Source organism: Neovison vison, chromosome 9 (assembly GCF_020171115.1).
Source record: "Neovison vison isolate M4711 chromosome 9, ASM_NN_V1, whole genome shotgun sequence".
Classification (NCBI taxonomy): Eukaryota; Metazoa; Chordata; class Mammalia; order Carnivora; family Mustelidae; genus Neogale; species Neogale vison.
Genome location: NC_058099.1, coordinates 66059441 through 66131529, shown reverse-complemented (window position 1 = coordinate 66131529; position 72089 = coordinate 66059441).

The window sequence follows — 72089 nt, the reverse complement described above, 5'->3', positions numbered from 1 at the left end:
GTCATCTTCTTCCTTTTTTTTCCCTCAATTTATTTATTTTCAGAAAAACAGTATTCATTATTTTTTCACCACACCCAGTGCTCCATGCAAGCTGTGCCCTCTATAATACCCACCACCTGGTACCCCAACCTCCCACCCCCCCGCCACTTCAAACCCCTCAGACTGTTTTTCAGAGTCCATAGTCTCTCATGGTTCACCTCCCCTTCCAATTTACACAAATTCCCTACTCCTCTCTAACGCCCCTTGTCCTCCATGCTATTGGTTATGCTCCACAAATGAGTGAAACCATATGATAATTGACTCTCTCTGCTTGACTGATTTCACTCAGCATAATCTCTTCCAGTCCCGTCCATGTTGCTACAAAAGTTGGATATTCGTCCTTTCTGATGGAGGCATAATACTCCATAGTGTATATGGACCACATCTTCCTTATCCATTCATCCGTTGAAGGGCATCTTGGTTCTTTCCATAGTTTGGCGACTGTGGCCATTGCTGCTATAAACATTGGGGTACAGATGGCCCTTCTTTTCACCACATCTGTATCTTTGGGGTAAATACCCAGGAGTGCAATTGCAGGGTCGTAGGGAAGCTCTATTTTTAATTTCTTGAGGAATCTCCACACTGTTCTCCAAAGAGGCTGCACCAACTTGCATTCCCACCAACAGTGTAAGAGGGTTCCCCTTTCTCCACATCATCTCCAACACATCTTGTTTCCTGTTTTGTTAATTTTGGCCATTCTAACTGGTGTAAGGTGATATCTCAATGTGGTTTTAATTTGAATCTCCCTGAGGGCTAATGATGATGAGCATTTTTTCATGTGTCTGATAGCCATTTGTATTTCTTGATTGGAGAAGTGTCTGTTCATATCTTCTGCCCATTTTTTGATGTGTTTGTCTGTTTCCTGTGGGTTGAGTTTGAGGAGTTCATTATAGATCCTGGATATCAACCTTTTGTCTGTACTGTCATTTGCGAATATCTTCTCCCATTCCGTGGGTTGCCTCTTTGTTTTGTTGACTGTTTCCTTTGCTGTGCAGAAGCTTTTGATTTTGATGAAGTCCCAGAAGTTTATTTTCGCTTTTGTTTCCTTCGCCTTTGGAGACGTATCTTGAAAGAAGTTGCTGTGGCTGATATCGAAGAGATTACTGCCTATGTTCTCCTCTAGGATTCTGATTAATTCCTGTCTCACGTTGAGGTCTTTTATCCATTTTGAGTTGATCTTTGTGTACGGTGTAAGAGAATGGTCGAGTTTCATTCTTCTACATATAGCTGTCCAGTTTTCCCAGCACCATTTATTGAAGAGACTGTCTTTTTTCCACTGTATATTTTTTCCTGTTTTGTCGAAGATTATTTGCCCATAGAGTTGAGGTTCCATATCAGGGCTCTCTACTCTGTTCCACTGGTCTATGTGTCTGTTTTTATGCCAGTACCATGCTGTCTTGGTGATCACAGCTTTGTAATAAAGTTTGAAATCAGGTAAGGTGATGCCGCCAGCTTTATTTTTGTTTTTCAACATTTCCTTAGCGATTCGGGGTCTCTTCTGATTCCATAAAAATTTTAGGATTATTTGCTCCAGCTCTTTGAAGAATGCCGGTGGAATTTTGATTGGAATGGCATTAAAAGTATAGATTGCTCTAGGCAGTATAGACATTTTAACAATGTTTATTCTTCCGATCCAAGAGCATGGAATGGTCTTCCATCTTTTTGTGTCTTCTTCAATTTCTTTCATGAGTGTTCTATAGTTCCTCAAGTATAGATCCTTTACCTCTTTAGTTAGGTTTATTCCCAGGTATCTTATGGTTCTTGGTGCTATAGTAAATGGAATTGATTCTCTAATTTCCCTTTCTGTATTTTCATTTTTAGTGTATAAGAAAGCCACTGATTTCTGCATATTGACTTTGTATCCTGCCACGCTGCTGAATTGCTGTATGAGTTCTAGTAGTTTGGGGGTGGAGTCTTTTGGGTTTTCCATATAAAGAATCATGTCATCTGCGAAGAGAGAGAGTTTGACTTCTTCATTACCAATTTGGATACCTTTTATTTCTCTCTGTTGTCGGATTGCTGTTGCTAGGACTTCTAATACTATGTTGAACAAGAGTGGTGAAAGTGGGCATCCTTGTCTTGTTCCTGACCTCAACGGGAAGGCTGCAAGCTTTTTCCCATTGAGGATGATATTTGCTGTGGGTCTTTCATAGATAGATTTGATGAGGTTCAGGAATGTTCCCTCTATCCCTATACTTTGAAGCGTTTTAATCAGGAACGGATGTTGGATTTTGTCAAATGCTTTTTCTGCATCAATTGACAGGACCATGTGGTTCTTCTCTCTTCTCATATTAATTTGTTGTATCACATTGATTGATTTAGGAATGTTGAACCATCCTTGTAGCCCAGGGATGAATCCCACCTGATCATGGTGGATAATCTTTTTAATGTGTTGTTGGATCCTGTTGGCTAGGATCTTGTTGAGAATCTTAGCATCCATATTCATCAGTGATATTGGTCTGAAATTCTCCTTTTTGGTATGGTCCTTGCCTGGTTTGGGGATCAGGGTAATGCTGGCTTCATAGAAAGAGTCTGGAAGTTTTCCTTCTGCTTCAATTTTTTGAAACAGCTTCAGGAGAATAGGTGTTATTTCTTCTTGGAAGGTTTGGTAGAATTCCCCAGGGAATCCGTCAGGTCTTGGGCTCTTGTTTTTGTACATTTTAATAAGAAAATCCACGCCTGAGAGATCAACAAGTCAAAAGCTAAACTGTCAGTATTTTTCTGTTTAACAATTTTAAGGAACAAGAGATGACTTTCACTAGTGCTTTCTTCAAGACATTAAAATAATCACAAGTTCAAGTTCAAGTTATATTAAGTGTACATACCTTTAGGGAGTCTCGTATCTTGAATGGGATATTTGTCTGACTGTGGAAACCAACAAAAGAAGAGAGTTATTTTTAAACCCCATAGTTCAGTTATAAGAGCAAAGTGAAAAGAAATCTTTGGGGAAAGCCATAATTTTAGTTTAAAGTCTTGCAAGTTTCTAGCCATGGATTTATCAACAGGCCTGACCCATTATTCATTTCTATCCTCGGTCTATAAAAATGAACTCAAGGTTGACAAGAAGTTAATGTTGGAACATGAGACAGAATAAGGCTTCCGAACTGCTTCAGCTCTGACGGTAAACCACACTTCCTCTCTTTTCTGCTGGGCTATTCCCCCCCACCCATTTCCTATAGTTTAAAATTGAGGAGCATTTGCTATCGTGAATTATGGGGATAGACCCATTCTTGTCCCCATTTCTGTGGCATTCCTTTGGCTCAACAAGCCCGTGGCCCAGGGTGTATCTCACTCATGTAGAGCTGCGTCCTGGAGTGAGTAGACAGGATTCAAAAGCCAACCAGCCTACCGACCGCACAAAGATCTACAAAGATCTACTCATTGCACACAATTGTACACAGTTGCTCAGTGCACTGACTGGCGGCAGTACCATGGGAAGGAATTCAAAATACCAAAGGCTCTTGCAATCACATATTTCTTTCCTGGTACCTCCATGCAGGTATTCTGGAAACTTTGACTTCCGATTAAACAATGTGGTCATTCTCCAATGACTTCCATGAGCAGAGTAGGAATGTGCCCAGTCTCCCTATCCTGTTGCTAACCCCTGCGCAGCTCCCACTCCCCATCTGGGCCTTTGGATCCATGCTTCAAGCCTTTAAAAAAAAAAAAAAAGGCTGCACCTTCCAACTTGCCTGTAGGCCTCACGCATGTCTTCCTCTGACAGAAGAGGAAAACAAACAAATGTGGAACCAAGGATTTTGTTTTAAAACTCCTTCCTTGCAGTTTCTTTGGAGCCGAACAGTGAAGTTTCAGAACCTCTAGAAGCCTTAAACTCCTCATCCCCAGAAGAAATCAATCAATCAGTCATCAGTCATGGATAACTTAAAGTCAAATTCTCTCTGAGACTAGATTCTTCTAGATAGTCTGATCCCTGGAGCACAGAAAACACAACTGTACGGTAACACTTATCAGGCTGTTTTTAAAGTATGGACTTGCCTATTTCCTCAGATAGACTCATGAGTCTTTTTTTTTTTTTTTTAAGAAAAAGGAACTATGATCTTTGCAGCCCCGCATTTTGACTCAGTGTTAAATAAATATCTACAAGAAGTCTGTGTGATGGAACCCACAGGCTGGAGCAAATGCAGGTTTCCTGGACAGACTGACATTTGAGCTTGGTGTGCAGAATCCCCAAGCACTCGGGTGACCAAGAGGAAGGAGCACAGCAGTCACAGGTGGTGGGCCCAGGGGAGCAAGTCCAGGTGGTGTGAAGTGTAACTAGTGTAGAAGCAGAGAGGCACACTGGAGGGGGAAAGGGGAGGATAGGAAATGTCAGAGCCAGTTTACAATAAGATTCTGGAAGCAAGGTGAAAAGATTAAGGTGGGTGCCATTCCAGGTTCTTGGGAAGCTTGGCCCGTCCACCTTTGCTTTGTGTCCAGCACTGAATATAGGAAGACATTCAACACAGTCTTGCAGGAACTCACACAAGCAAACAATTCCAGCACAGTGTGATTAAAAAGTAGGGGTTAGGCTGTAGAGAAAGGACACTACCAAGGCCCCAGGGTGAAGTAAAGAAAGCATCACCTGGGAGGAAGAACACGAGTTCCTTAGTTGAGGAAGCTGGGAGACTTTCCTTGCTGCATGGAACAGTGTTAGTATCCCTGGAAGGTGAGAAGGTGTGGGGTGTTTCAGGTGTAGCAAAGAGCTACACATGACTGGCTCATCAGGAGGGCTGCTGAGATGAGGTCATGGAGGACCTCATCTGCCATGATGAGGAGCACAGATTTCATCCCAGGAGCCCCCGGAATGTTCTGGGCTGACATGCATCTCCCCCCAAAAAATGTGCTTAAGTCCTAATCTTGAGTACCTCTACCTGGGACCTCATTTGAAAATAGGGTAACTGGACATCTACAGACTTAGATAGAGGACTAGTGAGGATGAGATCCCACTGGGGTAAGGGAGCCTCAATTCAATAGGACTGATCTCCTTACAAGAGAAGAGACACAGAGATGGCCACCCACAGGGAGAATCCAGCGACGGGCCAAGGCAGCAAAGACACTGGAGGGATGCAGCTGGAAGCTGAGAACCACTAGGAGTTGCCGACCACCACACATGAGAAAGGATTCTTCCCCACCAGTTATGGAGGGACGAGAAGGGCCCTGCCCTTTCCAACCTGCAGACATGGGGAGCACTTAGGTCACCCGCTGTGTGGTCTTCTGTTGTGGCAGGCCCAGCAAACTGACCTAGGGAAGGTTTGGGGAAATCACTGTGCCCCGGCACGGAGGAGTGGAGGTGGAGATGGCTGTGACCTTAGACAGGAAGATAGCAGGAGTCCAAGAGCAGTGTGGGTCAGGTGCTGGGTAGGGGACTGGAAGGACAAACTGAGGTCACCTTTTGCAGCCAAAGGCCCTCATTCAGGACCACAGCACAGGGAATGGGGAGCGACAGCCCCAGGGCTGGCCCATGCTCTGTCTTTCTGGAATGCAAGGACAGAGGATGTTTTCCTCTTGATTTCCACTGCGTGTCCAGGTTTATCCCCAATGCTGCCCCCAATGAACTATGCAGTGGGGACTCAAGACTTAAGGACAAATCCCTCAAGACAGTGAGGTACCTCATGAATCACCAAAGACTTCAGTACATTTCATCAGATTATATTGACGTGTGTCTTTTACATCATTCTAACTACACTGGCCAGGATTTTTCATGAGCTGTGCAGTTCTTCTCCTCCAAACACTCTTTTATTTTTTTAAAGGCATGTGTCACCCCCTATATGCACAATAACGCATGTAATGTTGCCAGAGGCGTGGATTTGGTCATAACCAAGAGACAGTACCACACAGGAGAGCAGGGCTCCCGTCTGGGTGACTTTTTATGAACCTGTGAACTTTCATCGCTTCATCTGTACAATGGGGTGGCTGTCCTCCCATCTCACTGATTACTTGGAGGATGAAGAACCATGTATGTGAAGTCCTTGGTAAGCCTTAAGCAGCAGACATGCCACAGGGTGGTTCTGGGAGGGCAGGGCAGGGACCGAAAACCAGCTGCTGGGTCTGCATCCCACCTGGGCTGCTTCCAATGTGGGCGACTTACTCCAACCCCTGAGTCTCAGTTGTTCATGTGTGAAAAGGGCAGTGCTTACCTTACAGGGTTATTGCAGGGAATAAATGCAGTAACATGAGTGAATCAAATATCTGTGCCCGCTGGCCCCCAGTAACTGTATACTAGTCCTATTTTTGCCTTCCATCTCACACTAAATATTTTGAACTTTGAAGAAGGGGAAGTTAAACAGAGGACTGACAAGTATTAAAAATAGGCAAGAATACAAAGACCTCATATAATCTAAGAAGATCACAAGAACAGAATCCACTACCATTTTTAGCCCTGAGAAACCCAAACTTCATTACATCACAGAGAACATTGCGATAAAGAAATTTATCTTGGGAAAACCTGACCTTGGGTTTTCTGATCTTTGTGTAAATACTGAGCAATAAAAATGTAACAAAGGGAAAAAAGAAATAACAAGAGTTGTCACCATTGATGTAAAGATTGTAACCTACCGGGTTATAGGATAACGTGCTAGGGTCTGTGTCTTCCACTGGCTCCTTTGCCATCTGATCTATTAAAAAAAAAAAAAAAGACAAAAAAATGGAGATTATTTTAAGGTAAGAGCACAGATGTGTCCTTTGAGAACTGTCTTCCTATCGATGCAACTACCCTAGTCACTGGAAACAAAACAGGAAGGAATGGGGTCAGATAGCACCAAGAAAAAGATTAAGAAAAACTTTTCTTAAAAAAAAAAAGAAAGAAAAATCAACACACACACCATATTTTAGACAGTTCACTTGCGGAGATCTATAGACACTCGGAGTTCTATATAACCATGGATATGCAGACATGGTACCTATGACTCTTCGGCATAATTTTTTAAAAAGATTTTATTTTTTTATTTATTTGAGAGACAGAGACCACAAGTAGGTAGAGAGGCAGGCAGAGAGAGAGGGAAGCAGATTCCATGCTCAGCAGAGAGCCCAATGCAGGGATCCCAGGACCCTGGGATGATGACCTGAGCCGAAGACAGAGGCTTTAACCCCCTGAGCCACCCAGGCACCCTTCTTTGGTATAATTTGATTATAACTTTGAGCAGGAATGACATGATTTCTTCTTTTCTCCATGTTTCCCACTCCTCTGTAATTTTTAAAATCATTTTAAAATATTAAGCTTCTGGCTATGGTTTAGGTAAATTAATAAAGTCAGCAATCTCCTGGGATTATCATCAAACAAAAAGTGATTTTTCACTTCCCAAAATTTTGCTTCTTATTTATTACTAGTTGCATTTAAGAAACCGAAGGAGGAAAAACAGAAAAAGATATAGGCCTTGGTTGAGACCACCACTAGATCTGAAGAATTTGTTCAAAGTAGAAAAGAGCTCACACTCCAACACACCTGACCAGACATCTGCCAGAAAACTATGTTAATGAAGAACCAAATCCGTTTGAGTGGAGCCCTCTAGATTTGCGCAGTGCACAACCTACAAAACCCTAAGTGTAAGCCTTAAATCAGCCAAGAGTCAACTTAAGCTGAATTAAGTAAATACTGTGGACGAGACACCAGGCCCAGGAAATGCCTTTGGGGATCCAAACGAGCAAATCAAGACGATTTATTGAGGGGCGCCTGGGTGGCTCAGTGGGTTAAGCTGCTGCCTTCAGCTCAGGTCATGATCTCGGGGTCCTGGGATCGAGTCCCGCATCGGGCTCTCTGCTCAGCAGGGAACCTGCTTCCCCCCCCCACTGCCTGCCTCTCCGTCTACTTGAGATTTTTCTCTGTCAAATAAATAAATAAAATCTTTTAAAAAAAAGATGATTTATTGATATATGCATTTACATTTGTTCTCCCTCACTGTCTCCTTTCTAGAATGTGTCTGGGCTTTCCACAGGTCTCTGCCTGGCAGGTGCTGAAAATGCCCAGAGGAGAATGTGTGTGAAGTGTGAAGGGAACATCTGTTAGTTTTACGACAGCCTCGTCACTAGGGAGATTAAATGAAGTGGCCCAGAGGAATGAGGACGAACAGAGATGGCCTTCTGCCAGCATCCTCCCATGGAAGTGGGGACAGACGTCAGCAGTCACACAAGCAGGGACCACGCCCTGGTTCCTGGCAGGGTCCAGAGGTAGCAAGGCCACATCAGGGGATGCACAAAGAAGACTTCCCGCACTAGCAAAGACACCCATGATGTGTGCCTGGCCCCACTGCAGAGGGTTGCTGGAACTCAGGGGTTTTCTATGGCTCAGTCCCTGAGGATATCGATGCCTACCAAGCTGCCTCCCTGGTTGTCCCAGCAGCACACCATCCTCTCACATCCTTGTGTGACCCTAAAGAAGGGACCAGGGCTCCCAGTTCGGACTGATATGGAATCTCCTAGCAGCCCAGTAGAATACAGACTCAAGTATGGATTTAAATCCATGTAAAGAAAGTAAGAACCACTTGTGCTAAATCCACCCTGGGTTGTCACGGCTTCTGTGGCCCAGGTAATTAGGCACTTGCACCACAGAGCACCCAGAGTTCAGTAACAGAAGGGCAGAATGATATGGAAATGAGAGGGGCAGCCCCTGCCCAGCCTGGGGTGCACAGGGCTGGGGCAGAGGGGAAGAAAAGCAGGAGAGTAGAGCCTGCAGGGGAACTGACAGCTGGGCCTGGAAGGAGGAGCTAAAGTGAGCCAGGAGAAGGGGTTGTGTAGGGGAAAGCATTGTAGATAGAAGGAACAGCACGGGTGAAGGCTAAGAGATGAGAAAGAACACAACATATTAGTGTGCTTCAGATACGTCCGGCCAGACACACGGAGTTTGGTTTTTGAGTTTTTCCTTTCCATCCTTCTCGTTCTGGTTCCTGGCTGCGGGGAGAGTGGGTAGCAGAGGCCACCTCAAGTTCCTTCCCGCCCCCCACCCACCCCTCGCAGCCTTGTCTCCACAATTCCATTTTCACTGAAGTGTAGCTGGACAGTAATACTTTAAAATATGCCCCCACCAGGGGTGTGGGGTATACATTAGCAGGTGCCAACAGTGGAATTTCAGGTCCATGGGCTGTGCAGCACCTGGGAAGCTGGGGTGTGCGTGTTGAGGGCGCGAGGGGGGGGTGGTTTCTAAATAACCCTCAACAAGATCCATGCAGACACCACACACTGCATCCGAGACAAGTAAGTTCTGTTTCCTAAATAAACACTAGCATGAGAGGAAAGAAACGGAGGACATTGCTGGGAAAGGCAGAATTACACCAAGAGTGGCAGCAAGGATGCCGACAGCATAGTCAAAAGGAAGGCACAGTGGGCTTGCGTGCAGAAGGCCTTGGCTCTCCCTGACACGCCATTATGGAGAGCAGCGTTCTGACCGTGAACAAGTCCAAGGGTGTGAACTTGGATGAGGCCTGCAGTGTGACCTTGGATGACTCATGTAAGTGCTTGCTGCTTCAGGCTCCTTCCCCTGTAACCTACAGTCCAGAGGACCTAGGAGAGATGTTCTGGTGAGGCCGGGAGTGGGAACCCTGTCCACTCCGCTCTGTCCCTCTGACCCTGACCCCACTCTGGGTCACACCTGAGCATGTCTCCTGTCAGGCAAACATGAAGAGCCAAGCCAACGACAGCACTTATCTGGCCGCCCAAAGTTTCTTGCTTTGTTTGAAATCTCTGATAATAGACGGATGTTCTGATGGGAAGGGAACAATGAATTTAGGCTTCTCATTTTCTGAGTCACGGCCAAAAAGCCAAAGGGAAATTGGGAAAAGAAACAGATTCGTGACCATCCTGGGAGGCACCTTCAGGACTTTGAATCATGTTTGCCGGAGCCTCTGATGGGGATCAGAGCCTGGAGGAAGTTCTTCCAGGTGCATCATTGCCAAGTTCGCCCACTGACCCAGGCCCGCATGGTGACCGATGTGCTCTACCTGACCCTGCGCCTTCCTTGTGGTTTGCAGTCAATCACCTTTGTTTTCGAGGCCGGGATGGCTGTGTACCTAAGAGATCATTTGGAAGAGGTCTGTCCCTGGTTATTGGATACTCGTCTAGAAGAAGGAAGTTGTCCTAAAGGATTTCTGAGAGCTCTTGGAGCTGCACGGTATCATATTATTAAGTCTGAAGTCCAATCATTTGGAAGCATTAAAATGTTATTATTTTTACAGGCCCCAGGAAACAGCAGGCAGTACTCTGATATCAGATGAGACGAGAGGCACAGGAAGGGCCAAACCAGAAAGGGCGACCATGGGAGCTCAGGCTGGGGCCGCACAGGGACCATCTTCTAGCCCTCAGCTGGAGCTCTTCTGTCCTGGGAGGTCCTTTCCTCCCAAAGCCACCTCACCTCTTCTGGACTGGGGACTCCAAGCAAGGCACAGGCCGCCCCAAATTAGCTGGCAACTAACCAACAAGGATCTCACTGATGGCAGCAAGAATGATGTTTAATTTATATGCACATCTTCTGGACAGTTCTCAAAAGGCATGAGAAAGGCCCAGGGTAAACTCATGCAGTGGCCCTTGGAGAGGGCACCCAGCCTTGCTCTTGGAGACCACAGGTGAGAGCTAACTAGGCGGGCTGTGCAGTCATCTGTTTCTCTGGGGCTCCTGTCCCTAATCTGTAATATTCAGGGGTGAACAGAGAGCTTCAACGTGTCCTTCTAGCTTTAAAAGTAGTGAATGGTGAAAAGCAGGGGTTGCAGGGTCAAAAGAGCGCTTCAGGCTAACGTCACTATGACATGGGAAGCCGAGGTCCACAGCATCTTCATCTGAAATTCTGCTAGAGCTCCCATTTACCTAGTGCCCAGCCTGTGTCTGTTTTCCACCACTGTCAGGGTTCTAGAAGTTCATACACTGCCCACCACTGACTGTAGGGGTGTCTCTCTGTCCAGATTTTCCCTTTTCATAAGGATGTCAATTACAGGAGATTAGGGCCCACTCTAAAGACCTCATTGTAATGTGATTGCATCTGTAAGGACTCTAGTTCCAAGTAAGGTCACGTTCTGTGGTACCAGAGATGAGGACAGCAGCAAGGATTCTGAGGGAAATGCAGGTCAGCCCTTAACAGTCCACTCTCTGGCCCCCCTCAATTCATGTCCTTCCCATGTGCAAAATATCTTCACCCAATGCCCCCCAAAGCACTAATGATTCCAGCATCAACTCTAAATCTGAAATCTCATCTGTCCTTCTGCACTCAAAGACCCAGATCTCACCCAGAGCATGGGACCTGAGGACTGCATCCAGAAGCCACAATCTCCTGGTAAAGCTGCTCAACAGTTGTGTGGTCCTGACATCATTAGTCCCAGCAGCCGAGGGCCTACAGGTACCAGAGACAGTTTCTCCAAGGAAGTTCGACGACCACCTCAGAGGACGTTCTTTGGAAGTGAACGAAGAGGGAAGAGGGTCAGAGACTCCTGCCATTCCCAGGGCACCCAGAGCCCAGAAAGTGAGGCCTTGGGTGCTTTCTAGTGACAGATTCAAGGCAATTCTTCGAATTTGGGACTTCAGAGTTAACTTAGTTTTCATTTGTGATTATTATTTTTGTGTGGGGGCCATAGCTTTTCTTTTGACCTATGGCTGTTTTCACTCCCGGTTCTGAAGAAGCCCCTAAGTCCTAACCCTGTTGAGGACTCTGAAAGCTCTCAGAGCAGCAGTGCTGGGGGGGGGGGCAGTGTGGACACATGGTTTGGTTTCTCCTCTGGCCTGATTCTGTGGCAGCCCCGCTCTGTCCTCCTCAGACTTCAGAGCAATAGCTGAACGAGTGGAGAAAGGACCAGGGGGTCAGGAAGGTGGCCACCGAAGAGTGACTTCTCTGGAGGGTGGCTGAGCTAGCGAGTGAGCGTGTTAGTCCAGCTCTGCCTACAGTTGGGATGGAGCTGAACAGGGGCCAGGGAAGGGGAGGAGGAGCGGAGAGAGGGGAAAAAGGGACCAAAGAGGAGATTCAGATGAGGCGAAGTAATTGGGAGGAAAGAGAAGAAAATCTAGAAGACAGGCATGTAAGAAAGGAAAAGGGATGCAGTGGGCATTGGGAAAGGGCACCACCAGGGAAGGAGAGAGGGGAAGGGAAGAGGGAGGACAGAGAAGGAAGGGGAAAGGAAGAAGGGAGTAGTCAGCATGCCAGGGCTCCCCCTGCATCTGAAGAAGAGATGGCTGGTCCGGCTTGTCAAACAGGGTGCTCACTCTTTGGTTCCAGTTTCTGTTCCCAGTGCTACTGGGCTTTGCAAGGAAGGCAGGCTGTCCATCCCCTGGGACCCACTGGAGCCCACAGGAGAGTGGGAGAGGTAAGATGCCACCCGGTCCTGTCCTGAGCTGCTCCCAGCCGCCAGCCTTGCCACATAGAGGGACCCCAGAACAAAGGAAGGACACAGGCCCCCATGTCTGCTGGTGGCCCTGGGCACTTAGCTCATAGCAGTGAACCACACCGCCTCCTCAACCCAGGCTTTCAAATCCCCTTTCTTCGTTCCTGGCTTTCATGTCTGTACGAACATGACCCAGATCTAACTCACCTCCGACAGACAATTCTGACTCACCCCGTGTCAGATTTTTATTAGTGGCAGTGATAGAGTAAGATAGCAACGCTCCAACAAAGGGACCATTTTCCTCCCACGTGACCTCAACAGTCTTATACATTTTCTGAGCCAAAAAATCTTGTCTCCTTCCATTAAGCTTACAAGTGGTCTAATATACATGTGCCTTCGTTAGAGGCGAAGCGATACAGAGGTCCTTTTTATTTTTCTTAATTTTACAAGGTAAAGTCAGTGAATACATCTAACTTGACGAATACGTCTCTAAAATGTCAATCCAGGCAAAGCTTTTTCTGCCTACAGTTTGAAGTCTATGTGGCGACATTTTTAAAAACTGTTTCAGTCACTCAGTGAGGCTCTTAGAAGCTAGCTAGGGCTCACTACATGCCAGGCACTGTGTCAGGTGTTGGAACTAAATGGACGGAGAGCTTGGAGGCTGGCTGGGGAGGAACATCCTTGACACAACCACAGCTAGAAACAGGCCAGTGCTAGAAAGAAAAGAGAGCACAGGCTGCATGGAGAGTGTGTACCATGGGGCTGTGAGCTCATGAATAAGTGGGAGTAACTGGAGTAGGGAGACAAAGGAGAGGAAGAGGGTCTTCCCATCAATGTGAATCACCTGTGCTTGGAGGCAGGTGCCGTGAGGGGTCTCCAAGGAAGAGGGAGGCAGTATGGTTGAAGGGCAGAGAGACAGGGTAGAATAGGCATCAATCAGTTGGAGGGGTAGGAAGAGACAGATGGGAGGACTATGGATGCCTTTGAAGGACTGAGAATGTTACATCAGTGCAGGTTTCTACGTAGACAAATGCCAGGAACTGATAGGTCTTTGAAAGGTCACTCTGGCTACCTTTTGGCAAAAGGGTTGGTAAAAGGCATGTGCAGCTGTGAACACACCAGGTGGGAGGTGAGTGCAGGAAATCGGGTGAGGGAGCATGGGAACTTGGTCAGGGGGTATATAAGGGAAAATGGCCTTTAATGAGTTCCACAAATTGGCACCAGCTGTGGCTTCATCACAGCGCTGGAAGGGGTAGGTGGGCATGTTGGAGATTAAAGAAATTACATGGGGGCCCCTGGGTGGCTCAGTGGGTTAAGCCTCTGCCTTTGGCTCAGGTCATGGTCCCAGGGTCCTGGGATCGAGCCCTGCATCGGGCTTCCTGCTCAGTGGGGAGCCTGCTTCCCTTCCTCCCTCTCTGCCTACTTGTGATCTCTTGTCTGTCAAATAAATAAATAAAATCTTTAAAAAAAGAAAAAAAATTACATGAGAAGGGGAAGTCATTTTAGATCTTTTTTTTTTTTTTTTTTTTTTAAATTAGAGGAACTCTCACCTTATTGATAGAATTCCAGAGTGGGAACGGAAGGACGTGAGGACATCTTTGAAATGTCTGAATATGTTCTTCAACATCTTTGCAAGTGACGAGACCTTGACCTTAGGAGGCCTCGGCCCTCTTTGTAGCCAAAAAGATTTCACCTACAGACTTGGGTTCTTCCTTTTAAAGTCAAGGAGACAGTCCTTCCAAAGGACACCTCCTATCATTCTACACTCTCATCGTGCCTCCCGTGCTGGGATCTCCAAGACCCTCTGTTTCAAGTTGTGAGTATCCACTTTGGCAGGGCTGGGCTGGCCAAAAATACCACCACAGGAAATCTAGACCCTGTAATGCTATTAACAATATCATCTAAGACTGTATTTGCTGCCCTCATGGCCTCTTCCCACCATGACTCACTGAAGCTTTTTACATGATGTATCCATTAAGCTATAGTTCTCAAGGCTCATCTTCTCTAGTGCCATTAATTTTTAGGGGACCAGGCAAACCTTAACCTTGTCTCCCTTCATTGGATCCCTGTGCCCCCACAATCCCTTTGAATGCCTTTCACCATGATCCTTGAATGAGATCTGAGACCACTGCTGGTACCTAACACTTCTTGGCACCTTAGCACCTTGTCTGTTAGGTTCTTGGAAGAGGAGGTGGCTATGGAGGTGAGTGGGGATGGGAGTGGGAGGATTTCTCCCTTCACTTCCTTTTTTGTTTTTTCAAATAATGGGTTTTGAGGGGGAGGGAAAGGTTAACCAGACAATTTATTTTCTATCTCCCATCGAGAATTTAGATCTTTCTTTTGAATCTCCAGGAAAATCTCTCAAACCCAGCCCACCACCATGCGGATTCAGCCATCTTCTGATTCACCTTCAGATTGTCTCCTCCTAACTGCTCAAGCCACAGATTAAAGGCAGAATGTTCAATGCCCAAGCAATTAAGTGGGGAACACGTTTATCTAAGCAATTGCATGCAGCTCTGTATCTGTGTACAGGGGGTCTCTCCCTAGCCTTTCCAACCCCAGCAAAACAAGAAAAAGCCCCAGCGATCTGGAGTATATATTATTCATTCATTCCTGGGTTCAACACTCATGGCGGATCCCCACCAAGACAGTGGGAGAGCAAGGACGGAAGAAATCCTGGAAGCTGAAGTCTGAGGAGGATTTCAAATTCAAGTCAGAGATGAAAGAAACATCTGAACTCAGTCCTCAGGTACACCCAGGATTCTAAATTGAGGCTAGAACCAGAGACCATTCTAATTAAAGGCCTCTACAGGTGGGCTCCGGCTCTCGGTTTCGTGTATATTCATTCATGAAATAGCTCTATGGGTCAAAATACAGAACAAAACCGTTTAGTAAAAGTGAAAATGAGGAGAGGAAAGGGACACAAGAAGGCATGTGAGTGGGGAGAGAGGAAGAGCCAGGGCGGAGAAACCGAGAATCCCTCCCTGCACTCCATGCTGCCAGGGAGATTTGAGGGACTAGTTTCAACCTGGGATCCCAAGTCCAGAACAAAAGTGGCGGGGCCACCGCGCGGGATGAGGGAAGGGGTGTCCTCGGCATGCACGAGTGGGGGTGACGAACCATGGGGGCTAGCGCGCCCGCTCTCGGGGGACACCTGGCGCGGCGACGTCCCCGGCCCAACCCCGTGCGGACCTGGGTGCGGCGCAGTGCCCGGGGTGGTTCCGGTGCCCCGGGGTCGTGGGAGGCTGGGCCCCGACAGCCCCGCGAGCTCACGGCCCGCGCTTCCCACTCCAGGTGAGTGCGCGGCACGGTGTCACTTTACCTGCGCACAGAGAGTCACCTGGAGAAGCCACTGGGCGGGGAGGGGCAGCCGGGCGCCCGAGCAGTACTGCGCGGCCTGGGGGACTACGCTGGAGCACAGGGGCGCGCAGGCGCGAGCCCTGCAGGTCCCTGCAGTCCCGACTTGGCCGAAGCACAGCACCGCGTCGCTGCGCGCCCCTCCTCCGCCACCTCCTCCACCTCCTCCCGGACTCTCCGCCGCATCCTCCGCGAGCTCACTTCCTGCTTCGGCAATTAGCAAAGCCCCTTCTCCGGCCACCGCCTCCCCCCTCCCTCCTGAGGGGCGGGCCCGGGCCGGGGCGCGGGGCTGAGCCCCAGGGGGCTCCCAGCGTCGCCAGCGCCGGTGCTGGGCGGCCTCCCAGCCAGGCGCCCAGGCTCCCGGAGCGGGTGTCCGCGCGCAGCCTGGCTGCGAAAAGATCATCAGCTCTAAACCCGGGCTGCACTCTCGTGTCACTTTGCTGGCTTCGTAATCGCGCCCAAAGCCGGAACCAGCTTCCCTAGCACCGGCCAGGGCTGAGATCCTACCCGCGATCTAGTTAAGCAGTCTCCAGGCAGGGTCTGCCATTGCATGATGGCACACGCGAATAACTTCGATCTGGATGGGGTTTTCTGTTTGTTTTGTTTTTTGTTTTGTTTTGGTCATTGGTTATTACATGACTTCCAGGGTAGGTGCTTCACAAAGGGAGTGAAAAGAGGACGCCTGATACATACAAATATGGCCATTCTAGAAAAATAGCTTGGGGTTCTCTCAGAAACGCGGAATTGGTCCTTTTTTTTTTTTTTTCAGCATTACAGTATTCATTGTTTTTGCACCACACCCAGTGCTCCAAGCAATCCGTGCCCTCTCTAATACCCACCACCTGGTTCCCCCAACCTCCCACTGCCCCCTTCAAACCCCTCAGATTGTTTTTCAGAGTCCATAGTCCCTCATGGTTCACCTCCCCTTCCAATTTCCCCCAACTCCCTTCTCCTCTCTAACTCCCCTTGTCCTCCATGCTATTGGTTATGCTCCACAAATAAGTGAAACCATATGATCATTGACTCTCTCTGCTTGACTTATTTCACTCAGCATAATCTCTTCCAGTCCCGTCCATGTTGCTACAAAAGTTGGGTATTCATCCTTTCTGATGGAGGCATGATACTCCATAGTGTATGTGAACCCCATCTTCCTTATCCATTCATCTGTTGAAGGGCATCTTGGTTCTTTCCACAGTTTGGCGACTGTGGCCATTGCTGCTATAAACATTGGGGTACAGATGGCCCTTCTTTTCACTACATCTGTATCAATTGCAGGGTCATAGGGAAGCTCTATTTTTAATTTCTTGAGGAATCGCCACACTGTTCTCCAAAGTTGCTGCACCAACTTGCATTCCCACCAACAGTATAAGAGGGTTCCCCTTTCTCCACATACCCTCCAACACATGTTGTTTCCTGTCTTGCTAATTTTGGCCATTCTAACTGGTGTAAGGAATTGGTCCTTAAAAAGAAAAGCAGCACTAAGATTTAATTGAAAAGGGATTATGCACCAGTTACTTAAGTGAGCATAGGTTGGAATCGTTTACCGAGAATATATATTTAAAATAGTTATATTTTAACTAAATCTATTATCAGTCATAAATCTATTACACGAAGGTTACAGGCAATTTAAATGTAATAGCACTCTCTTCAGGGTTTTAAATAATCCGTGTCTGTCTTGGCATGTGAGAATGCAAAGACAGGAAATGATTTGTAAAAGATCATATAATAGCTTTTACTATAAGGTATCAGCAATTTATCATAAAGGAGCAGCCTCCAGCTAAAAACTCAGCTTTGAAAAATGCAGAAAAGCAGCAAACGTCTACATACCCTCTTGGTGACAAGAGGCTTGCTTTGTGGCCCTCATCATCTCTTTCGTGGTTCTGAGGCCCATGGTGCTTTGTAGTTTAGTGTCTTACTCTCTGGAATAGGCCATTGAAGAAATACCAAGCCCAGAGAAGAAGGTCCTGCTGGGTGTCTTTAGAAAGTACAACCTTTTAGATGAAGTTTTCTGGGGAATTTGTTAGTGGGAGGATAAACTTCCCTTTGGTCTGCTTATGATAGGAAGGGAAATTTTTTAAAGAGTATTTTCTCTTTGAATCTATTTTGAGATTTGGTTTGTGGTTCTTTTCTGACTTCTCATGAAGATGGAATTATTTCTGAAGTTGCTTGTCAGGAACCGCATATCAAATCGAGCTATCCTGTTAGCCAAAAAAGCTCAAGTGTTGGCTTAAAGCTGTTTTGCTTTTCAAAACCCCGAACTATAATTCATGTATCATGGTCATTCTTTATCATATCAAACAGGAGAGAGGTGGCAGAAACGCACTTTGGGGTTCATTTTTTTACAAGGAAGATTGACTTCTGGACCTACTTTGTTATTCCCTTTCATTCAATTTCCCTGTACCTCTTTTTCTATGAATTGTAACCATAACCTATCATTACCTTTATTGTTGCCACGTGCTTTGTGAACTATAAAGTGTACAGTATAAATTGGAGTGCTTTTCTTTTTTTGTGGTTTACGAAAAACTAATTTAAAAACATTCATCCACCAGAGTACCCAAAGGGCTCCCATATAAACTATCTGTCATTACATTATGTCATTCTGCTTTCTCTTCTATTGCTGTCCAAACAGTGTTTTGAAACACTCTTTAAAATGGGCATTTTTTAACAAGATTTTTAAAAAAGATTTTATTTATTCATTTGTCAGAGAGATAGAGAGCCCAAGCAGAGGGAGAGGCAGGCAGAGTGGGAAGCAGGCTCCTGGCTAAGCAAGAAGCCTGATGGGGGACTCGATCCCAGGATGCTGGGATCATGACCTGAGCTGGAGGTAGACAATTAACCAACTGAGCCATCCATGTGTCCCCAAAATGGGCATTTTGGACATTTCCTGATAGCACCTACATACTCATGAATCTCAGACTCATGATATATGGGGCTAGTGGACTTGACAATCATGGAGTCAAGCATGCTGGATTTGACTCACAGGCCCGTCACTGTGAATTTGGGTGGCTTACTAAACTTGCTACATATAAACCCAAGCGTGTAAGAATTTGCAGGATTGTGACAGTTCAGTGGCATAATGTATATATATAAAATACCTAAACCAGTGTCTCTCACAAAGTAGGTACAAATATACTCACTCCCTTCCTGCCTTCATTCCGTCCTTGGAATTCCATCCCTTGGGAGAAGTGGCTACTGCCTTTGTTACAAGAAATGAACAATGTTTATTATACTGTTGGTGCATAGCATAGATCAATACATTGAGTGATATTATTAACATACTTCTTAAACTGCCCATTGCCCCCCAGGCACCAAATAAAATGTCAAGCCCTGGGGAAACCAAAGTGAAAGGTTCCCAACTTTTAGGAGTTATGGACAGGAGAGATATGCAAATACTGTGTCAGTGTAGAACCAGGGTAACTAATGTTTAAACCCGGAAGAGAATGTGTGTGGAAGAAAGGCACTGATGATGTATAAAGCCATTTGACTGAGTAGTGACTACCCTCAGACTGACAATTTGCCATGAAAGCTTCCAGGCAAATTTGAGAGCTTTATTAGTGACAATATGGCTATAGCCTTAAGGGGAAGAGAACAAACAAACAAACAAACAAAAAAAAAAAACGCACGTACACACAAACTGTTGGTCTTGTGTCTTTTCACAAATAATGACAGTTATCAGAAATTTTATCTTTAAATGGGGAAAACAGCAACTGAAAATATATTTCATTTGATTCATCACAGAATATGGTGTTTTTGTTCATTTTACACCATTTTCGTTGTTATTTAAATTAATGCAATCTGAGATAAAATGTTAATATTCTTGAGGGTATGGACATGGTATACAAATGAACCCCGCTAAGTGGGCTCCTGGACAGGGTCTGATCTATTTATAAAAGTAGCTGGAGCTAAATGCTTTGATCCAGAACGAGACAATGCCTTCCCTCAGACGCATTTGCTTGCTACAGCCTAAGTGGGAGTTAACACGTTTGCTTGTCTCCTTAAATTTTGTCCAGAGCGTGTTAAAGCAGTCATAGGGGACCTGGGTGGTTTTGCCGTCTGCCTTCTCATAACAATGGCCCAGTTTTCTCCTGGAGAATCAACGTTCCCACTTTCAGTCCATGCAGTTAGGCAGCGGCAACTTCACCCTGGCTCCTGACTCTGGCAGTTGGCATGTCAGGCAGTAATGGCCTTGAGAACATCACTGAGTGAGCCGTGAGTTTAGAAGATGCACGAGACCTTTGCTGGGTTGGTGGGGGAGGTGGGTCTCTGAATAACTAGCTCGAGATCTACTTGTGTGTGGTGGAACAAATGAGCAGAGTGATGTGTTGGCCAGGGTGCCCATCCTAGAGAGCCCTGAATGCCAGACAAAAGCATTTGAGACTATTTTTTCAGGCAACAGGAATCCAGGAAGCTAGTTTTTGAAAAGCAGCACACGAAAACTGGTGTTTTTGGAGGATTAGTCGGGCAGCTGTATGTAGGATAGGGTGGAGGGAGGAGAGAACGCAATCCCTGAGTGCATTTAATCTTTATGATGCACTGTAATTTATTATGAAGTTGAATTTGCATCCTTATCCAAATGTGAGGGAAACGCCTGTCTGAAAACTGTAAATGTTTTTTGGTTGCCTTTTTTTTTTTAAGATTTTATTTATTTATTTGACACAGAGAGAGATCATAAGCAGGCAGAGAGGCAGGCAGAAAGAGAGAGAGACAGAAGCAGGCTCCCTGCTGAGCAGAGAGCATGATGCAGGGCTTGATCCCAAGACCCTGAGATCATGACCTGAGCTAAAGGCAGAGGCTTAACCCAGTGAGCCACCCCGGTGCCCCTGGTTGCCTTGTTAAGCATTCCTTGTCTCACATGAAGTGATTACAAATTTGCAGATGTGCATTAAAATGATGTATTCCAAAATGTTAACAGAGAGATTAAAAAACTTATTAAGTAAAATATTATCATTTTTGCTGATTTGAAGCCTATTTGACAAGGGACATAGCATTCTGGTGCATATATGTAAACATGAATAATTCTTTTTTAAAAAATTATTTATGTATTTATTTGACAGAGATCACAAGTAGGCAGAGACAGGCAGAGAGAGGGAGGAGGAAGTAGGCTCCCCTCTGAGCAGAGAACCTGATTCGGGGCTTGATCCCAGGACCCTGAGATCATGACCTGAGCTAAAGGCAGAGGCTTAACCCACTGAGCCACCCAGGGCCCCTAAACATGAATAATTCTTAAAGGTTCCTCTACTCACTTATATAGAAGCTCTTTTCCAAACAGAAGATTAAATCTCTCTTGGCTACTCCTATCAGCTTATTTTGAATTATTTGCCATCCAGAAGCATGAACTAGAAAACCACAGTTTTTGTGCAGTGTTTGGTTTTCCACCAAGAGAATCACATAATGTGTGGTGGTTCAGTGTGGTGTGTTGCTAAAAACATTTCCAATGCTGTGGATATGAAGAGGGCAGTGCAGAGAGGTAAGGAGACAGGAGAAAAGGTATGGCTCTCTAATGAGCACTTTATTTTAGAATTTTCCTCCAGCCTTGGGATCTCACCACTCACAAGTGTGTGTTGGTGCCTTGATCTAATGGGCCATAGTGCTCATCTTCCAGATGCTTTTTTAGTGAATACATATGTAACAATTGATTTCTTGCCCCAGACTTTGAGAGAAAAATCTGTTCAGAGGGATGGACTTTATATATATAAATTATTTATTTATTTGACAGATAGAGATCACAAGTAGGCAGAGAGGCAGGCAGAGAGAGAGGGAGAAGCAGGTTCCTGGCTGACCAGAGAGGCTCTGATGCAGGGCTTGATCCCAGGACCCTGGAATCATGACCCGAGTCGAAGGCAGAGACCCACTGAGCCACCCAGGTGCCCCTGGACTTGCTATATTAAAACCTGAACCCCAATTATCTAAAGTCAGCCAGAGCAGATTTTGTTGTTTCTGCTGTTAGAAGAGAATAGAGGAGAAGAAAACCCGGTGTTATCAGTGACAAGCTGAAGCTTGTATGGTAAGCACCCCAGAGTTTAGTTTCCTGTGTTGTGTACCCCCAGAATGTGGAACACAGGCTCAAGTTGCGGACTTGGATATCTACAAGGTCATCCATCATTAAATAAGTTATTTTAACAACTTGTCATTTAGAATTTATTCTGAGCTCGGACAATAAGCTGGGCTTAGATCCAAGTGAGTCAACTGAGAAGCTATTAGAACATAAGTGAGTTCAGTTTGGAGGAGAGAGAAAGCTCAACAAATGGAACCCCAATAGCTTTCTTATAGACCAGCAATAACCAAGGGGGGAGGGGAAACAATCCCATTTACAGTAGCAAATAACAGATGATTAAATCTCTGTGGCTCAGTGGGTTACGCCTCTGTCTTTGGCTCAGGTCATGGTCTCAGGGTCATGGTCTCAGGGTCCTGGGATTGAGCCCTGCATCAGGCTCTCTGCTCAGTGGGGAGCCTGCTTCTTCCTCTCCCTCTCTCTCTCTGCCTACTTGTGATTTCTCTCTCCATTAAATAAATAAATAAGATTTATAAAAAAAATTATACAGTAGCAAATAAAGCTATAAATTTACTGGAGATAAATTCAATAACATTGTTTAAAAATTGCAAGAACTGAGATGCCTGGGTGGTGCAGTCGGTAAGTGCCTGACTCTTGATTTTTGGCACCAGTCATGATCTTGGGGTCGTGAGATTGACCCCCACAAAGGGCTCTGTGCTCAGCATGGAGTCTGCTTGGGACTCTTTCTCCCTCTGCCTCTGCCTTTAAAATAATAAGTAAAAAAAAGTAAGTAAAAAAAAAATTGCAAGAACTACAGAGCTTTCCTGAAAGCCATAAAAAGGAAATCTAACTAAAGAGAAAGCTATACCAGGTTAATAGGCAAGAAGCATCAATATTGGGGCCCCGGGATGGCTCAGTATATTAAGCAAAGGCTTTTTTTTGTTTTTAAAGATTTTATTTATTTATTTGACAGAGAGAAATCACAAGTAGACGGAGAGGCAGGCAGAGAGAGAGAGAGAAGCAGGCTCCCTGCCGAGCAGAGAGCCCGATGCGGGACTCGATCCCAGGACCCTGAGATCATGACCTGAGCCGAAGGCAGCGGCTTAACCCACTGAGCCACCCAGGCGCCCTAAGCAAAGGCTTTAACTCACTGAGCCACCCAGTCGCCCCTAAAATATTTATATTTCTAATTATAAAATAGAATAGTATATAATATATATTTATGTATATAAAATAAAAGGTCAGGATCAAAAGTTTTCAGCATTCATTTAAACAAATTGAAGTATGTTAAAATATAAGGTTAGATAAAAACTAAGTAGAAAATTCCTAGGAGAAACCAAATTAACCAATAAAAATATGATAAGGTGCTCAACCTCATAAAAATAAGAGAAATACTGGGGTGCCTGGGTGGTTCAGTGGTTAAAGCCTCTGCCTTCAGCTCAGGTCATGATCCCAGGGTCCTGGGATCGAGCCTCGCATCAAGCTCTCTTTTTAAATGTAGCAGAAATAAAGAATGCCTCTGATGGGCTCATTAGCAGATGGAATATGACTGAGGAGAAAAATTCAGAGCTTCAGGATAAGACAGTAGAAAATTCCAAAATGGAAGAGAAAAGGTAAAGAAGATAGAAAAAGAAACTAGAACAAAATATTCTGGAACTGAGACATAGCTACAAAAGTTTTAACATACATGTAATGGGAATATCAGAAGAAGAGGGAAAGAAAAAAAAGAAATATTTGAAGTGATAATGATTGAGAATTTTCCTAAATTAATATCAGAGACCAACCCACAGATCCAGGACTCTCAGAGAACACCAAGCAGGATAAATGACAAAATCCAAAACCAACCAAGACAAACAAAACTATACCAAAGCATAATATATTCAAACTTCAGAAAAGCAATGATAAAGGAAAAATAAGCCAGAGAATAAAAACACCTTACTATAGAGGAATAAAGGTAAGAATTATATCCAACTTCTGCTCAGGAACCAGGCAAACAAGAAGACAGTGAAGTGAAATATTTAGTGTTGAGAGGGGAAAAAAAATGCCAACTTAGAATTCTGCACCCTGAAAACTTAACCTCCGAAAGTGAAAGAAAAGTAAATATTTTCTCAAATCAAAAAAAATTGAGGGAATTAATTGCCAGTGGACCTGCCTTACAAGAAATGTTAAAAGAAGTTCTTTAGAAGGAAAAAAGAGAGGTTAAAAACTCAGACCTACATAAAGGAAGGAAGACCATCAGGGAAGCAATACATCAAGGTGAAATAAAAGCTTTTATTTTTCTTACTTTTAGTTGATCTAACAATAATTTGTTCAAAATAATAATACCAACAATGTACTTAGTTATGTATGTTTATGTACATATATATGTTTAGTATGCTTATTGTATAAGTGAAATGAGTAACAGCAATGATACAAGGGATATATGGGAGGAATTAGGATTACTTATGTTATTATAAGGTGTTTGCACTACTTGCACTATTTGAAAATGGCTTGTATTATTATATTGCACAAGTCTAGGACAGCCACTAAAAAAGTTTTTTTTTAAAAAAGTAATATAACTGATATGCTACAAAAGAAAAGAAAATGGAATCCCATAAAATGCTCAATTGAAACTACAAAAGGAAAAAATAAAAATAAAAGAATAGAACTACAAAAGGTTGGGCAGTTGGGTGGCTCAGTTGGTTAAGCATCTGCCTTCAGCTCAGGTCATGATCCCAGGGTCCTGGGATCGAGTCCCACATCAGGCTCCTTGCTGAGCAGGGAACCTGCTTCTCCCTCTGCCTACTGCTCCCCCTTATTTATTTAGAGATTAAATAAATAAAATCTCTAAAAAAAAACTACAAAAGGGAGAAGAAGATAAAAACAGGGACAAAGAACAAGGGCACTAAATGGAAAATAGTAACAACTATGGTAGGTATCAATCCAAAAATATCAATAATCATTTTAAATGTTAATTGTCTAAATATACAAACTAAAAGACAGAGATTATTCGAGTGGATCAAAAAACAAGATCTAACTATATTTTACCTATAAGAAACTTATTTTAGGGATGTCTAGGTAGCTCAGTCGGTTAAGCATCTGCCTGCAGTTCAGGTCATGATCTTGGGGTAATGGAATTGAGCCCTGTATCAGGCTCCCTGCTCAGTGGGTGGACTGCTTTTCCTTCTCCCTCAGCTCCTCTCCTCATTAATCTCTCTCTCAAATAAATAAAATCTTAAAAAAAAGAATCTTATTTAAAATATAAAGACACATACAGAAATTAAAAGTAAAGAAATGGATGGGGCGCCTGGGTGGCTCAGTGGGTTAAGCCGCTGCCTTCGGCTCAGGTCATGATCTCAGGATCCTGGGATGGAGCCCGCATCGGGCTCTCTGCTCAGCAGGGAGCCTGCTTCCTCTTCTCTCTCTGCCTGCCTCTCTGCCTACTTGTGATCTCTGTCTGTCAAATAAATAAATAAAATCTTTAAAAAAAAAAGTAAAGAAATGGAGAGATATATACCATGTTAACACTAATAAAAAGAAAGCAGGAATAGCTATATTAATTTCTGACAGAGCAGACTCCAGAGCAAAGAAAGCTTTCAGAGATAAAGAGGGGCATTACATAATAATAAAGCAGTCAATTTTCCAAGAAGACTTAACAACCTTTAATATATATGTGTCTAACAACAGATATCAAAATGCCTGAGGCAAAACTACTAGACCTACAGGGAGAAATAGATGAATTCATTATTACAGCTGAAGAATTCAACACCCTCTGTCAGAAATCAGCGGATCTGGGTGCCTGGATGGTTCAGTTGGTTAAGCAACTGCCTTCGGCTCAGGGCATGATCTTGGAGTCCCAGGATCAAGTCCCAGGATCGAGTCCCACATGGGGCTACCTGCTCAGTAGGGAGTCTGCTTCTCCCTCTGACTTTTCCCTTCTCATTTTTTCTCTCAAATAAATAAATATAAATAAAATCAGAAAAAAAAAATGGTCAGAGCCAGTATAAAACCAGTAAGGACATAGTTGAACACCATTAGTCAAGTGGACCTAGTCAACATTTATTAACTATTTCATTCAAACACAACAGAATACACATTCTTGATAAAGAACATATACCAAAAAATCCCCCATAATTAACATTACACTTAATGGTGAGAAACTATAAGTTTTCCTGCTAGATTAGGAACAAGACAAGAGTGTCCCTTCTCAACACCTTATTGGAGGTCTTAGGTAGTGCAATAAGACAATAAAAGAAAATAAAAATTATACTGATTGGGAAGGATGAAATAAAACTGTCTTTGCTTGTAAGTGACATGATCATTTATGTAGGGAACAAAACCGTCAAAAAATTCCTGGAAATAATAAGCAATTATTGCAAGGTTCCAGTATACAAGGTTAATATGCAAAAGTCAATCACTCTCCTGTATACTAGCAATGAAAAAATGGAATTTGAAATTAAAAACACAATACCATTTACATTATCACCCCCTAAAATGAAATACTTAGTTATAAAGCTAACAAAATATTTATTGTCGCCCTCGACCCGCAAGGACGACAAGAAGGCCCGTTTCAGATGTATCTTCTCTCTCTTTATTTCCGCAAGTCTACACACTTATATACATTTACATGACCAATCAGCAAGCAGGGTGACCAATAAGGGGCCAAACCATGGGGAGAGCCAATGAGAGTCCTGTCACTATGCTGATTAAATTTGAAACAGCCAATGACTATGTCCTCCTTTAGGCAGGCTTCACCAGAAAGTTCATTGTTTACTTGCAGCGTATTCTGCTGGCAGTGAGCCAAACGCCATCTTGTAATGGCAGGGACTTTCCCGGCCAGAGGCAGTCCCCGACATCTCCCCCTTTTTTGTTTTATGGCAGAGATCGTGCCTGTCTTAGGTCGTCAGTAGCAGAAAACATCCTTACCCGTCCTCAGACACAAGATATCGATGATCTCTGTCCTGTCTTAGGTTGGTGTGTTTCTCTATTGATCTTACCCGTCTTTGACTACCGATCTAGCATGCTTAGCCATATCTGGGGAGATGTCTCAGCCTCTATTGACATAAGGGCTTGTACTATAGGTCGGCTCTGCTCTCGCTGCTATGTTCTCCATTGGCAAACTTTTCTGAATAGAAGCAGAATGCCAGTAAGAAGGAGGACAAGAAGACCAATTGTGCCAGCCCATTGTTTGGTAAACTGGAACATATTGCTGAATGTTTGAAATAGCTCTGGGAGGGAAGCTGGTTGCACACGCGTACTCGTGTGAAATTTTGAAAATCATCAGACCAACCACCCTGCAAATACTGGGAGAGCTGTCGGGAAACATTCTGTAAGTCACTCATATTAGTATAGGCTATGGGAGTTACACAAATTGCTGGGAAGGGTGCTATACATCCCAGTCCCAATAGGGCCCCCCAATATGTCCACTTGTTCTTGAACCAAATCCACTCTCTGGTTGACTATCAGGATTCCTGCTTGCAGATGTGCGTTGATCTGAGTGTGTTTGAAGGGCTGCTGCCGTTCCTTCTGCAAGGGTGTTCACAGCTTCTGCAGTGGGTATAGTTGCAGCAAGCGAGACTGCTGCTGCCGTGGCAGCTGCTGTAGATATAGCCAATGCTGTCACAATGGCGGCTGTGATACCAAAGTCTCTCTTCTTTCTGGACAGCACCACCGGTAACTTGTCATCTGGAATGGAAACTGGGATAGGAACATGGGTAGGGATATGCATAATCACAGCCAGCTTGAAGGCCGTGACATTCCAGCACTGGGAAAGATAGCAATTCTTAGTGCAATTCAACGTATCATTCAGCTTGCTAGCATTTGCTAGGAGGAAAAGGAACGGTGGCGAACGCATATGGGAGTGGGCTGATAAGTAATATTATTGGGACAAGACACATTAACTGTTGTCTCAAAGGTACTAGAGTCATTTTGTTTATAAGAACAGTTGAGGGATTTGCCACCATTTAACATGGACACTGCTGAGATATCAGTACATGCTCCTAGCAAGTTACAGACCTGCCATGCATCAAAGGGAGAGGAGGGAATATGAGAGAAGAGTTAGTCACTGGTAAAGGATATAGCCATGCTTTAACCACTGCTCGTAGCTCTCTGGCTTGAGTCTGCCGAAGGAGGTGTAGCATCCCCAGAGTTATCATCAGCATCTTCAGCATCATGACTGGTGTTCGGAGGCAAGGCTGCACGCACCAGCCACTCTGTGATCCAAATTGGAGCCTCCTTTTCCTGTGGAAGAACACATACAGACCCCCTACTCCATACTAACACTGGATCTGGTCCATTCCACTTTCCTGTGAGGATGTCCTTCCAAAGTACTAAAGGCTTAGGGGGAGCAGCAGCAGCACTTTCATGTCTGTCTGCAGCTGATTTACCTGCTTTGTCCAACGTTAAAAATTTCAAAATAAAGAGAATGGTGTTGAGCTTATCTTTAGGGGACCTGAAGATGTCCCCTATTCCCCCTTTTTGTTTATAAAGCGCATTTTTTATTTTAAGATGCGCGCTCCACAACACTCTGTCCTTGTGGGTTATAGGGTATTCCATGTATCAAGTGAATGTCAAGTTGTTGTAGGAAGGCTTTAAAGGGTTGTGAGGTGTAGGCTGGACCATTATCTGTCTTTAACTGGCATGGCTTTTCTCATGCCGCGAAAGCCTGTAGGCAATGGGCGATAACATCTCTGGATTTTTCCCCCGTATGCACTGAGGCAAAAATTATTCCAGAGCAAGTATCTACAGAGACATGAACATATCTTAACTTTCCAAATTCTGAAACATGTGTGACATCCATTTGCCATATATGATTAGGTAACAGACCCTTAGGATTAACCCCCAAGGACGGTGCAGGTAGTAAAGTCACGCAATTTCTGCAGGAGACTACTATGTCCCATGCCTGTGCTTTTGTTATGTTAAATCTGAGGTGAAGAGTTAAAGCATTCACATGGAACAGCTTATGATAATGTCTCGCCTGTTGCACCGGGTCCTCAATGGCAAAGACAAGCAGGGTTGTATTGTATTTGGGCCTGCTTTCCCATGTATGGTCCCATTCCCATTAACATTTCTAGGTCCCCCTGAGGATTTCCAGCCGCTGCATTATGGCGGGCAGTGTCCTGTGAGTATTCTTGCCAGGCTGTTTTCCATACTAGATATTGCCCTCCTGACAAGGTTGCGCGGGCTAGATTACCCCAGTCTTCAGGGACTAAGTTCATTCCTGCTATGGTCTCCAACAAAGATACCGTAAAGGCTGCCTGAGGGCCATACTGCATGACTGCTTCCTTTAATTGCTTAACTAGTTTAAAATCAAGAGGCTGATGATGCCGCTGGTTGTTTTGGTCCTCTAAAACCGGAAAGGCAGAGGCCAGGTTATGATCTCTCCAGCTCGAAACCCTGCCACTACCGCATGTGGTGCAGCAGCTACAAGCTCCTTGGCACGCCATAGGATTATACGGCGGAGGTGCACTAAGCGTTGCTGGAGTCTACAGTTTCAACTCTTCAAACTTGGAGTGCATTTTATGGTCTAACTCCTCCCCTGACATTTCTTCTTCCTCTTCACTAGAACTAACCCCCTCTGAGGCACGAGAAGACCGCTCCTTTTTCACTTCCTCCAATGCCTCTGCTCCCTCTTGTAGAGCTGTTTCACATTTGGGTTTAGACCCCACCAGGCATCCCCGGACTAAGGTCCATATTGCCAGGGTCCCGGGTGGCAAAGGTGCTTTATTGTCCTGTCTCTTCAAATCCTCCCCTAAGTGGTCCCATTGAGATATGTTTAGCAAGCCTTCATCTAGGAACCATGGAGCCGCCTGTTCCACTGTATTCAAAAAGACCAGAGCAGTTTTTGCTTTTAGTGGAGTTCCATTGGCTTTCAGCAGGTCTTTTAAGGACCCTTCTAACCGCACTTTAGATACTTCAGATCCCATTATGAACACACAGACAACAGACGCGGACGTTAAAGACACTAACACATTAAATTTTTTTTTTTCCAATTTATTTATTTTCAGAAAAACAGTATTCATTATTCTTTCACCAAACCCAGTGCTCCATGCAAGCTGTGCCCTCTATAATACCCACCACCTGGTACCCCAACCTCCCACCCCCCCGCCACTTCAAACCCCTCAGACTGTTTTTCAAAGTCCATAGTCTCTCATGGTTCATCTCCCCTTCCAAATTACCCAAAAGCACATACCCTCCCCAATGTCCATAACCCTACCCCCCTTCTCCCAACCCCCCTCCCCCCAGCAACCCACAGTTTGTTTCGTGAGATTAAGAGTCACTTATGGTTTGTCTCCCTCCCTATCCCATCTTGTTTCATGGATTCTTCTCCTACCCACTTAAGCCCCCATGTTGCATCACCACTCCCTCATATCAGGGAGATCATATGACAATTGTCTTTCTCTGCTTGACTTATTTCGCTAAGCATGATACGCTCTAGTTCCATCCATGTTGTCGCAAATGGCAAGATTTCGTTTCTTTTGATGGCTGCATAGTATTCCATTGTGTATATATACCACATCTTCTTGATCCATTCATCTGTTGATGGACATCTAGGTTCTTTCCATAGTTTGGCTATTGTGGACATTGCGGCTATAAACATTCGGGTGCACGTGCCCCTTTGGATCACTACGTTTGTATCTTTAGGGTAAATTCCCAGTAGTGCAATTGCTGGGTCATAGGGCAGTTCTATTTTCAACATTTTGAGGAATCTCCATGCTGTTTTCAAGAGCGGTTGCACCAGCTTGCATTCCCACCAACAGTGTAGGAGGGTTCCCCTTTCTCCGCATCCTCGCCAGCATCTGTCATTTCCTGACTTGTTGATTTTAGCCATTCTGACTGGTGTGAGGTGATATCTCATTGTGGTTTTGATTTGTATTTCCCTGATGCCGAGTGATATGGAGCACTTTTTCATGTGTCTGTTGGCCATCTGGATGTCTTCTTTGCAGAAACGTCTGTTCATGTCCTCTGCCCATTTCTTGATTGGATTATTTGTTCTTTGGGTGTTGAGTTTGTTAAGTTCTTTATAGATTTTGGACACTAGTCCTTTATCTGATATGTCGTTTGCAAATATCTTCTCCCATTCTGTCAGTTGTCTTTTGGTCTTGTTAACTGTTTCCTTTGCTGTGCAAAAGATTTTGATTTTGATGAAATCCCAAAAGTTCATTTTTGCCCTTGTTCCCTTGCCTTTGGCGATGTTCCTAGGAAGATGTTGCTGCGGCTGAGGTCGAAGAGGTTGCTGCCTGTGTTCTCCTCAAGGATTTTGATGGATTCCTTTCTCACATTGAGGTCCTTAATCCATTTTGAGTCTATTTTTGTGTGTGGTGTAAGGAAATGGTCCAATTTCATTTTTCTGCACGTGGCTGTCCAATTTTCCCAACACCATTTATTGAAGAGGCTGTCTTTTTTCCATTGGACATTCTTTCCTGCTTTGTCGAAGATTAGTTGACCATAGAGTTGAAAGTCTATTTCTGGGCTCTCTATTCTGTTCCATTGGTCTATGTGTCTGTTTTTGTGCCAGTACCATGCTGTCTTGATGATGACAGCTTTGTAATAAAGCTTGAAGTGCGGAATTGTGATGCCACCAACTTTGGCTTCGTTTTTCAATATCCCTTTGGCTATTCGAGGTCTTTTCTGGTTCCATATAAATTTTAAAATTATTTGTTCCATTTCTTTGAAAAAGATGGATGGTACTTTGATAGGAATTGCATTAAATGTGTAGATTGCTTTAGGTAGCATAGACATTTTCACAATATTTATTCTTCCAATCCAGGAGCATGGGACATTTTTCCATTTCTTTGTGTCTTCCTCAATTTCTTTCATGAGTACTTTATAGTTTTCTGAGTATAGATTCTGTGCCTCTTTGGTTAGGTTTATTCCTAGGTATCTTATGGTTTGGGGTGCAATTGTAAATGGGATTGACTCCTTAATTTCTCTTTCTTCTGTCTTGTTGTTGGTGTAGAGAAGTGCAACTGATTTCTGTGCATTGATCTTATATCCTGACACTTTACTGAATTCCTGTACGAGTTCTAGCAGTTTTGGAGTGGAGTCTTTTGGGTTTTCCACATAGAGTATCATATCATCTGCGAAGAGTGATAATTTGACTTCTTCTCTGCCGATTTGGATGCCTTTAATTTCCTTTTGTTGTCTGATTGCTGAGGCTAGGACTTCTAGTACTATGTTGAATAGCAGTGGTGATAATGGACATCCCTGCCGTGTTCCTGATCTTAGTGGAAAAGCTTTCAGTTTTTCTCCATTGAGAATGATATTCGCGGTGGGTTTTTCATAGATGGCTTTGATGATATTGAGGTATGTGCCCTCTATCCCTACACTTTGAAGGGTTTTGATCAGGAAGGGATGCTGTACTTTGTCAAATGCTTTTTCAGCATCTATTGAGAGTATCATATGGTTCTTGTTCTTTCTTTTATTGATGTGTTGTATCACATTGACTGATTTGTGGATGTTGAACCAACCTTGCAGCCCTGGGATAAATCCCACTTGGTCGTGGTGAATAATCCTTTTAATGTACTGTTGAATCCTATTGGCTAGTATTTTGGTGAGAATTTTTGCATCTGTGTTCATCAAGGATATTGGTCTATAGCTCTCTTTTTTGATGGGATCCTTGTCTGGTTTTGGGATCAAGGTGATGTTGGCCTCATAAAATGAGTTTGGGAGTTTTCCTTCCATTTCAATTTTTTTGAACAGTTTCAGGAGAATAGGAATTAGTTCTTCTTTAAATATTTGGTAGAATTCACCGGGGAAGCCGTCTGGCCCTGGGCTTTTGTTTGTTTGGAGATTTTTAATGACTGTTTCAATCTCCTTACTGGTTATGGGTCTGTTCAGGCTTTCTATTCCTTCCTGGTTCAATTTTGGTAGTTTATATGTTTCTAGGAATGCATCCATTTCTTCCAGATTGTCAAATTTGTTGGTGTAGAGTTGCTCATAGTATGTTCTTATAATAGTTTGTATTTCTTTGGCGTTAGTTGTGATCTCTCCTCTTTCATTCATGATTTTATTTACTTGGGTCCTTTCTCTTTTCTTTTTGATAAGTCTGGCCAAGGGTTTATCAATTTTATTAATTCTTTCAAAGAACCAGCTCCTAGTTTGGTTGATTTGTTCTATTGTTTTTTTGGTTTCTATTTCATTGATTTCTGCTCTGATCTTTATGATTTCTCTTCTCCTGCTGGGCTTAGGGTTTTTTTCTTGTTATTTCTCCAGCTCCTTTAGGTGTAGGGTTAGGTTGTGTACCTGAGACCTTTCTTGTTTCTTGAGAAAAGCTTGTACCGCTATATATTTTCCTCTCAGGACTGCCTTTGTTGTGTCCCACAGATTTTGAAGCGTTGTATTTTCATTATCATTTGTTTCCATGATTTTTTTCAATTCTTCTTTAATTTCCCGGTTGACCCATTCATTCTTTAGAAGGATGCTGTTTAGTCTCCATGTATTTGTGTTCTTTCCAAACTTCCTCTTGTGGTTGAGTTCTAGCTTCAGAGCATTGTGGTCTGAAAATATGCAGGGAATGATCCCAATCTTTTGATACCGGTTGAGTCCTGATTTAGGACCGAGGATGTGATCTATTCTGGAGAATGTTCCATGTGCACTAGAGAAGAATGTGTATTCTGTTGCTTTGGGATGAAATGTTCTGAATATATCTGTGATGTCCATCTCATCCAGTGTATCATTTAAGGCCTTTATTTCCCTGTTGATCTTTTGCTTGGATGATCTGTCCATTTCAGTGAGGGGAGTGTTAAAGTCCCCTACTATTATTGTATTATTGTTGATGTGTTTCTTTGATTTTGTTATTAACTGGTTTATATAGTTGGCTGCGCCCACGTTGGGGGCATAGATATTTAAAATTGTTAGATCTTCTTGTTGGACAGACCCTTTGAGTATGATATAGTGTCCTTCCTCATCTCTTATTATAATCTTTGGCTTAAAATCTAATTGATCTGATATAAGGATTGCCACTCCTGCTTTTTTCTGTTGTCCATTAGCATGGTAAATTCTTTTCCACCCCCTCACTTTAAGTCTGGAGGTTTCTTCGGGTTTAAAATGAGTTTCTTGGAGGCAACATATAGATGGGTTTTGTTTCTTTATCAATTCTGATACCCTGTGTCTTTTGATTGGGGCATTTAGCCCATTAACATTCAGGGTAACTATTGAGAGATATGATTTTAGTGCCATTGTATTGCCTGTAAGGTGACTGTTACTGTATATTGTCTCTGTTCCTTTTTGATCTACCACTTGTAGGCTCTCTCTTTGCTTAGAGGACCCCTTTCAGTATTTCCTGTAGAGCTGGTTTGGTGTTTGCAAATTCTTTCAGTTTTTGTTTGTCCTGGAAGCTTTTAATCTCTCCTTCTATTTTCAATGATAGCCTAGCTGGATATAGTATTCTTGGCTGCATGTTTTTCTCGTTTAGTGCTCTGAAAATGTCATGCCAGCTCTTTCTGGCCTGCCAGGTCTCTGTGGATAAGTCAGCTGCCAATCTAATACTTTTACCATTGTATGTTACAGACTTCTTTTCCCGGGCTGCTTTCAGGATTTTCTCTTTGTCACTAAGGCTTGTAAATTTTACTATTAGGTGGCGGGGTGTGGGCCTATTCTTATTGATTTTGAGGGGCGTTCTCTGAACCTCCTCAATTTTGATGCTCGTTCCCTTTGCCATATTGGGGAAATTCTCCCCAATACTTCTCTCCAGTATACCTTCTGCTCCCCTCTCTCTTTCTTCTTCTTCTGGAATCCCAATTATTCTAATGTTGTTTCGTCTTATGGTGTCACTTATCTCTCGAATTCTCCCCTCATGGTCCAGTAGCTGTTTGTCCCTCTTTTGCTCAGCTTCTTTATTCTCTGTCATTTGGTCTTCTATATCGCTAATTCTTTCTTCTGCCTCATTTATCCGAGCAGTGAGAGCCTCCATTTTTGATTGAACTTCATTAATAGCTTTTTTGATTTCAACTTGGTTAGATTTTAGTTCTTTTATTTCTCCAGAAAGGGCTTTTATATCTCTGGAGAGGGTTTCTCTAATATCTTCCATGCCTTTTTCAAGCCCGGCTATAACCTTGAGAATTGTCATTTTGAACTCTAGATCTGACATATTACCAATGTCTGTATTGATTAGGTCCCTAGCCTTCGGTACTGCCTCTTGTTCTTTTTTTTGTTGTGAATTTTTCCGCCTTGTCATTTTGTCCAGCTAAGAGTATATGAAGGAGCAAGTAAAATACTAAAAGGGTGGCAACAATCCCAGGAAAATATGCTTTAACCAAATCAGAAGAGATCCCAAATCGTGAGGGGGGATTTTTCCCCCCTCACGATTGGGTGAGGGATCTCCTCTGATTGAGATCTCCTTTGATTGGGATCTCCCAATCTCTTCTGATTGGGATCTCTTCTGATTTGGGGATAAAAAGAGGTTCAAAAAGAAAGAAAGAAAAAAAAGAAAAAAAGAATTAAAAAAAAGAGATTGAATTAAAAATTCAATCAAGAATTTAAAAAAGAATTAAGAAAAAAAAGATTGAAGAGATTAGGATCTCTTCTGATTTGGGGATAAAAAAAGGTTCAAAAAGAAAGAAAGAAAAAAAAGAAAAAAAAAGAATTAAAAAAAAAGAAAATGAATAAACAAAAGTATAAAAAAGAAATATATATATATTAGATAATCTAGTTAAAAAACGTTTAAAAGAGAAAAGGGTAAAAGTTATAAAAAATTTTAGCAGAAGAAGAGAAAAAAAATGAAAAAGAAAAAAATTAAATTAACTGCAAGACTGAAAAATCACAGGCAGAAAGCCATGAGTTCCGTGGTTTGTTTTCTCCTCCTCTGGAATTCTGCTGCTCTCTCCTTGGTATTGGAACTGCACTCCTTGGTAGGTGAACTTGGTCTTGCCTGGATTTCTTGTTGATCTTCTGGGGGAGGGGCCTGGTGTAGTGATTCTCAAGTGTCTTTGCCCCAGGCGGAATTACACCGCCCTTACCAGGGGCCGGGCTGAGTGATCTGCTCCGCTTTGCTTTCAGAAGCTTTTGTTCCCTGAGCGCTTTCCGTAGAGTTCCGGAGGACGGGAATACAAATGGCGGCCTCCTGGTCTCCGGCCCGGAGGAGCCGAGAGCCCGGGGCCCCGCTCCCCTGTGCGCCCTCAGCGAACAGCTCCCAGTAACTCGCGTCTGCCCAACCTCCGGCCGCGCTCCGAGCTCACCGAGCTTGCGGCCGGTTCAAGGCAACTCCGAGCTGCGAGCTTACTGTCGGCTCTGTCTCTGCAGCCGGCTTTCCCATTCCAATATCCGCAAGCTCTGCGGCACTCGGACACCCCCGATCCTTCTGTGACCCCGCAGGACCTGAGGTCACGCCGACCCTGTGTGGGCTTCGCCCCGGTTTAGCCTCCGGAGCGATGTCCCTCAGCGGAACAGACTTTTAAAAGTCCTGATTTTGTTCTCCGTTGCTCCGCCGCTTGCCGGGAGCCGGCCCCTCCCCCCGGGGTCTATCTCCCCATCGCTTTGGATTCACTTCTCTGCCAGTCCTACCTTTCAGAAAGTGGTTGTTTTTCTGTTTCTAGAATTGCTGTTCTTCTTCTCCTCGATCTGCCGATGGATTTGCAGGTGTTTGCAATCTTTAGATAAGCTCTCTAGCTGATCTCCTGCTAGCTGAGGTAGTCTCAGCCTGCTACTTCTCTGCCATCTTGACTCCTCCCCACACATTAACTTTTTAAACGCATATACTTCAGTCGACCTTTACTCCCCGCTTTACCGCGGAATTCCCACTTTTGAACATGGCATTTACTCCTGGCTTTACCGCGGAAGAAAATCCCGGCTCTATGGCTGCCCCGCTTCTTGTTGCAGTCTTATACAAGATTCTCACCACTTTAGTCATGGTCCCTTAAAAAAATCCCTGTTACTATGCTGTTTAAATTTGAAACAGCCAATGACTATGTCCTCCTTTAGGCGGGCTTCACCAGAAAGTTCGTTGTTTAATTGCAGCGTATTTTGCTGGCAGTGAGCCAAACGCCATCTTGTAATGGCGGGGACTTTCCCGGCCAGAGGCAGTCCCCGACAATTTATAACATCTATATGAGGAAAATTATAAAACCCAAAGGTAAGATGTCAGAACAACTAAATAAATGAAGAGATATTCTATGTTCTTGGATAGGAAGACTCAATATTGTCACAATGTCGGTTATTCTCACCTTGATCTATAGCGCAACAGAATCCCAATAAAAGTTCCAAAAAGGTATTTTGTGGATATCAACAAACTGATTCTACATCTCATGTGGAGATGTCAAAGACTCAGAATAACCAACACAATACTGAAGAAGAGCAAAGTCTTACTGATAAAAATCAACTTCAAGACTTACTACAAAGCTACAGCAATCAAGACAGTACGATTGGCAAAAAATAGACAAGTAGATCAATGAAACAGAATAAACAGCCCATAAATATACCTACATAAATATAGTCATATAGTCAACTGATCTTTGACAAAGAAACAAAAATATTGTTTCAACAAATGGTGCTGGAACAACTGGATATCCAGATATATTAAAAAAAAAAATCTAGGGACACCTTGGTGTCTCAGTGGGTTAAGCCTCTGCCTTCAGCTCAGGTCATGATCTCAAGGTCCTGGGATCAAGCATCAGGCTCTCTGCTCAGCAGGGAGCCTGCTTCCCCCCTCTCTCAGCCTGCCTCCACCTACTTGTGATTTCTTTCTCTGTCAAATGAATAAATAAATAAATAAAATCTTTAAAAAAATAATTTAGACAGAGCCCTTACACCCTTCAAAATTAACTCAAAATAGACCATAGACCTAAATATAAATCCAATTATAAAACAGATGACAACATTGGAGAAAACCTAAATCACCTTGGATATGGCAATTTTTTTTTTTTTAGATATACACCAAAGGCACACTCCATGAAAGAAAATATCAATAAGCTGGACTTCATTAAAACTGAAGGCTTCTGTTTCCCAAAAGACATTGTCAAGAAAATAAAAAGATAAGCCACACACTGGGAGAAAAAATATTTGCAAAAGACATATCTGATAGAGGACTGTTATTAAAAATATATAAGAGATATTAAAACTCAAACATAAGAAAATGAACAACCTGATTGAAAAATTGGCAAAGGACTAGAACAGACACCTGACTGAAGAAGCTATAGAGATGGCAATAAGGATATGAAAAGATGCTGTGATAATCCACAGCATGTATAATTAAGGAATTGTAAATTAAAACAACAATATAGATATATCACTACACTTCTATTAGAATGGCTAAAATCCAAAGGCACCTGGATGGCTCGGTGGGTTAAGGCCTCTGCCTTTGGCTCAGGTCATGATCCCGGGGTCCTGGGATTGAGTCCCGCATCGGGCTCTCTCTTCATGGGGAGCCTGTTTCCTCCTTTCTCTCTGCCTGTCTCTTGTGTCTGTCCAATAAACAAAAAAATCCCTTCTTCAAAAAAAAAAAAAAAAAAGGAATGGCTAAAATCCAAAATACTGACAACATAAAATGCTTTTGACGATGAGGAACAAGAGAAACTCATTCATTCTGGTGAGAACACCAAAATGGTGCTACCACTTTGGAAGACAGTTGGGCAGTTTCTTACAAAACTAAACATATTCTTACCATATGATCCAGCAATCATGCTCCTTGGTACTCATCCAAAAGAGCTGAAAACTTTGTGTACACTAAAACCTGCATACAGATGTTTATAACAGCTTTTCCCATAAGTGCCAAAAGTTGGAAGTAACCAAGATGTCCTTCAGGAAGAGAATGGATAGATAAACTGTTGTCCATTGAGACAATGGGATATGACTCAGCGATAAAAAGAAATGGCTATCAAGCAATGAAAAGACATGGAACAAACTTAAAATTCATAATAATAAGTGAAAGAAATCAATTTGAAAAAGCTTCATGTTGCAAAGTTTCAATTACATGACCTTCTACAAAAGGCAGAACTATGCAAATGGTATAAAGGTCACCTTTTTGTAGCAGTTAGGGGAGGAGGAGGATGAATAGGCAGAGCACAGAGGATTTTTAGGGTAGTGAAACTGTTCTTTATGATATGTATGATATTATAGATATATATCGCTACACAGTTTTCAAAATGCATAAGGTACTATACCAAGAGTGAACTCTATGAGAACAGTTTTTTTTTTTTTTTAAGATTTTATTTATTTATTTGACAGACAGAGATCACAAGCAGGCAGAGAGGCAGGCGGAGAAAGCAGGGGTTGGGGGGAAAGCAGACTCCCTGCCAAGCAGAGAGTCTGATCTGGGGCTTGATCCCAGGACTGTGAGATCATGACCTGAGCCGAAGGCAGAGGCCTTAACCCACCGAGCCACCCAGGTGTCCCACCAAGAGTGAACTCTAATGTAAACTCTGGACTTTGGGGTGATAATGATGTGTCAGTGTAGGGTCAGTGAAGGTGACAAATTATCACCTGCTACAGGATATTGATAATGGGGAAGGCTGTGTGTATGTGGGGAAAGGGAATTTTACTTTGATCCCCAAACTACTCTAAAAAATGCAGTCTGTTAAAAAAAAAAACTTTATAATGCAGCACAATACAAAACAAGAATGCATATCAAGAGGGAAATAATGTTTAAAGGGAACGAAGAACTTGAGTAATGTGTACCTAGGGGTTTTGGTTGCACATTTGTAGGAAGTTCACATTGTCGTTAGCAAATGTTTATCTGTGAAGTAGAAATAAATAAATAGTGATGAAAACTCAAAAACACAACATTAAAAAATTCCATCTATGGGCTCTTAAAAAATGGAACAAAATTATTTCCCATCCAATACTTCTTGGTTTTTTAAGCATTGTGGGGAATGAAGGGATAGAATTTATATTAAGCTTTATGATTTTTAAAAGATTGGATAATATGTTTCTACAAAGAAGGCTCCTCTGAGTAACAAAGAAATGAACACGGTAGCAGAAAGTGGAAAACAGGCTACATCTCTTGTCAGCTCACGTTCTCTGAAACCCTGTCACTTAGTGGAGACAGTAACTATTCGATGAATAGCAAATGGTAGTCTTTCAGATTCCTGAGATTTTCACTAAGGATCGTGAATGGATTTTTTAAAAAATATGTAAAGAATGTCTACAGTGCAAGTACCTGCAAATAACTGACATTTTGGAGAGAATATTTTAATCAGCAGAGAAGGTCAAAATGACAAAGTTCCAGGATCTGAGTAAACATATGAGATTAAAAAATTAAAAAAAAAAAAGATTTTTTTTAAAAGAACTTTTTTTTTTAAAGGACTTAAAAAAAAAAGTCCTTTTAAGAGACAGTTGGCTGTTTAAACCAAAAGTACAACTCACTGAGAGAATCACCACATTATTTATTTGGGTAGAAAGGACTTGGGGGCCCATTCTGCAGAGGAAGAAATAGAATCACTAACAGACCTCCTGCCTTGCACAGCCAGTGGCTAGAATCCCTGCCTCATGAGACCCTGTGCTAGAACGCCGCTAGAACCATCTATAACTATGTTAGTCTTTCTTGGAAGCCAACAAGTGTTTGACCAGTTAAGAGCACAGTAACAATAAGTCACATTAAGTTATAATGATTATCAATATCTTTAAAAGCCTTGTAAAGTTCCTTTTTGAGTAACCCTCACCCCTCCCTTAGAGAAATTTATCTGTGATTCACCTCTTTGAAATACCTCATTGTTGCTACACAGTTACCATAGCCCCCCCCCCAAAAAAAAAGCTTTTTATTAACAAAGTGTTCAGAAGGGGGCGCCACTGACAACAATGAGAGTTTTTGCTGCCTGGACAATTTTTTTTTTTTAAGATTTTATTTATTTATTTGACAGAGAGAAATCACAAGTAGACAGAGAGGCAGGCAGAGAGAGAGAGAGGGAAGCAGGCTCCCTGCTGAGCAGAGAGTCTGATTCGGGACTCGATTCCAGGACCCTGAGATCATGACCTGAGCCGAAGGCAGCGGCTTAACCCACTGAGCCACCCAGGCGCCCTGCCTGGACAATTTTGTTGCAGAAACAGCTGAAAGCAATCAGGTCAGACAGAGCCAAGGGCTGGAGGGATTTTTAAAATTACAAAAACCAGACCAAATCAAACCAAAACAAAAATTAAAACCAATGGCCAAGATTTCAAGTTTTTGCTAATAAAGGTATGACATTCTCCTAAGACATGCGAGTGACTTGATCAATATATTTATATATTTGAAGAAGAAGGAACTATTTGATGCAGCAAATCCACGTTAATTAAAAATTACTAGGTATGGGAGCGCCCGGGTGGCTCAGTGGTTTAGGCCTCTGCCTTCGGCTCGGGTCATGACCTCAGGATCCTGGGATGGAGCCCCACATCGGGCTCTCTGCTCAGCGGGGAACCTGCTTCCCCCATCTCTCTCTGCCTGCCTCTCTGCCTATGTATGATCTGTCTGTCAAATGAGTAAATAAAATCTTCTAAAAAAATTACTGGGTATGAAATACATCGAGGGTACCGGAAGGAAAATGTTTTCACCTGATCTGACTAGGAATGAAATGCCTAAATTATAACCATAACCCCTATTTCTGCTTCTGTACCTTTGCTTGCTAACCCATGAAGAGATGGAAATTTACCAGCAAACTTTCTATAGGCACTCTGTAACCACACAAGCTCCGCTCAGAATGGAACCTAGCAGAGTGGCTGCTCCCGGACCCCCACCCGGCTCTGGGCTGAGAGATAACAGCCCTCTGGCGCCAGAGAAACCCCCACCCAGAACTGGATGTGACAAAGTGACTGCTCCCAGACCCCCCACCCAGCTTTGGATGTGGGAGATAATAACCATCTGGCACCCCGCGGCTTGACAGGGAGACCCCGGCCAATCCTGAGGGGCACATACCCCAGCAGCGCCAACTAAGCGGTTTGAAGAATGACAGCCCTTTGATCTAACCAATAATCTGTTCCCAGCCTTTTCCCGCTCTGTAGCGTGCCAGTCATATTATAGAGTTGCTGTTTTATTTTCCCATGGTCAGTAGTGATTTGTTACGAATACTATATGTATGCTTAGTCCCTGCCTCCCCAAAATAGAGTATAAAAAGTGCTGTGGTCCTGAGCTCAGGACCTCTTAGCGTCACCAGCAACGAGTGCGCAGAGGTTCGGGTTTGAACTCACAATAAATGACCCTTGCTGTTTGGCTTTGACTCCGGACTCTGGTGGTCGTCTTTGGGGGCGGTCTCGGAATTTGGGAATTACAGGAAGTGGTTGAAGCCTGAATTAAAGTGATATAAAAAGAGTAAAGACCTGGGGAATATATGGGGAAAAAATACCTAGAAAAACAGCAATAATAACCGGCTGCTATTTATTGATCCAGATCCTGCGGTAGGCAAAGAAGAACTGGTTTTAGTCAGAGGATGATCTCCGTTTGTCTTCATGATCCAGCATTCCCTGCAAGCCAGGCATGGGGCTCTGCACTAGAGCTGCAAATGCTCGGGGCCCTCACTGCCCCTTTTCTTTTCTCAGGGGGACAACGGGCATGTCTGTGGTGCAGTGTTATAGGCTTTACCACAGGGAGATATAAGACTGCCAAGGGTAGGTTGGAGCTGGGAAAAGCCCCTTAGGAACAGATTTTCAGGGGAGATGATACACAAAGGCAAAACAGAAGAATGAGGGTGAGTGTGTCAAGTTTCAAAGTGCCAGGAGGCAGCACAGTGCATTTGGGAAACTACAGCAAGTTCATAACAACTGACAACTGATCTGGCAGCATCGCCTGGGGTTGGAGGCTGAGCCCCGGGGTTAACATTGGGGGTGAGATGGTTTGTATACTATGCCGAGGAGGTGAGATACTACACTGTGGGGGCACAGGGAGCCACTGGAGGATTTAAAATATCAGAATTGTAACCATAATAGAGTATGTAATTGCATCCTAGCTTTCATCAAGGGTAAGATGCACTATAGTTTATGTTCGACTAAGAAAGAGGAATGCTGTCAGTTAAACTAGGATATGTCATCAAGTGCAAGGTGAGTGCCACCTTAAGAGATATTAATATTGGAGGGAGAGGACAAATCTTAGAACAAGTAAATTGTGGTACTAGAATAATTAAGAAAGGTCGAACACTCTGATCAACAAAAAAAGTGTTTATCGCTTACCGTGTGTCCCAAACTATATTAAGTCTTAGAACAAGAGACGTTCTCATTTTGACACCCTGCAGCTGTTAGACCCAAGGTACAGAGGGCAGTAGCCAACTACCAGAAGGCACCATGTGCCATATGCAGACTCTAAGAGCAACTGCCTTTGAAAGAGGAAACAGTTGAGAGTGGGCTTTCTGAGGTAGAGAATTATTAGCTGGGAAAGTAGGAAAATTGACACAGAATCAGAGTTGATGCCACTACATGACAGAGTTGGTGAAACTTCCCTTCTCAGAGATCTTGAGGCTCCTCAGAAATGTATTTTTCATTTTGGACAGAACATTCAGGATAAATATGCTCTGTTCGAGTTCCTGGTTCTTTCATCAGGAATGTTTCTTAGGCTTCACTGGCACAAGAAAAGGGTTTTGATAGTCCAGGGTACATCCTGACAAAAGCAAAGCACAGTATCTATGACAAACTAACCACTCAGAAGAGAACAAGAGATAAAAAGCCAGGCCGACCTGATCCTGCAGGATAGGTTAGGTTGGTCCAGCAACAGGGGCAGATGGGAAGTGCCATCTCCTGCTAGAAGAGCTAGAGAAGACCCCTTCTGGAGAGACCACCAGGAGAGGAGAGCAGTAGGTGCTGAGAGGCACTAAGGACTTTGCGTGAAGGACCTGTGCCTGAAGCTGGCACCAGAGAGTTGCAAGGGAGTTGAGCAACATTTACCTCTTGAGAACTGGGCTGGAGGGAGAATTCCTTGAAGGAGGAAGATTCAAAACTTGTGTATGGAGCTACAAGAAAAGCAGCTGGGACAGTGGTGAATCCTGCCATCTTACAGTAAGGAGTTCCTTCCCTGTTTGAAGCTTGACAGACCAATGAGGAACCATCGCTAGGCATTCCACCACCAGAATGACCTTGTTATTGTTCCCCATCAAAGGCAGTGAATCTTCTTCAGGGATGAGGAACCATGATGGATTTTTGGTATCACCTGAGTAGCTGTTAGACTCATTAGCTCACACTCAATGGGAGACAGCTTTTTTTTTTTTTCTCCTTAACAATATGTGTCTTAGTAATACAAAAGTAACCTGAACTTGTAGTGAAAGATTATTGATGTGAAGGACAGGATTCTAAAAAGAAAATAACATCTTAGTATATTTAATTTTAAAACAATATGGACCATCAATTTTTAAGGGAAGGAGTCTTAACTCTTTTGTTTTCTCCATTTTTCTACCAGAATCAGTAAATGTGTAGTTAGATTAGTGTCTGAGCAGGCCTCTCCCTATGAATTATTAAATATTAAGCCTAAGAATCGCAATCTAATCCTCCTGGTATGGGGTTTGAAAAATATTGGTACTGTGTGTATGTAGAATTCTGTATAAGGCACAAAATTAGATGTTACCAGCCCCAATGCCGAAAATATAGCGAACACTTAAATGGATCATTTCATCAGCAGGCACTAGGTATGAAATCTGGTGCATTGTTTGGAATCCTGATCTGTTGGTTTCATATTAAGTTTAAGATAGTGAAAGTGTCCATGACAAAAGGATGAGACTGATACAAAGCGAAAGTTAAGCAGGGCTTTATTTCACGCCAAGCATCGAGAATCAAACTGACCAGCCAGGGCCATCTCTTGCAAAGATGTGACCCCTCCCAGTCTCACAGGCTAACTTTTATAGAGCAAAGGCCATGTGGTTGAGCCTGGCCACATACAAGTGGCCAATTGAATTACAATTTACCCCATGATAATCATTTATTTTTTTAAAAGATTTTATTTATTTATTGAACAGAGAGATCACAAGTAGGCAGAGAGGCAGGCAGAGAGAGAGGAGGAAGCAGGATCCCCGCTGAGCAGAGAGCCCGGTGTGGGGCTCGATCCCAGGACTCTGGGATCATGACCTGAGCCGAAGGCAAAAGCTTCAACCCACTGAGCCACCCAGGTGCCCCTGTGATAGTCATTTAATTCAGCCTATGACCTTGGCTGAAATCAGTGCCTTTGTCTGGTGCCTGATAGGCGGGGCTCACACTCCTTGGTGGGTAATACGTGTGCTTTCCCTTGATTGGACGTTTCCACCTGGCCTGGCTCATCCTTGGCGGGTAGGGAGGTAATATGTCCGCTTTTACTGATTGGACGTTTCCACCTGGCCGGACACGTCCTTGTATGTGGGCTCCGTTATCAGGGGCTGGTCAGTCATATTTCACCAGTTCTATTTCTGAGCACTTTTCTCGGGGGGGGGGGGGAAGGGGAAGGTTCAATCTAAGTTTACTGCATGAACCACAAAATGGTTTACTCTGGCTAAGTAGGCCCTTACATTCCCCCTTTTCTTTGGAGATTGGTTAAATCTTTGAATATTCTATGTCCCCTTGTTGTAAGGGTTTATATTGAGTTTGTAAGATTAGCATCTTTATCACCCCAATCCTTTTTTTGTATAAATGACATCAAGGTGTTTATAGCGCAGGTGCCAAAGAGTAACATCAATAATAGTAAGATTAAGGGGCCTGCAATTGCTGATATTAGGGAAGTCATCCATGGAGACCAATTGAATAAATTTTCATACCATCCCTGAGAGTCCCTGCATTGTTGTTCTTGTTCATCTAGTCTTCTTTTGATGGCTGCCAAGCTGTCTTTAATGACCCCAGTGTGATTTACCCAAAAGCAGCATTCCTCCCCCAAGGCTCCACAAAGTCCCCCTTTTTCTCAGAATAGTATGTTAAGCCCCCTTCTATTTTGCAGTACCATTTCAGCTAGAGCACTTATGGAATCAGTTAGCTTATCTATAACAAAATGGCTCGCTCTGGCTAAGTAGGCCCTTACAATAGTATCCAAAAAAAAAAAAAAAAGAGCCACCCTTACTTTCTGCTTCCAGCAAAGTTACAGTAATATGGACTCAATTCATTGTCTAGCCTGAAAAATGCCCCAAAACAGACAAGAGAGATGAAACAATGGTTTTCAAGTAACTCTACACCAAAGAACAATGACCTTAGACAAAAAACAAACAAACAAACAAAAAACACAAAAGCAAAATAAAACAAAAACCCCAAAGCTGGTGAGTCCTAGACTGTTCACCGCACTACCTGGAGAAATTTCTCAGGCCCCTGGAGGCATGGCTGGTAAGCGCCTGGGAGGTAGGAAGTCAAGGGCGACCGGCAGGAGAGCCCTACTTCTGGGTACTCCGAGCCGAATCCTGGCCTGGCTGTGCAGGTGCGGGGCAGAAGGGCTGAGTTCTGATAAAGTTCTAGAACGTAGCTGAGGTTTGGTGGGCTGAGGTCCAGAGCCGATGACCAAGAAAGAATTCTTGAGACATCTTGGGTGCAAAATAGTGGTTTATTAAAGCACAGGGGCAGGAACCATGGGCAGGAAGAGCTGCTACCCTGGGTTGTGAGTGATGGCAGGTTATGTACCTTTTGCTGGGGGAAGGTGAGGGGAAGGGAGGTTTCAATGGAGCTTTCATATGCCAAAGAGGGCCTACAAGGTGCAGGGATACCCGGATACCAGAGGCCTTGCAGCTTGATCAGTGTTGTCTTTTGGCAAGCCATTCACATTTCTGCTATCAAGCGTCTTTGTTAGTGAGATTTGGGTTTAGAAGAAATTTAACTTTATTTAGGGCTGAGGAACTGAGTTATTTGGCTCTTCAAATTTGTGCTATTGATAAGGTAACTTTTTTGTTTGTAGATCTGTAGGACATTTGTAAACCAGGGGAGACTGTCTTGCAGGATGTGATCTCTGCAAGTTAACTATTTGTTTCTCATTTATGGCAGTCAGGGGTGCCTGAGAAATGTCACACACATTACTGAGGAGAGTGGGTGGAGAGGGGGTGCAATGTGCCAGCTTTTGCTTTGTCTTCAGCCAGCCGCCTCCTCCCTCATCATTCCCCCCTGAACAATTTTGACCCTTAAATCTTTAAGGTAGTTGAAGGTGGAAGGTCTCATCTTCTGTAACTTCTTCCTGCTGAATAGGGGCATAGAACTGTCCCTACCTACTCGGATCAACATTGATCAGTTGAGGAACATCAGTTGAGGAACATATAGGGGAGTTATGAAAGGCAGAGGCAGCTGAATCCAGAGCTGACAGTGAAGAAGTGTCTCTGCGTGGTCAAGATCATCTGTCGCTGTGAAGTCATTGCAGCAATGAAGTCTCAGCACCAAGTAGAGAAGCACTGAAGAAAGCAACATATTAAGATTAATAAGGCTAAAAAAAAAAAAAGAAAAGAAAAAAGGAATGAGAACCCTAAGAAAGAGATTTTTAATTGTTGGCCATAGTCCTCCTTGTAAAGTTTTTCCGACAAAATAAAACATCACCAGGCAAAGTGGGTGTAAGGCAAGGTTTATTAAAGGTTCTCTCTGGTGAAGTTTCAGGGCCCAGGTGAAGGGGAGCCAAGAAAGTTGCATCAGGAGGAGGTGGGTACCCTCGGGCGAGGTTCCGCAACTCTGGAAAGCAGAGTGGGGGAAGTCGCGCCCAAGGTAGGGAGGAGGGGGCCTTAGATGTCCACAGGTTAGTTCCACATATCCAGTGTGCTCTATTTGGAGCTGACCATCTAATGCCAGGTCGCCTTATCCAATCAGTAGCAAACCAGTCAGTAGCGTGGAGTACTGTTACTTGGGAACACATTTCTAGTGATAGCCATCCTAGATGTCATGTGTTATTTGCCCAAGTATCATAGGTTGATTTTTTTGTTCCCAGCAGAAAACTGCCTTTTGACTGAGCTGTCCAATCATGGGTGTGAGCCACAAATATGTATCCCAGATTTGATATATGCCATCCTTAGTATAGCGATAAAGAGGGTTTGTAACTTGGGCCCATATTTGATTGGGGAGTTATGGCTTGACAGCAATCCTCTTTCCTTCCAAATAGCTCTATGGGCATATAGTACCAGGAAGGCATATTTGGAGTCAGTGTTAATGTTTATTTTTAGGTTTTGGTAATTGCAAAGTGCTAGTGAGCACTATGGCATACCTAGCTTTTCTTTTCTTTCTTTCTTTTTTTTTTATGAAAACTACTGTCATCAGTAAACCAACTGTCATTAGTATTTTTAACAGGGGCATCTTAAATCTGGCCAAATAGAGTAAGCAAGATCAATAACCTCTGAATAGTTTTGCTCTGTAGAGAAAGAAGTACAGTGGTCAGGTTAAGGCATACAGGGAACTAGGTTTAAAGTTTGACAAGTTTTAAGTATTATTTCTGGCATATCTGTAAGTATAGCCCAGTATTTAATAAGTCGGCCTCCATCATCCATTGGTGGCCTGAGGTGGAGGTCCACAAATCTGGACCTGATGTGAAGTCATTACAGTCAGGGACTGTCCCATAGTGAGCTTTAAGGCTCTTTTTATGAGGAGGGCTGTTCTATGCTTTGCTAAAGCATCTGTTTGCAATTGCACCTCAGCAGAAGTGGCCTCTGCGATAAATATCACTAAGGGATGAAACCATTAAGAAGCCTTTTGAGTGGTCCAGCCTTAACAAATCCTGATTACAGAGGATCACTGGCAAGTGGGAGAAAACTTGTCAAGAGATAAGGGGAGTCCCCCATGCATCATCCAATACAATCATAAAGAAAGTGGGGTCATCCATTATCTCCACAAGTCCATAGTAAATCCTATGGAGTGCTGTATGCTGACGTTTAGGCAATTATTTCAGCCACACACAAGGTGATAGTTAAGTTATACAATTATAGGGGAATCAATCCCATTTTCCCAGTTGCTTACACATGTGCCATGGGGTTCTGCTAATGTCCCCACAAAATAATAAGATTGACTAAAGAAGCTATTGTGCAACTTCTCTGAAGTTTACCTCAAATTGTTTACCTTGGGTAAACAAACATTTAAAGACAATCAAACCTAGAATTTAACATTCATAAAGGTGTGCTATTAAAACATAATTTTTCTCTATTACAAAGCTGCCATCATCAAGACAGCATGGTACTGGCACAAAAACAGACACATAGATCAATGGAACAGAAAAGAGAGCCCAGAAATAGACCCTCAACTCTATGGTCAACTAATCTTCGACAAAGCAGGAAAGAATGTCCAATGGAAAAAAGACAGCCTCTTCAATAAATGGTGTTGGGAAAATTGGACAGCCACGTGCAGAAAAATGAAATTGGACCATTTCCTTACACCACACACAAAAATAGATTCAAAATGGATTAAGGACTTCAATGTGAGAAAGGAATCCATCAAAATCCTTGAGGAGAACACAGGCAGCAACCTCTTCGACCTCAGCCGCAGCAACATCTTCCTAGGAACATCGCCAAAGGCAAGGGAAGCAAAGGCAAAAATGAACTGTTGGGATTTCATCAAAATCAAAAGCTTTTGCACAGCAAAGGAAACAGTTAACAAAACCAAAAGACAACTGACAGAATGGGAGAAGATATTTGCAAACGACATATCAGATAAAGGACTAGTGTCCAAAATCTATAAAGAACTTAACAAACTCAACACCCAAAGAACAAATAATCCAATCAAGAAATGGGCAGAGGACATGAACAGACGTTTCTGCAAAGAAGACATCCAGATGGCCAACAGACACATGAAAAAGTGCTCCATATCACTCGGCATCAGGGAAATACAAATCAAAACCACAATGAGATATCACCTCACACCAGTCAGAATGGCTAAAATCAACAAGTCAGGAAATGACAGATGCTGGCGAGGATGCGGAGAAAGGGGAACACTCCTACACTGTTGGTGGGAATGCAAGCTGGTGCAACCGCTCTTGAAAACAGCGTGGAGGTTCCTCAAAATGTTGAAAATAGAACTGCCCTATGACCCAGCAATTGCACTACTGGGAATTTACCCTAAAGATACAAACGTAGTGATCCAAAGGGGCACGTGCACCTGAATGTTTATAGCAGCAATGTCCACAATAGCCAAACTATGGAAAGAACCTAGATGTCCATCAACAGATGAATGGATCAAGAAGATGTGGTATATATACACAATGGAATACTATGCAGCCATCAAAAGAAACAAAATCTTGCCATTTGCGACAACATGAATGGAACTAGAGCGTATCATGCTTAGCGAAATAAGTCAAGCGGAGAAAGACAAATATCATATGATCTCCCTGATATGAGGAAGTGGTGATGCAACATGGGGGCTTAAGTGGGTAGGAGAAGAATCCATGAAGCAAGATGGGATAGGGAGGGAGACAAACCATAAGTGACTCTTAATCTCACGAAACAAACTGTGGGTTGCTGGGGGGAGGGGGGTTGGGAGAAGGGGGGTAGGGTTATGGACATTGGGGAGGGTATGTGCTTTTGGGTAAATTGGAAGGGGTGGTGAACCATGAGAGACTATGGACTCTGAAAAACAATCTGAGGGGTTTGAAGTGGCGGGGGGGGGTGGAAGGTTGGGGTACCAGGTGGTGGGTATTATAGAGGGCACAGCTTGCATGGAGCACTGGGTGTGGTGAAAAAATAATGAATACTGTTTTTCTGAAAATAAATAAATTGGTAAAAAAACCCATAATTTTTCTCTCTTAAATAACCCTCATTTTCAGAGATAGCCAAATCAGGACTAATTCACTTGAGAAACAAGTCCAGTTTTAACAAACTTGGCCCATTATTTACATAAGCTCAGCAAGAACAGTGAGTGTCATCATATAGATCTTTTAGAATCTGCTTTGCTGGAACTTCTTATAAGGAATCTCTAGATTGAAATTTTAGTAGCCTCTCCGGGCCAGAAGCCAAGCCATGTACTTGCCATCAGTCATGCCTGCAATACCTGTCGATTTGGGCGAATTCCTCTTCCTTAGACTCTGCACCTACCAAGGAGTGACATTCTTTACTCACCTGGTGAGGCTGCTGGGAACTCTGTAAGCAAGGTATCAGGCCAACAGTTCCAAGGGTCTTTATGGCTCCAGGTTTCATAAAGTCAACCTTAGTTCCTTTAAACTGTCTGGTCATGTCTGAGTCTTTTCAAATATGACATCCCAGTCAAAGCCTTGGTAAAATAACCAGTTTCCAATGCTGTCCTGTTACAAGGAGAACAGATTCTTATTGAACTTATGCAAATGACTGATTGCCAAGGAAGAAACAATATTTATTGAGCCCTTTTGGTTTCAGAGGGTTCAGATAGAGAGAAAAGTTGAATGCCTTGATTTGTTTACAAATCTATACTTTTACATCCTTGTAAGTTACAGATAACTTAAGAAAAAATATCCTAGTCTGGAAGAGCAAACATTAGAGAACCAGCAATGTGTAAAATAAGACAAAACATTAAGAGACACAAAACTATAATCTTTTAGCTCATTTAGTCCCATGTTACTAATTCTAGTTAAGTCCAAATGCAGCTTTAGTAAGTTCTAGAAATTCTTACCCATTTCAGTTTTAGGATTTTCAAGTATATCAAATATCTGTATTTGCCCTTAAAGTCCTTTATATGAATCTCCTTGAAGAAAAAACTCATTTTACAACAGAATTAAAACAATTATTAAGGACAAAAACTCAGAATGGATATGGTTAGAGTTTACAGTTTAGCTGGCAAGGAAATCAGGTTATTTCTGTGATACATAACATTTCCATAATTACAATATCAAGCGATGATCTCTCAAAACATTAAAACTTTAGGAAATGCATAATCTCTAGAATAGTTAGAGTATTTTCCCAACTGTGACCCAAGGTTTATCATTTGTTCATCAGTACTTCATGAGTAACTTAGCATACCAAGGAAAAGCCTGAGTTAAAGAGATTTACAACTTAAATCTTGTCAACATTTGCTAAAATCTTATAGTTTTAAAGCACATGCCTAAATATAATTAGGGATGTTAAACACGTGATAAAACAAAACATAGAAACTGGGTTTTCTGGGCAGGCAAAGAGAAAACAATTTATAGTTTCTTAACAGCAGATCAATTAATCTAAGAAAACTTTGTCCTTTTGAACAGAGACAATTTCAGTCTTATACAAATGTACCTTTAAAACCCATTCATTTCAACCTTAATCCATCCTGACCATAGCTAAAATTCCCTTTCTGAAGATTTCCCTTCACAAACCTTCTACAACTTTCCTTTGCATTCAGGTTTTGTCCCAAGTCATTTCCTTCCAAACAACCATCTCATTTAGGACAAAATTACCTTGTCTTACCCTCAAGAAAATGTACCTCCATTCCTTAAATCTTTTTTACATATCTCCTACTTTCCTACATACAGAGTTGTTTCCCTTATTTCCATCAGTCTTAGTTACACTTAGCATTTTGAACTCTTAGAAACACCTTAATCTCTAGTGAAGACTAAGTCTTAACCAATTGTGAACTATCACAAACAGAATTCTTCAGATGGCAAATTTATGAATCAGTTAAGCACAAAACATGTTTACCAACAGATTTAAATACTCTTAGTTTCTTTGCAGTAAGAAGTCAAAAGCACAAACCTACATCCGGTAATTAACGACTTAGCATTTTATCCTGTTAAGACCTAGATGTCCACAATTTAATTCCATTTGTTATCCAACCAAAACTTTTAAACTTTCAGGTTACCAAAGACTTTGAAAGTTACTTCAGCAATTACCCATTAAAACTTTGAGACAGACAATTAAACATCAGTTTAGTCATTTCTTTGCTAACAGATTTTAACAAATAACACAGGCTTATTTGACCTTCAGTAAACTTCAAAGTTTCACATTTACTGTGGATAACTTAAAAGACACATAAGACATGTCTATCTTAATTAAACCAACAAACTTAACTTAGTTCCAATAGTGATTTACGTTCCACCTGGGCCCACTCTACTTTGAATGTTTACCTGAGACATGCGTGGGAAGATCTGGAGTGGGGGGTGTTAGGTCCAGGGGCTGCTCTTCTTGCTCCTTTACAGTGAAGAGAGGTGCCCTGGTGCAGGAAGCACCAAGGGTGGTCTAAAGGCCAGTTATGCAGGCCCCAGGCACATTGGTGCAGAAACTGGAGAAGGGGGAAACAGAGGAAACAAAGTGCTGCCAGGAGGCAGAGAAAGGATTCCCGGGTTTAGAGCTCATAAGCCCCAACAGAGGAGCAGATGCCATGCTTTCCCACCAGCAAGGGGGAGGGGTTAAGCAGTCCAAGTCGGGCCAGAGAAGACAGGGAAACTTCCCTAAAACAAAGAGAGTTTCGGCAGCTGCTTGGGAATATTCCTTACATCTGTCTCCAGTTAGACTAACCCCAGTTGGCTCCAGTTATAGCCATGATGAAGTTCTAGAACCTAGGTGAGGTTCGGTGGGCTGAGGTCCAGAGCTGATGACCAAGAAAGAATTCTTGAGACATCTTGGGTGCAAAATGGTGGTTTATTAAAGCACGGGGACAGGACCCGTGGCCAGGAAGAGCTGTTGCTCCGGGTTGTGAGGGATGGCAGGTTGTGTACACTGAGGATGGGGGAAGGTGAGGGAAAGTGAGGTTTCAATGGAGTTTTCATATGCTAAAGAGGGCCTACAAGGTGCCAGGAGACCAGCATTGTCTTTTAGCAAGCCATTAACATCAAGATAGTTGGGAGATTCCTGTCTTGCAGGATTGTGATCTTGAAAGATCCTGGAGTCGCACCCAAGAATCAAACAGCACACCTCCACTGGATGCAAATTGCAAGAGGTTTATTGATTACACAGGCGCCTGCGGACGCATCAGCCTTTGTGGCCTGAGCGTGCCGGGCTAAGTTGGGGAGCCGATTATATAGGGCAAGGTTGGGGTGGCAGGAAGCGAGTTTACAGAAGCAGATGCTTGATTACAGGGATCTGATTGGTTAACCTAAATCAAACATTGTTAGGCACTGTAACAGTTTGTTCTGGCGGGAAGCGGTGGCGGGAAGCGATCCTACAGAAGCAGATATGCATGGTTACAGGAGTCTAATTGATTAATTTGATTCAGGCATGATTGGGCGTTGGGGTCAGGGCGTTCTGGTGGTTCCTTGGGACAGCACTCTGGAAAGTTCCGGTACATTTCATTTCTCATTTGTCTCTCCTTTGACAGACCAGGTGACCACAGACAATGTGTTGCCATCAGGCTATGGGGACAATAGGTTGCTAAAACAAACCTTACCAAGGAGGAAGGGGGTCTTTCAATCTCTGCAAGTTAACTATTTGTTTCTCATTTATGGCAGTCAGGGGTGTCTGAGGAATGTTACACATATTACCGAGGGGAGCGGGTGGAGAGGGGGTGCAAGGTGCCAGCTTTTGCTTTGTCCTCAGTCACCCTCCTGCTCCCTCATCAAGTTCCAAACCTGAGAGGGGGCTCTCGGGAGTGAGGGAGTTTGAGAGAGCCTGAGGGCGAGAACGGCAGAGGGCCTAGGGGAAGGCGCCCAGCCCGCTCCTGCTCTTCTTTTGGAGACTCACGTGGTCCTGCCTAATTGGCCACCATAGAGCCTGAGTTCCCGGGGAGGCAGAGGCATCCTCCGCAGCTGTAGTTCCCAGGATCTTCCAGCTGCCAGTCCCGCCTTCCCGCCGGAGGCTAGAGGCTGCTCGGGGACCACAACTCCCCCAAGGCCCAGGGCTCCAATGGAGCATGGCGGATTAAGGGGCGGGGTCTGCGTGGAGGGGCGGGACCATGATGCAGGGGCCTTGGGGCTCAGCGTCCCCATGTGGCTTCTGGGAGCTTAGGAGCTTTCTCATCCCTGGACTGGCATCTGGCGGCTGGGAACTCATTTGAGTCCTGGGGCGTTGCCTCGGACCAGCTCTCGACTGGTAGAGTGTAACAAAGTGTTAGCTTTGGAGGCGCAGTGCTAGAGACTGGGTAGCGCTGAAGCTGCTGGTGGTCCTGGGCTTCCTAAGGAGCCTGTCTGAAGAAATCACAGGTGGTGGTAGGGGAATCCTGAGGGAAAAGTGGGGCCCAAACCAGCACTTTGAGACTCCAAGCCAGAAGCCAACAATAATTGGGAAAAAGTCCAAAGGCAGTGAGGTGCTTTACTTTTGGCTGAGAAGTTAAACAGGAAAGATGACAAAACAATGGGATGTCTGTAGACCCTACTGGAACTTTTAGGTCTGTCTTCTCTAATTCCTTACCTGTCACTCAGAGCTTTTATCTTTTTCTTCCTTGGGTTGACTTCTTAGAGAATTCCTTAGTTGATATTCCATTTCTCTGGTGTGGTTTTAAGCAGTGCTCATTCTGCTATTCAGCCCATCTCTTTGAAAGGTTTCTTTTTACTGCGGTTGCTATTTGTATTTCCAAGGTCTTGGTTTATTATTTTCATAACTGCCTGCTCTCATTTCATGATAAGATATTCTGGCTTATCCCTATAATTAATTTAATTACATTGATGTTAATGTCTAGCATTTTTATTTTCCTTAGGTGCATATTCTCTCTTTTTTTTTTAAGACTTTATTTATTTATTTATTTATTTGACAGAGAGAGATCACAAGTAGGCAGAGAGGCAGGCAGAGAGAGAGAGAGGAGGAAACAGGCTCCCCGCTGAGCAGAGAGCCCAACGCGGGACTCGATCCCAGGACCCTGAGATCATGACCCGAGCCGAAGACAGCGGCTTAAGCCACTGAGCCACCCAGGCGCCCTGCATATTCTCTCTTGAAAGAAAGGTTAAAGCATATTAAAGCTGTTCTTTTTTTCCGTGGCTTGATTTTTCTGAAACATTTGTGATTGCTGGTTTATGTCTCACTCATTTTTTATGTATCTTGAGAGTCACTGTTTTTACTCTCTTGCAGGAGGGAGGGGGATGAAGAGGATGAACTGCAAGGTATTTTTTTTCTTTTTAAATAAAATGGATAGAATCAGGGTTTGTAACCTACTGGTCACCTGGGTACCCCACCCCATTCCTCCAGAGCCTCGTAATCATCAGAATTTTGCTTGATTCTTTTACTCAAGCTCCCATACTCTCCAAGATGGAAGCAAACGTCCCATTTTCTGCTTCTGGAAGGCTATACTTTGGTGAAGCTTCAGTTCTAGTCTTTCAGCCAGTTCCCCTTTCATTTTCTTTCTTTTTAATTTTCTTTCTTTCTTTCATTTCTTTCATTTTCATTCTGGCCTCCTCCCTCCAGGTTTGCACCACCTTTCCTTATGTACAAATGGGGATAGTAGGAAAGAGTGACTGAGGAGCCCTTCCAATTTTTTAAAAAGGATCCCAGGATCCTGGGATCATGACCTGAGCCGAAGGCAGCCACTCAACCGACTGAACAACTCAGTCACCTCCAAATATTTTTTAGTATCTTCTTTTCAGTACTTCAAGGGGAACCAAACATCTTCACCAGGACTCTCAAAGATGAATGAAAAACCGGTAGTAATTTGCTACAAAAATGACAAACATCTATTTTTTGTACTGCATCTAAACAAGTAAATTTTAAAAATTAACATTATGGTAAACATAAGAATTTGCTGGAGGTAATCCTTTGAAAGTTGATGCTTGTATACTTTTAAATCTCGGTCAAGCAAGTCACTATAGAATCATAGTGACCATCCATATTCTATATAAAAACTCTCAGTTCTGTTAAGAACATGAAACAAGGGGTGCCTGAGTGGCTGTTGTTAAGCATCTGTCTTAGGTTCAGGTTATGATGCCATGGTCCTGGGATTGAGACCCACATCAGGCTCCCTGTTTGGTGGGAAGCCTTCTTCTCCCTCTCCCACTCTTTCTGCTTCTGTTCCCTCTCTTGCAGTGTCTCTCTGTCAAATGTATAAATAAAATCTAAAAAAGAAAAAAGGACAGGAAAGAAATTCTCCAGGGAGAAGGAAGAGAATAAAGTTCAAAATTAGAATAAGTTCAAATTTAAATTTGTACATCAAAAGCTCTTTCTAACTGCCTCTCTTACACATAATTCTACTAAAATAGCAAACCCAATAGAGGACAAAATTGTTTGTTTCAAAATACATAGCCTTGGACTTTTGTTATGTCGATAGAAAATTACCCAGTTGCCTCCATTAATTGGTTAGAATTTTGAGAGGAAGCTTGTGTATAGAAATGGGGATTTTTAGCACCGAGGGGCCAACAAACTGGAGGACACTAACACTGCCTGCAATCTAGCAGTAACTCTTTGAGGTCACACACTGATTTTGGATGGTCGTCTTTTCCCTCGGGGAGGGTACGACTGTTCACCGTGAATGTGTATATTTGAAGAGAGGACCTCTAGACCTAGGAAGTCTGCATGCCTCATTCACTAGGCAAGGGACTTCCTGTTTCAGGTATTTGCACGATAGACTCTGGTTAAAGTCCACCTTCAGCTACGAGTCAAAGCCATGATTGTTAAGAACACAGAATAGGGTACTACGTAGCATACACGATGTGACCAATAGGCACTGGTACATTGTTATCCTCCAGTAGATTGCAGAGGTAAAAAACATCTGGAAGGAGGATGAATACCCAACTTTTGTAGCAACATGGACAGGACTGGAAGAGATTATGCTGAGTGAAATAAGTCAAGCAGAGAGAGTCAATTACCATATAGTTTCACTTATTTGTGGAGCATAACAAAGAGCATGGAGGACAAGGGGTGATGGAGAGGAGAAGGGAGTTTAGGGAAATTGGAAGGGGAGGTGAACCCTGAGAGACTATGGACTCTGAAAATGAGGATTTTGAAGGGGCAGGGGATGGGAGGTTGGGGGAACCAGGTGGTGGGTATTAGAGAGGGCACAGATTGCATGGAGCACTGGGTGTGGTGCAAAAACAATGAATACTGTTACACTGAAAAGAAATAAAAAATTTAGGGAGGAGTCAAGATGGCAGAGAAGTAGCAGGCTGAGACTACTTCAGCTAGCAGGAGATCAGCTAGAGAGCTTATCTAAAGATTGCAATCACCTGAAAATCCATCAGCAGATCGAAGAGAAGAAGAACAGCCATTCTAGAAACAGAAAAACAACCACTTTCTGAAAGGTAGGACTGGCGGAGAAGTGAATCCAAAGCGACGGGAAAATAGACCCCGGGGGGAGGGGCCGGCTCCCGGCAAGCGGCGGAGCAATGGAGCACAAAATCGGGACTTTTAAAAGTCTGTGCCACTGAGGGACATCGCTCCAGATGCTAAACCGGGGCGAAGCCCACGCGGGGTCGGAGTGGCCTCGGGTCCCGCAGGGTCACAAAAGGATCGGGAGTGTCTGAGTGTTGCAGAGCTTGCGGATATTAGAATGGGAAAGCCGGCTACAGAGACAGAGCCGACAGTGAGCTCGCAGCTCCGTGTTGCCTTGAGCCAGTCAAGGGCTCGGTGAGATCAGAGCGCGGCCGGAGGTTGGGCAGATGGGAGTTACTAGGAGCTGTTCGCTGAGGGCGCACTGGGGAGCGGGGCCCCGGGCTTTCGGCTCCTACGGGCCAGAGACCAGGAGGCCGCCATTTGTGTTCCCGTCCTCCAGAACTCTATGGAAAGCGCTCAGGGAACAAAAGATCCTGAAAGCAAAGCCGAGCGGATCACTCAGCCCGGCCCCTGCTAAGGGCGGTGCAATTTCGCCTGGGGCAAAGACACTTGAGAATCACTACAACAGGCCCCTCCCCCAGAAGATCAACAAGAAATCCAGGCAAGACCAAGTTCACCTACCAAGAAGTGCCGTTTCAATACCAAGGAGAGCAGCAGAATTCCAGAGGAGGAGAAAACAAACCACGGAACTCATGGCTTTATCCCTGTGGTTTTTTAGTCTCGCAGTTAATTTAATTTTTTTTCTTTTTCATTTTTTTCTCTTCTTCTGCTAAAATTTTTTTAAACTTTTACCCTTTTCTTTTTTTAACTAGTTTATATAATATATACATATGTTTTTTCTTTTTTTATTCGTTTTTTTAATTCTTTTCATTTCTTTTTTTCTTTCTTTATTTTTGAACCTCTTTTTATCCCCAAATCAGAAGAGATCCCAAACTCTTCAATCTCTTTTTTTAATTCTTTTTAAATTCTTGATTGAATTTTTAATTCAATCTCTTTTTTTAATTGTTTTTTTATCTTTCTTTCTTTTTGAACCTCTTTTTATCCCAAAATCAGAAGAGACCCCAATCAGAAGAGATTGGGAGATCCCAATCAGAAGAGATCCCAATCAGAGGAGATCCCTCACCCAATCGTGAGGGGGGAGAAATCCCCCCTCACCCAATCGTGAGGGGGGAGAAATCCCCCCTCACGATTTGGGATCTCTTCTGATTTGGTTAAAGCATATTTTCCTGGGATTGTTGCCACACTTTTAGTATTTTACTTGCTCCTTCATATACTCTTAGCTGGACAAAATGACAAGGCGGAAAAATTCACAACAAAAAAAAGAACAAGAGGCAGTACCGAAGGCTAGGGACCTAATCAATACAGACATTGGTAATATGTCAGATCTAGAGTTCAAAATGACAATTCTCAAGGTTATAGCCGGGCTTGAAAAAGGCATGGAAGATATTAGAGAAACCCTCTCCAGAGATATAAAAGCCCTTTCTGGAGAAATAAAAGAACTAAAATCTAACCAAGTTGAAATAAAAAAAGCTATTAATGAGGTGCAATCAAAAATGGAGGCTCTCACTGCTAGGATAAATGGGGCAGAAGAAAGAATTAGCAATATAGAAGACCAAATGACAGAGAATAAAGAAGCTGAGCAAAAGAGGGACAAACAGTTACTGGACTAGGAGGGGAGAATTCGAGAGATAAGTGACACCATAAGATGAAACAACATTAGAATAATTGGGATTCCAGAAGAAGAAGAAAGAGAGAGGGGAGCAGAAGGTATACTGGAGAGAATTATTGGGGAGAATTTCCCCAATATGGCAAAGGGGACGAGCATCAAAATTCAGGAGGTTCAGAGAACGCCCCTCAAAATCAATAAGAATAGGCCCACACCCCGTCACCTAATAGTAAAATTTACAAGCCTTAGTGACAAAGAGAAAATCCTGAAAGCAGCCCGGGAAAAGAAGTCTGTAACATACAATGGTAAAAGTATTAGATTGGCAGCTGACTTATCCACAGAGACCTGGCAGGCCAGAAAGAGCTGGCATGACATTTTCAGAGCACTAAACGAGAAAAACATGCAGCCAAGAACACTATATCCAGCTCGGCTATCATTGAAAATAGAAGGAGAGATTAAAAGCTTCCAGGACAAACAAAAACTGAAAGAATTTGCAAACACCAAACCAGCTCTACAGGAAATACTGAAAGGGGTCCTCTAAGCAAAGAGAGAGCCTACAAGTGGTAGATCAGAAAGGAACAGAGACAATATACAGTAACAGACACCTTACAGGCAATAAAATGGCACTAAAATCATATCTCTCAAGTTACCCTGAATGTTAATGGGCTAAATGCCCCAATCAAAAGACACAGGGTATCAGAATGGATAAAAAAAAAAAAACCATCTATATGTTGCCTCCAAGAAACGCATTTTAAGACTGAAGACACCTCCAGATTTAAAGTGAGGCGGTGGAAAAGAATTTACCATGCTAATGGACATCAGAAAAAAGCAGGAGTGGCAATTCTTATATCAGATCTATTAGATTTTAAGCCAAAGACTATAATAAGAGATGAGGAAGGACACTATATAATACTCAAAGGGTCTGTCCAACAAGAAGATCTAACAATTTTAAATATCTATGCCCCCAACGTGGGTGCAGCCAACTATATAAACCAATTAATAAGAAAATCAAAGAAACACATCAACAATAATACAATAATAGTAGGGGAATTTAACACTCCCCTCACTGAAATGGACAGATCATCCAAGCAAAAGATCAACAGGGAAATAAAGGCCTTAAATGATACACTGGATGAGATGGACATCACAGATATATTCAGAACATTTCATCCCAAAGCAACAGAATACACATTCTTCTCTAGTGCACATGGAACATTCTCCAGAATAGATCACATCCTCAGTCCTAAATCAGGACTCAACCGGTATCAAAAGATTGGGATCATTCCCTTCATATTTTCAGACCACAATGCTCTGAAGCTAGAACTCAACCACAAGAGGAAGTTTGGAAAGAACCCAAAAACATGGAGACTAAACAGCATCCTTCTAAAGAATGAATGGGTCAACCGGGAAATTAAAGAAGAATTGAAAAAAATCATGGAAACAAATGATAATGAAAATATAACGGTTCAAAATCTGTGGAACACAACAAAGGAAGTCCTGAGAGGAAAATATATAGCGGTACAAGCTTTTCTCAAGAAACAAGAAAGGTCTCAGGTACACAACCTAACCCTACACCTAAAGGAGCTGGAGAAAGAACAAGAAAGAATACCTAAGCCCAGCAGGAGAAGAGAAATCATAAAGATCAGAGCAGAAATCAATGAAATAGAAACCAAAAAAACAATAGAACAAGTCAACGAAACTAGGAGCTGGTTCTTTGAAAGAATTAATAAAATTGATAAACCCCTGGCCAGACTTATCAAAAAGAAAAGAGAAAGGACCCAAATAAATAAAATCATGAATGAAAGAGGAGAGATCACAACTAACACCAAAGAAATACAAACTATTATAAGAACATACTATGAGCAACTCTACACCAACAAATTTGACAATCTGGAAGAAATGGATGCATTCCTAGAAACATATAAACTACCAAAATTGAACCAGGAAGGAATAGAAAGCCTGAACAGACCCATAACCAGTAAGGAGATTGAAACAGTCATTAAAAATCTCCAAACAAACAAAAGCCCAGGGCCAGACGGCTTCCCCGGTGAATTCTACCAAACATTTAAAGAAGAACTAATTCCTATTCTCCTGAAACTGTTCAAAAAAATTGAAATGGAAGGAAAACTTCCAAACTCATTTTATGAGGCCAACATCACCTTGATCCCAAAACCAGACAAGGATCCCATCAAAAAAGAGAGCTATAGACCAATATCCTTGATGAACACAGATGCGAAAATTCTCACCAAAATACTAGCCAATAGGATTCAACACTACATTAAAAGGATTATTCACCACGACCAAGTGGGATTTATCCCAGGGCTGCAAGGTTGGTTCAAAATCCGCAAATCAATCAATGTGATACAACACATCAATAAAAGAAAGAACAAGAACCATATGATACTCTCAATAGATGCTGAAAAAGCATTTGACAAAGTACAGCATCCCTTCCTGATCAAAACCCTTCAAAGTGTAGGGATAGAGGGCACATACCTCAATATCATCAAAGCCATCTATGAAAAACCCACCGCGAATATCATTCTCAATGGAGAAAAACTGAAAGCTTTTCCACTAAGATCAGGAACACGGCAGGGATGTCCATTATCACCACTGCTATTCAACATAGTACTAGAAGTCCTAGCCTCAGCAATCAGACAACAAAAGGAAATTAAAGGCATCCAAATCGGCAGAGAAGAAGTCAAATTATCACTCTTCGCAGATGATATGATACTCTATGTGGAAAACCCAAAAGACTCCACTCCAAAACTGCTAGAACTCGTACAGGAATTCAGTAAAGTGTCAGGATATAAGACCAATGCACAGAAATCAGTTGCATTTCTCTACACCAACAACAAGACAGAAGAAAGAGAAATTAAGAAGTCAATCCCATTTACAATTGCACCCCAAACCATAAGATACCTAGGAATAAACCTAACCAAAGAGGCACAGAATCTATACTCAGAAAACTATAAAGTACTCATGAAAGAAATTGAGGAAGACACAAAGAAATGGAAAAATGTTCCATGCTCCTGGATTGGAAGAATAAATATTGTGAAAATGTCTATGCTACCTAAAGCAATCTACACATTTAATGCAATTCCTATCAAAGTACCATCCATCTTTTTCAAAGAAATGGAACAAATAATTTTAAAATTTATATGGAACCAGAAAAGACCTCGAATAGCCAAAGGGATATTGAAAAACAAAGCCAAAGTTGGTGGCATCACAATTCCGGACATCAAGCTCTATTACAAAGCTGTCATCATCAAGACAGCATGGTACTGGCACAAAAACAGACACATAGATCAATGGAACAGAATAGAGAGCCCAGAAATAGACTTTCAACTCTATGGTCAACTAATCTTCGACAAAGCAGGAAAGAATGTCCAATGGAAAAAAGACAGCCTCTTCAATAAATGGTGTTGGGAAAATTGGACAGCCACGTGCAGAAAAATGAAATTGGACCATTTCCTTACAACACACACAAAAATAAACTCAAAATGGATTAAGGACCTCAATGTGAGAAAGGAATCCATCAAAATCCTTGAGGAGAACACAGGCAGCAACCTCTTCTATCTCAGCCGCAGCAACATCTTCCTAGGAACATCGCCAAAAGCAAGGGAAGCAAAGGCAAAAATGAACTGTTGGGATTTCATCAAGATCAAAAGCTTTTGCACAGCAAAGGAAACAGTTAACAAAATCAAAAGACAATTGACAGAATGGGAGAAGATATTTGCAAATGACATATCAGATAAAGGACTAGTGTCCAAAATCTATAAAGAACTTAACAAACTCATCACCCAAAGAACAAATAATCCAATCAAGAAATGGGCAGAGGACATGAACAGATGTTTCTGCAAAGAAGACATCCAGATGGCCAACAGACACATGAAAAAGTGCTCCATATCACTCGGCATCAGGGAAATACAAATCAAAACCACAATGAGATATCACCTCACACCAGTCAGAATGGCTAAAATCAACAAGTCAGGAAATGACAGATGTTGGTGAGGATGCAGAGAAAGGGGAACCCTCCTACACTGTTGGTGGAAATGCAAGCTGGTGCAACCACTCTGGAAAACAGCATGGAGGTTCCTCAAAATGTTGAAAATAGAACTGCCCTATGACCCAGCAATTGCACTACTGGGAATTTACCCTAAAGATACAAACATAGTAATCCAAAGGGGCACGTGCACCCGAATGTTTATAGCAGCAATGTCCACAATAGCCAAACTATGGAAAGAACCTAGATGTCCATCAACAGATGAATGGATCAAGAAGATGTGGTATATATACACAATGGAATACTATGCAGCCATCAAAAGAAACGAAATCTTGCCATTTGCGACAACATGGATGGAACTAGAGTGTATCATGCTTAGCAAAATAAGTCAAGCAGAGAAAGACAACTATCCTATGATCTCCCTGATATGAGGAAGTAGTGATGCAACATGGGGGCTTAAGTGGGTAGGATAAGAATCCATGAAACAAGATGGGATAGGGAGGGAGACAAACCATAAGTGACTCTTAATCTCATGAAACAAACTGTGGGTTGCTGGGGGGAGGGGGATTGGGAGAAGGGGGGTAGGGTTATGGACATTGGGGAGGGTATGTGCTTTTGGGTAAATTGGAAGGGGTGGTGAACCATGAGAGACTATGGACTCTGAAAAACAATCTGAGGGGTTTGAAGTGGCGGGGGTGTGGGAGGTTAGGGTACCAGGTGGTGGGTATTATAGAGGGCACGGCTTGCATGGAGCACTGGGTGTGGTGAAAAAATAATGAATACTGTTTTTCTGAAAATAAATTGGAAAAAAAAGAAAGAAATAAAAAAATTAAAAAAACAAGAAACTTCTGAAAGTTTCCCAGGAAGAAGTGGGTTTTGTTTTGTTTTGTTTTGTTGGAAAGAAGAGGAGGATGGGGTTACTAGACTTTAAGAGGTCATGAACAAGCAGGAAAGGTAGAAACCGAATCATAAACTTTTGTCTTTAGCTTGGCAGAGGTTGAGGTATAAGGTCCTGGGTCTGCATGGGGGTGGGTAGGTCACAGGGAGATAGTGAGGTTAGTACTCCAAAGGGGAGCTGGCATTTGGGCTTGGGTATCAAGAAATCACCAATGTAATTAAGTGGAATAACCATATTTGTAGTGTTTGTGTGTGTGTGTGTGTGTGTGTGTGTATGTGTGTGTCTGTGTGTCTGTGTGTGTCTGTGTGCGTTAATTCTTCATAGCTAGGGATACTGAGTTAGATGGTTATTGATCCCCTATCCAATTCCAACATTCCTAGTATTTATGACTTCTCTGGCTCAAACATTAGCAACAGCTATGGAGAGAAGGATTAGACCCAAAAGCATGGAGCAAAGTGTATAGAAAGTTTCTCCAAAGCTTGAAAGAAGGCTTTATCGGTGTATTTTTGTCTACTCAGGCTGCTATACCAAACACAGGCTGGGGGGCTTAAATGACAGAAATGTATTTTCTCACAGATCTGGAAGCCAGAAGGTCCAGATCAAGGTGTCAGCAAGGTTGGTTTCCAGTGAGCCTTTTCTTGTTGGCCTGTAGATCTCTATCTTTTCAACTGTGCCCTCAGATGACCTCTTCTCTGTGGGCCCCCAGAGGGGGAGGTAGGGAGAGTGCTTTCATGTGTTTCCCCCTTATAAGGACACCAGTCTAGCAGATTAGGACTCCCATGACCTCATCAAACCTTCAGTACCTCCTTCTAGGCCCTATCTCCAGATGCAGTCACACTGGAGATTAGAAATTCTACATGACATTTTTGGGGACACTATTCAATCCATAACAATCAATACAGGAGAAAAACCATGGAGTGAATTCTAGAGGAGTCACACGGTGATGTTATAAGATAAGTGGGTATAAAAGAGCACCTCTGAAGTCCAATAGGGCATTAAAGCTAGAGGGTGACAGGAAAATCCCCTAGGTGCCACAGTTTTGAGTTTGATACAAGTGCAACTCTGAAGGGAAGATATTTGGGAGGCCTTGGCCAACTACTACTTCCAGCCAGGGGTGATTCTGGAGGGAATATCTCTCAAAGTGCTGCCTAGAATCAAGACTTTTGGGTTGGAAAAGTGCCACTCCCAAAGCTGGAGAAGGATGGTGCTGTAAGTTACTTGAAGAGTACTGTTCTGGGAGATAGGAGATCTGGGGTGTCTTCTTTCTTCTGCTGCTGAGCAGATGTGAAAATGCAGATTAAATCCGTAACCGTCTCAGTTCTAACACCATGTGCTACTGTCACGTGTCCCAAGCCCCAGAGTTAGTTTTATCCATAACCAGAAGCAGGTTCCTTTTAGTTCCCAATCTCTTAATCAGACTGATCTTCACAATATATAGTGGACACGTGACAGCCACTGGGGAGAAGTAAGGGTTCTCTTTCCCTCAGGGAGAGTGGAAAGGCTCTAGAAGAGGGTAGACCACTAGGCCTAAGGCAGCCAGTGCCTGGGAGTGGAGGCACGAGGAAGAGTGTGCTGATGACAGTCTTGTGGAGGGAGGGCAGAAAGAGCCACCACCCTGACACTTGAGTTATAGATCGAGCTTGGGGACAGATAAGGGGTCAGGGCACGATAGAACAGCAGCTGGCAAATTGATTCTGTTGAGCTTAAGCTCATAGTGCCTTAGCGAATTAGAATGGGAAATACCTTGCTATTGTCTGTGACTCTGTGATTGTGTGAGTATGAGTGACAGAGTGGGGACAGAGAGAGAGGGAGAGAGAATTCATTAAATTTTAAAGAAGGACAATAAGGGATGCCAGGGTAGCTTACTCAGTTAAGCGTCTACCTTTGGTTCAGGTCATGATCCCAGGGTCCTGGGATTGGATCCCATACCAGGCTCTAGTGGGGGGCCTGCCTTCCCTCTGCCTGCTGCTCCCCATTCTTGTGATTTCTCTCTCTTCCTCTATAACAAATAATAGTAAAAAACAAACAAGGGAGATAAGTAATGTTTACTTTTGTTTCTGATGTCAGACATATGTTCAGAGGGTTGAAGAGGGAGATCCAAGGAGCTAGCCTCTTAAGGGGAGTGAATACCTAGTCACTGATAAGACCCCTGGTCCTGCAATACAGTATGGTTCCTGTGATCTGGGTCCTGTTAAACGCCTCTCGCCATCTTTAGTCCGATAGTTTGATTCTTCATTGCGTTCAGTGTGAGGAACTGGGAGAAGCTATAGCACTTGGCACTTTGTGGGGGAATTTTAGTAGTATAAATAGCAATAGTTATCAATTCTGGAGCACTTCCATGACTCTGCTGCAGGCACTATGTTGTGACCTGGGTTTATAGCAGTGATATAAACATAGAAATAGATGTGGGCTCTGTTTCCAAAAAGCTGAAACCCACTGTTCTTCTTGTTTCCTTCCCATTCTGTCTTCTCCAGCCCCTGTGCAATCCCACCAAGCAGGGAGCTTGCTTCTCCCCCTCTCTCTGCTGCTCCCCCTGCTTGTGCTCTCTCTCTCTCTCTGTCAAGTAAATAAATAAAATGTTTAAAAAAATTTTTTTAAATGCAAAACAAATAACCCAGTTCTGTAGCGTGATTTTCTGAATGCAATTATGGGCAGTGCTGGGTACGAAGAAGACGCTCTGCAGAACAGAGGAGTGGCGAAATTACAAAACAAATTCCACAGGTCATTGAATGTATCACTTTCATCACCCCGCACATAGCACTCATTCATCTCCAGCCCAGCCAATCTGTTGGTTATAAAAATGAGCTTTCCCCAAACTGACAGACAGTTCTCATTTTAGCAATATAAATCATTCTGATCTTTATCACTAATGCGATCTTATCCTGTCTAGTAAAGAAAGCTTGAGAGTTCTATAGCTCTGTAAACATTTAAGAAAAACAATGGACTCAGCTCTAGTTACTTTTTAACTAACTTGACTTGCCAAGGGAAGGAGAAAGTAAATATCAGAAATCTTATCACTAAGCACAAATTGCAAGTTATACCTGCCAAGATGTCGTTCAAAATATAAATAATCAGTCTCCTTAGAAGCCTTTTATCTTCTTATATCTGTTATGTTGGGTAAATGAGTAATTACTAGAACACAGCTGGCTCAGTGATCACAATTCAGCTTACCCTCAGAAGTACAAATAAATTACATGTTTAGCCCAGTAACTGGACACTGATATAGAATTATTCACTGGATGATTCCTAGATCAGAAACCACAAAAATTTTTTTCTTTTTTATGGAAGTATGGCTGTTGCAATAGTTTCACCTGTACCAAACAGCGATTGATTGAACTACTCTATACGTCACAGCTCTAGATATAACATTTTAATAGAACAACAATATCCTTGATATGGATATTGGAATCATGGAAATGTAAGGGCCTTGTGCACTTTTCTTAATCTGTATAATTACTTAAACATCATAGTAAATGAATCAAGGCCATTGTCAAGCTTCCGTCAAGGAGAGCCCTTAACTAGGGGGATTTCCCATTGCTTTCAGGATGATAACCTCTGAGTGACAGGTTCCATTAGTTGGCCACACACATTTGGAGCCTTGTGGACTTTCTGACAGCTGAGCAGTTTATCTCTGTTTCAAGCATTGTGATCCCTGTTCTTAATGCAAGAGTGACAGTTGTCACTTTTCCTGTTACCCCTGTCTTTAGGAAAGCGTCTGACTCAGAAAGTCTAATCAGTCCCCCCCAAAGTATTTTCAGGAGAAGCACCTCAAAGATGATCACCTGAGATATCGTCAAGAAAAAACTGAAATTCTAAGCAACATGCATAATAAGTCTTTTCATGTTGATAAGGAAAGATTTTCCCCTAAATACCAGATAGGCTCCATGAAAGTGAGATCTTTACCTGTTTTGTTCACTGTGTCATCAGTCCCTAGAAGAGCGCCTAAGACATCACTCAAAATTAGGTTGTTTTGAATGAATCAAATGAATGAATGAACTGTGGTCTTTGATAGTGAGGTAGTTTATGGTCCTTAGGCAAGAGATGGGATTTGTGTTGGGATTTCAAGAATGGGAGGAGCCAAAGAGGAAATTGAGAAGCTAAATGTAAAAGTATGCAATTTACTGACTGGAGTAGGTCTGAATACATTTCAAATATAATTAAACTATGGTTGTGGGTCTATACGCATTTTCATAATTTTCCCTTGAAAATGTGAGGCATACAGATGTCATCTCCAGTGAATTCTCTTTGTCCGTATACAGAATCACCAAAAAAAAAAAAAAAAAAAAAAAAAAAAGGCATTCTGACTGTCCTCAGCCCATCCACTCCAGGACTGTAACCCTTTCTTCTCCATGTTCTTTCTGACATCATGGACTTTCAGGTTGACCTCTCTCATCTTGGGTCCCACTTTCAGTAGCTGTAGAAGTCACGCGATGTTTGCGATGTGAGGGTGGCAATACTCTCTGACCTTTGGTTACAGTATGTCTTTGAAAGCCAGTGTTTATTCTGCTTTTACAGCATTTCTCCATTTGAACTGGCCACCTTTTAAGTGGTCATTAGCCACATGTGGCTGCTAGCCATGGGACTTGGACAGCAGAGGTGTGAAAAGTCCGCACATTCTTCCAAAGGATATTGTGAATTATGCTGCATCTTTTTTTTTAAGTGTCTTTTTTAGGTATTTAAATTCAATTATCCATTAGATAGTACATCATTGGTTTCAGACAGACTTTAGTAACTCATCAGTTGTGGATAATGCCTGGTGCTCATCACATCACATGTCCTCCTTAATGCCCATGACCCAGTTACTCCATGTCTCCCACTCCCCTCCCCCCTCCCAGCAACCCTCACTTTGTTTCCTATAGTTAAAGGTGCCTCATGGTTTGTCTCCCTCTCTGATGACTCCCACTCAGTTTTCCCTCCCTTCCCTTTGATCCTCCGTACTACATCTTAATCTCAACAGTGAAGTCAAGCAGTGGTAGTAACTCAGTCATGGAGTCATGTATATTATAAATCTGATGAGGTGGATTCCTGTACTGCCTTTGTCTCTGCTGGAGTGCTTAGATTTGTTATTATTATTGCTGCTGTTTTCATGTTTCTTGTTCACTGAATGTCTGATAAAAGAATTAGTGAAATGTGTGACTACAGAAAAGACAATGAGTCATGGATGATGAAGACTTTCTCCTTGACCAGAATTGAGTCAGGTTCCTCTGAGTCCTCTTTCTGTCCAGGCCTTGACCTCAGGCTCTGCCCACTTAGCCCAGTTTTAGCAAGAAACCTGCTTAGTCAATTTTTCGGTAATCTCATATCCTACTCTTGATATCTGATCAAATTCCTTATCTCTCAGCCCTGGTATCTTACCACTCTTTTTTTTTTTTAAGATTCATTTATTTTGACAGAGAGAGAGAGAGCATGAGCAGGTGGTGTAGCAGAGGAACAGAGAGAACCAGACTCCCTACTGAGCAGGAAGCCTAATGTCAGGCTTTATCCTGGAATCAGATTGTGACCTAAGCCATAGCCAGAGAGTTAGCCAACTGAGCCACCCAGGTGCTTCAGTATCTTACAATGCTTAATATCTGATCAAATCCCTTATTCCTGGGGCACCTGGTTGGTGCAGTTGGTTGAACGTTTGGCTCTTGGTTTCTGCTCCGGTCATGATCTCATGGTTCTGAGATCAAGCCTCATCTCAGGCTCTATGCTCAGTGAAAAGTCTGCTTAAAATTCTCTTTCCCTCTACCCCTACCCCTACTCCCTCTCTCTAAAATATATTAATAAATCTTGGGGCGCCTGGGTGGCTCAGTGGTTTAAAGCCTCTGCCTTCAGCTCAGGTCACGATGCCAGGGTCCTGGGATTGAGCCCCACATCGGGCTCTCTGCTCAGCAGGGAGCCTGCTTTCTCCTCTCTCTCTCTGCCTGCCTCTCTGCCTACTTGTGGTCTCTATCAAATAAATAAATAAAATCTTTTAAAAAATAAATAAAATAAAATATATTAATAAATATTATAAAAAATTCCTTATCCCCTGCTCTTAATAGTTTATGACCCTAGCCTTCCTTCAACAATATTACTGTCCAGATGGTTTAGCCAGAATCCCTTCATCCTTACCCTTGATGTTCCATCTTAATTTTACATTCAGTGACCCCCACTATGCTATTTAGCTATAAATCTCCATTTGTCTGAGCTGAGCCAGATCTCTCTCCCATACTAAAATAAAATCCCATCATAGTAGCATCCCTTGAATAAAATCTTCCTTAATGTCTTTAACGGGTGTCACAAAATTTTTTTTTCTTTAATGGTCAAGAGGGTGCTAATGGAGTACCATGACAAAAGACCTAACTTCTTATAATGGACATTTCCTGGGTTTACCTGACAAATACTCTTTTCCCCTCCTAAGGAAAATTTCCAGTTCTTAGTATAACTGCCAACTGGCTCAGGGGTGGGCAAGTGAGTCAGATGAGGCCAAAATGAAAATTCTGTTGAGATACTGGACCTTGAGGATTCAAGCCAAGGATGAAAAAGTATTGATGCTCCATTATTCTGATGGTCCATTAATTTTTGCTTTTTTGTTTCCTGTGTCTATCACAGTCCCTGCCTTTTTGAAGATAATGATCACTCATCTGAGTACACAGTTCACAGAATCCCTTTGCAGTGGCCCATGTGGGTCAAGGTAGTAGAGCATAATAGATCTCTGTAAGTTTTTTTAAAATGCCTTTGTCCCTGTTGCCCATGGCCATTAAAAACAAAAGGTCGGGGGTGGGGGGATATTGGAAAAGGTGAAGTTATAGCTACTCACTGATTTTGTGATTGGTAGAGAGAAAGCAACACCTACGTACAGGGCCGGTGGGTGAGTGGAGGAAACATCCTTGGCTCTAGGAAGAATGGGGGAAGGAGAAATATTAATAATATTTGTCTTTGGAACTTCCCCTGAAGACTTCCCCACACAGGAAAATGACTTAGTGTGACTCTCCTAAACTTTGGCAAGCCCCTTAAATTTAACTGACTGCTAGATCTAATACTCCCTGCTGGATAGCTCTGATCATTATACGATTGTTACTTATTTTATTTTTAAATTATTTTTAAAGAAATTTTTAATTTAAATACAATTAATTAACATATAATACTAGTTTCAGACATACAGGTTAGTGATTCTTCAGTCTTTTATAACACCCAGTGCTCATTGTATCACGTGCTCTCCTTAATGTCCATCACCCAGTTACCCCAACCACCCATCCCCCTCCCCTCCAAGAACCCTCAGTTTGTTTCCTATGATTATGAGTCTCTTCTGAGGGGCACCTGGGTGGCTCAGTAGGTTAAAGACTCTGTCTTCAGCTCAGGTCATGATCTCAGGGTCCTGGGATCAGGACCCGCATCAGGCTCTCTGCTCCCTGGGGAGCCTGCGTCCTCCTCTCTTTCTCTTCCTGCCTCTCTGCCTACTTGTGATCTCTGTTTGTCAAATAAGTAAATAAAAGTCTTTTTTAAAAAAGTCTCTTCTGGTTTGTCTCCCTCTTTGATTTCATCTTGTTTTATTTTTTTTCCTTTCTTCCCCTATGAATCTCTGTTTTGTTTCTTAAACTCCACATATGAGTGAGATCATGTGATAATTGTCTTTCTCTGACTGACTTATTTCACTTGGCATAATACCCTCTAGTTTCATCCATGTTGTTGCAAATAATTGCCTTTTATTTTAACTCGACAGAGAAGGCCACTAGAAAGAACAGGTGATGGCCCCAGCTCCTGTCCCTCCACGCAGAACATCTGTCAACATCTATGGACATCTTTTCTTCCCCCATTCCTATGAATGTTGCTCAGTTGTTACATGGCATGGACAAATGCTGCTGGCTGGTGGCGTGGACACACTGGATAAGCTTGGCCTTCGGTAAAATAAAGACTGGATTCAATTACTCAAACTGAAACGGGAATGCTTGGACTAACAAGCCTGCCAGGAACTCCCATTGGAGGTACTCAACCTGTGCCCCTTCCCTCTTTGGACCAAGAGCCTGAACCTGAGAGATGAACAGCTTATCCAAGGTT